The 57,148-nt window shown below is 39.8% G+C and overlaps 4 protein-coding genes and 1 long non-coding RNA gene across 11 annotated transcripts in view; 4 read left to right on the forward strand and 1 right to left on the reverse strand.

Annotated features, from left to right (window-relative positions):
* bcr (BCR activator of RhoGEF and GTPase) overlaps positions 1-10,892 on the forward strand; it is an 84,108-nt gene extending 73,216 nt beyond the window's left edge. The window contains exons 11-23 of the mRNA XM_040157644.1: positions 40-159; positions 560-635; positions 912-1,016; positions 1,476-1,550; positions 1,950-2,047; positions 2,802-2,933; positions 5,664-5,723; positions 6,114-6,223; positions 7,037-7,176; positions 7,973-8,107; positions 8,292-8,397; positions 9,584-9,746; positions 9,883-10,892. Coding sequence (XP_040013578.1) covers positions 40-159; positions 560-635; positions 912-1,016; positions 1,476-1,550; positions 1,950-2,047; positions 2,802-2,933; positions 5,664-5,723; positions 6,114-6,223; positions 7,037-7,176; positions 7,973-8,107; positions 8,292-8,397; positions 9,584-9,746; positions 9,883-9,972 — 1,410 coding nt within the window. The 3' untranslated portion in view covers positions 9,973-10,892. The remainder of the gene's footprint in view (positions 1-39; positions 160-559; positions 636-911; positions 1,017-1,475; positions 1,551-1,949; positions 2,048-2,801; positions 2,934-5,663; positions 5,724-6,113; positions 6,224-7,036; positions 7,177-7,972; positions 8,108-8,291; positions 8,398-9,583; positions 9,747-9,882) is intronic.
* Positions 10,893-16,107: 5,215 nt separating this feature from the next.
* adora2ab (adenosine A2a receptor b) lies at positions 16,108-24,397 on the forward strand. The gene is made up of 5 exons (XM_040156632.1): positions 16,108-16,333; positions 18,924-19,439; positions 19,664-19,795; positions 21,548-21,651; positions 22,125-24,397. Exons 2-5 carry the CDS (start codon positions 19,240-19,242, stop codon positions 23,108-23,110), a joined length of 1,422 nt encoding a protein of 473 aa, XP_040012566.1. The 5' UTR covers positions 16,108-16,333; positions 18,924-19,239; the 3' UTR covers positions 23,111-24,397.
* Positions 24,398-25,015: 618 nt separating this feature from the next.
* snrpd3l (small nuclear ribonucleoprotein D3 polypeptide, like) lies at positions 25,016-28,242 on the forward strand. Its single transcript, XM_040157160.1, has 4 exons — positions 25,016-25,171; positions 25,972-26,110; positions 26,965-27,157; positions 28,017-28,242. Exons 2-4 carry the CDS (start codon positions 25,985-25,987, stop codon positions 28,079-28,081), a joined length of 384 nt encoding a protein of 127 aa, XP_040013094.1. The 5' UTR covers positions 25,016-25,171; positions 25,972-25,984; the 3' UTR covers positions 28,082-28,242.
* A 744-nt stretch (positions 28,243-28,986) lies between these two features.
* Positions 28,987-45,874, forward strand: LOC120806230 (calcium/calmodulin-dependent protein kinase kinase 2). Of its 6 annotated transcripts, none has more exons than XR_005709657.1 (18): positions 28,987-29,261; positions 34,666-34,964; positions 35,475-35,816; positions 37,423-37,470; positions 38,402-38,455; positions 39,401-39,452; positions 39,636-39,769; positions 40,181-40,217; positions 40,404-40,425; positions 40,555-40,643; positions 41,881-42,080; positions 42,374-42,427; positions 42,532-42,605; positions 42,763-42,850; positions 43,311-43,442; positions 43,529-43,624; positions 43,712-43,776; positions 44,337-44,354. XR_005709657.1 is itself a non-coding variant. In XM_040157157.1 (17 exons), exons 2-17 carry the CDS (start codon positions 34,731-34,733, stop codon positions 45,838-45,840), a joined length of 1,737 nt encoding a protein of 578 aa, XP_040013091.1. In that variant the 5' UTR covers positions 28,987-29,261; positions 34,666-34,730; the 3' UTR covers positions 45,841-45,874. The 6 variants fall into 6 exon arrangements, 3 of the variants coding, with proteins under 3 accessions (XP_040013091.1, XP_040013092.1, XP_040013093.1); XR_005709656.1 differs by having other exon boundaries at positions 43,529-43,618; positions 44,337-44,349; XR_005709658.1 differs by lacking the exon at positions 43,712-43,776 and having other exon boundaries at positions 44,337-44,402.
* On the reverse strand, positions 35,491-41,999 carry LOC120806233. Of its 2 annotated transcripts, none has more exons than XR_005709660.1 (6): positions 41,889-41,999; positions 40,531-40,687; positions 40,162-40,241; positions 37,039-37,229; positions 35,734-35,828; positions 35,491-35,588 (listed from the first exon to the last, which is right to left on the reverse strand). It is a non-coding gene; the product is annotated as an uncharacterized LOC120806233 (long non-coding RNA). The 2 variants fall into 2 exon arrangements; XR_005709661.1 differs by having other exon boundaries at positions 40,531-40,621; positions 41,889-41,993.
* Positions 45,875-57,148: the final 11,274 nt, after the last annotated feature.

Consider the following 57,148-nt stretch of genomic DNA (forward strand, 5'->3'; position numbering starts at 1 on the left):
ACACGCACAATCAAACTGTTTTCCCCTCTGTGATTTCAGAGAGCCAACAAGGGTTCAAAAGTCATCGACCGTCTCAGGAAGAAGCTGTCCGAACAGGAGTCTCTTCTCCTGTTGACCTCTCCGAGCATGCCCCTCCGAGTCTACAACAAGAACGGCAAGGTGATGACGCTCTCCATTTTAAACTGCCTCTGTTTCTTCATTCTCTTTTTTCATCATAATTTCTCAGCCCCATTATGCTCCTCTCCCTGCATGCTCCTCTTCTCCATTTTTCATCTGTTTTTCTCATTCCACTGCTTTTTTTTGTCATCCGCCACTTCATTCCCAGCGCAATATCCCCTTGCGGATCTTCCTTAAGATTCATTTTCCTTGATCTGTCTCCTACTCAGACTTTCTTTTGTCAGTATGGAGCTATTGCTTTATGATATCTTACATCTGTTAAAGCTGTCTGAATGAGAATATATGACTGCAGTTTTTAAATGTTGAGTTTGTAAATTTGCACATCCCTCTCCCGAGATTTGGTGATGAAATAACAGCCATTGTTTCTGTGTTTATGTTTCAGAGTTACAGTTTTCTGATTTCGTCTGACTATGAACGTGCAGAGTGGAGGGAGATAATCAAAGAACAGCAGAAGAAATGTAAGTGTCCCAAAAATGCATCCATGTTGAACAATGTACAATTCAAAACAGGATTTTTATTTTTGTTTATTTATTTATTTTTTGTGAGAAAAAAAACAAAACATCTTAGGCATTTGACACATATTTAGCAAAATCTGGATACATTTACATTAGAAACTTCTAACCCAAGAACCTTGTAATGGAGAACAGAGACAACACAGAGAAAACCCACCAAATTTCATGTTCTTTGTGATATACAATGTAATTTGCAGGCTAAATTTATTGTCTTCCCTTAAGGTTTTAAAACATCCTCCCTGACTTCCATGGAGCTGCAGATGTTGACCAACTCCTGTGTCAAACTACAGACTGTCCACCACATTCCACTTAGCATCAATAAAGAAGGTAAGGTACTAAGTTTTGTTTTGAAAGTTTTTTTTTTCACTCAAATGCTGTTTTCCTAAATAAAGTTGTTTAGAACGTTGCTTAAAAAAAGTGTTTAGTGCTTTTAGATGCTGGATTTAGTAGAAACTGAACAGTAACATTATAAGGCTCTATGTATAGAAGTCTGGTTGTGTTTTCATGCTTGCTTGATTTCCTTCATTTTCTGTTGTAAATCATACATCGTCGAGAGAAATTGCCCTGGAAAGAAATGATAATGATAAATCATTGTGGGTAAGATGAGGATGAAAAGTACAAAGAGGTTTAAGCCACATGTTGTATGCTGCACATTGCTGTTTTATCCCTTCCTTCCATGTCTGATTCTGCTCCAAAACAAACAGAGATCTGCATGCTTTTCTAATCCCTCCTAACAGTCTCTTTTTTTTTTTTTTTTTCCCCCCTGCTCGCTGACTGTTTTTCCAGAGGATGAATCCCCCGGTCTCTGCGGATTCCTGAATGTAATCGTCCACTCCGCCTCCGGCCTCAAACAGAGCTTGAGTGAGTCACTCACCTTTAACCTTGATGCACAACTTTTTTTGTGGCCGTGGAGCAGTGGAAAATAATGTTTTATGTTTATGTCAAATTTACTTTCATTTTAGGGTCAACTTTCACATTTCTATTCTTAAATAACTGGCTGGATTTACATTTTTATGTAAATGTATGTCTTTAGCTGCTGGTTTGGTAAATTTACTGGATTGCATACTGAAATTTATGGACATACATGTTTGAAACATCTGGACAAATTGAATGAATTAAGGGCTAATTCCTTATTTGCTGATTTGTTTTCCGGGGATAACATGGAACATTCATCCAGTTCAACTGCTAATGTAAAGCTCTCACAAAGAACACGTCAGTAGCCACACAAATGTGATATATTGTCAATCTCCTCTCTGTCAGATCTCTACTGCACATTGGAGGTGGATTCCTTTGGCTTCTTTTCAAATAAAGCCAAGACGAGAGTGTATCGATACACCACTGAACCCAAATGGAACGAGGTAAGAGAGTGGTTTTAATATAAGCATGCAACTATACATATTCCCATTTGGAATAAAAGGTCCCTGCAGAGTCTGGGTATAGTTTATGCTGCCTGTCGTGTATCTGACATCTGATCCTGTAATCAATTGGCTGTCCATCTCTGAGTAATGAAAAGATGTGTAACAGATCCCACACAGAGCATGTGGAGTCCCTGCAAACACATAGCAAACATATGCAGACCGCGTATGCAGGCAAGCGCACAAACATGTACACATTCATGACACAGCTGGATATGGGAGGTTAGCACTGCAGAGGAAGAGGAGCTTTGAGACACGATCAGTGGATGGGTTCATCGGCAGCACAGTGTTTTTTTTTCCATTGTGACCCAAAGACTCTTTGAGGGTTTTGCTCGGCAAAGTGGAAATAATATCAACTAATGAGGAGCTGCTGGTGATGACTCACATCTGTCCAAATGCTAAGTGAACCAACACAGTGTGGGCCTCAGAACGATGTGCAAACCATATGCAGAGCACTCCCTTACATAATTACAGGCAACGTTGGTCAACTGTGATTTATGGTGAGATGCATGGATCAAAGTATAGGGGTGATACTGATTTTTCTGGAAGCCTAATCTCTGTCATTATCTTTGTCATTCTTGTTGTCATTCCAGTCCCCGTGCTTGTCATTTAATTGCTGAATATTTTTGTACCCCCTTTTTTTTTTGCCGAATAACGTCCTTACAACTGTTTTTTTTTTTTTTTCTCTTCCCCACAGGAGTTTGAGATTGAGCTGGAGGGCTCTCAGACCCTGAGGCTGCTCTGCTACGAGAAGTGTTACAACAAGACCAAGCAGAACAAAGAGGACGGAGAGAGCACAGACCGCATCATGGGGAAAGGACAGATCCTGGTATGACATGATGTCACCCCCCACCGTTTCAGCAGACGCACCATGATTCATTACTGATAGGCAGTTATGTCACCATAAGCATGAAATCCATATTATTGCTCAGTGACTTAGAGTGTACATGATGTAGCAATTGGCTGATTAGATTAATTGCCCTAATATGCACTGGAGGCTGAGGGGTTGGTCAAATGGAGAAAAATGTACATGTCATTGGGTTTAATTTAAATATCAAAAAGTGATTATGTGTCCGTCCCTTTCAGTTAAGATTTACGCACTGAAGCGAAGGAATGTGCAGCAATTTTGATAGATTCACACAAGGCTTTACATTTCCTGCCACTGATCATTTTGCCGCCAGGTTTAGGTGCTCACATCATCCATCACAGTCCAGGGTCTGTAATGGTTGTTGTTATGTTCTGTCCATAAAAATTCTGGTAATACTCTCTGTAAAAAAAAAAAAAAAAAAAAAACATAAACAAACACATACACTGTCCTGAGGAGTCTGGCCATGAGATTGACAGATTGCAGGTTGATAGCAGATTCCGATAGCAGGTGATTTAGGTTGCCAAGATAATGCCAACCTGCAGGATAATGCCAAGTGTCACTCGAGAGAAAGACAAAGATACAGCAGGGAGAGAGAGAAAGATTTAGTGTGAAACACGAGTCTCTGCTTTGATCCTCTGCCACCAAAAACATCCTTCTCTTACTCTTCCGCCCACAACAGGGCAGGTGTGTATCTTTGTGTGTGTGTGCGTGTGTGTGTGTGTGTGTGATTTGGACCCTGATGTAAGTTTGCTTTCGCTTCACACCAACAAAAACACACAACTGGTCCTTTCTTAGTGTCTGAAATACGTGCAGTAGCGTATTTTCTCACAAACAAAAGCAAGAAAAACTGACCGATACAAAAACCCTAGGAAAATGTTTATGACTCCACACTTTTATATGAGATTAAATTAATCGATCATATAGAACAACGGTGTAACGGTATGTCATATACGTATGCACACTACATTCATAACAGCAGTCGTCATTTTGTCCAGTCTGTATCCTACACAGTTTGTTGAAATTGGCGTTGACATCTACAGTAGGACATGTCTCCTCCTTGCTTGTTGTCTGCCACACTGTGAATTACAGTCACATGCTCCACCTAGTGGTGCCTTTGGTAATCCTGTGACATGATCAACTCTTGACAGATGATGTCATTCTAAAGAAGCCACCCAGAGGGCTGAGAAAGTTTCTGCAGAAGCCGCAGTGGCTGATAAATCCCACATTTTACCATGTTGTTTTACTGTTTTACCGCCCCACCACATTGTTAACAGCTCAAACTTATACATCGGTGTATTCTAATGGTTGCTTTGTATGAAATGCTCCCTTCTGTATGTCTAAGAGTGTATGCAAGAATTGAATCTGAAATTATTTTTAACAGAATATTTAATGATTTTTTTTTTTTTTTACATTAGTTCTGACCCTTTGTTTCCTAAATATACAGGCTCCTCTTAAATGCAGGCCTGTCTCCATCTTAATTTGCTGTTTTCTTCTCTCATCTTTTCACACAGTGTTGTAAACTGTCTCCGCTCATAATTTTGGCTTCATTTCAACATTTAATGGGGTTTAGTTTCAAAGATCTGTAATTTATTGGAAAATGAAATGTTAATGTTGCTAAACCTTGGACCACAACAGGCCAGAGCAGATAAAATTGTATTTGTTGGCCAAAAACCTGAGCTTTTAAAACATATTTATCAGGAAGCAAGAGAAGCTCTTTTGCTTTTGCTATTTTTTAGTGGAATGTGATTCTTTGTAGATAAATGGCTCAAAACAAAGAGTGCTCTTAGCGGTGAAAGATTCAGTTATGAGAAACATGATCCAGCTTCGCACGCAACCAGATGGGGCCTAGCTTAGGTAAACATACAACATACAGTATACTGTGTTTGTGTGTGTGTGATTGTTTTGTTATGCGAGATGTGTGTACGTATGTACCCAGCTTTTATTGCCCCAAACGGCATGTCTCTGTAGATTTGAGTTGTTTGTGGGTGTAAAGTTGTCTTTTTAAACAAATTATATTTATTTTTCATGTTTCTAAAAATACAGTAAAAGGGAAGTAACTCGACTGTAAAACTCCCTTTGAAAACATTCCACTTCAATAGAGGGAAAATTTGTCCTTTTGATGCAATTATATTCATATGCACTTCTATGCTAACATAATTGAGCAGTACATAAATAGGGCCACTGTATGTAAAGAGATAACTTCACTGATTCACTTATCAAAGAAAATAAACATTAAAAATTCATGTAGCTGCAGTGGTTGATGAGATAATAGTGAGAATCTCCCTTAATAAAAGATATGAAATTCCCATGATCTGTTTAGATCTGGATCTGTACCAAAATGTAATTACTGTGCCATTGCCTATGGCCTATAACCCTCCCTGTAACCCTCAATTTCAGCTCTTTTATAGCCTGTTAACCAACAAGCAGACAAACAGACAAATAGCTAATAAGACATAACCTTCTTAATGATGATGACCAACACACTCATCCCCCAGCATGATCTAAGGTCATTTGAAATGTCAAAAAGTTTCACTTAAAACAACTTACTAACGATGACCTTAAAGGATCAGCAGCTCTTTGAATGTGACTTTTTCCCAGCATGTGTGCATCATGGTGTGGATGTAATTAAATGTGTTTATAGTTCAAATGAAATAACATATACCGTCCTTTTTTGTGTTGCCTCCGATAAAGCTTGACCCTCAGACTCTCCAAGGCAAGGACTGGCAGAGAACAGTTATTCCCATGAATGGGGTGAGTCCATCACGTTAATTAGACCTTTTCTACTACATTAGTACATTTTCTGTTTTTGTACTGCTTCCCTGTACTTCCTCCCCTCACTGTTCAACAGTTGTCAAATCTGATAGTTATCTGCTGTCTCAAAATACTAATATTAGGCGTCACTGTTTGCTCCAGTACAGCTTTACAGTCTTATTATGGTAGCACATAGCAGTGAGGGATGGTCCAAACTATTTCCAGGATGTGGTTTAGTGGTTGATTTCTCTGTGAAGTCTACACCTGGTTTTAACAAGTGAGGATTTCCTCAAGATCATGGGAAGCTGGAGCAGATGGATTTCAGGCTTGTAGACTGGCTTCTCACTCTGTAAACTTGTTTTAAATGTAAGCCCTTTTTTCCTGTGTCAGATCGAGGTTAAACTCTCCATGAAGTTCACCAGCCGAGAGTTCAGCCTGAAGAGGATGCCCTCGCGGAAGCCTATGGGTGTGTTTGGAGTCAAGATCTCCACGGTGACCAAGTGAGTTGTCATTTAAACACAGCAGATACCTAATTACAGAGTAATTATTTTTCAGGTGGATAAGAGAAAACTTTGGCCTGCTCCTGACGCTAAAGTCAGGGAATCACCAAGGTCAGTAGGATTTGACCAAAGTCATAGTTGTTGAGACATGTCAGTCTGGACCCAAGTATTTAGCCAAGACACAGGCATTGCCATCCCTAGAGTCATGCCGCTAGCGTGGCTAAAAAGCATTTATATTTTACATTATTTACATTATTTAACAAAGCATAACAGACTGCAATATTTTAATTGATTTCCTGCCTTGCAGGCACTCTTTGATTTCCATTTATTTCCTGTGCAATAAAAATCCACTTGCAGAGACTTCACACTTAAATATTCTTTCACTGTGAACACTTTGTTGCTTTAATTTCTTTTCTTAAAGAAGGTAGAAGAAGGAAGCGGAGAGACGGTTGCAGAAGCATGTTGTTGTAGAATTATCTGTGTTTTGCGTGTTTGTGGCCATTGTTATCGCTGATCAGTGACATTAATGAGGATTAAAGATAATAGGCGGGTTAACTAGATTTACCAGCGAAAATCAGTTAGCCTTGTAGACAAAACATTCCAAGAGAAACACAAGCAGCCAGAAGCATTACCAGCCCTTCCAGTAATCAAACCAGTGAAAAAACACAGCTATATCTTGTGCATTTCATCCTTTTTGTCACAATAAACAAAACATGTAGCGCCTCGTCATTTATTTCAGTATTGGTGCTAGTGTTTTAAGTGATATAAAGTGCTTGCTTACTCTTATTAATATTTGTGTTTCTCTCTCTTTAGGCGAGAGCGCTCCAAGGTGCCCTACATTGTCCGGCAGTGCCTAGAGGAGATCGAAAGGAGAGGTATGGAGGAGGTGGGCATCTATCGAGTATCGGGGGTGGCCACTGATATTCAGGCCCTGAAGACTGCCTTTGATACCAGTGAGTACAGCCCTCATCTCTATACAGTGCCTGCTTTGCACAGGTTTTATGTAATAAGGCTTTTAAATCCAAATCTGTTTTGGTATATTTGTTGTGTTGCAACTTGTAAACATGTAAAAGTGTCTGTTAAAATTTAAAGATTTCTGTTAAAATCTCGGTTTGTTCTCCATAGACAGCTCCAATTTTTATTTATCACATTGTACTACACCTTAGGAATATCTTGATAGAAATTGAAAAAAGCTAAGCATTATATTTGATAGACTTGTTTTAAGATCCCCAAGCCTTCAAGGGTGATAGTACTAAGAGATTTTTTAAAAATTGTTTTTGCTTATGTATGTGCAACAAAATGTAATTGTCTCTACAGCCCCTATTGTGGTTATAATACTGTAACTGCCATGCATTTCTAGGGAAGAAAGCTGAGAGGATATATTGACCATCACTGCAAGGAAGTCCTTTTTCTAATCTGTCTATCTCTGTTGATCAGGTGATCATTATCATAGATTTGTGAAGTTTGTCGAGACGAGGCGTTTTCCTCTGGTGTGAAATGATTAACCAGACTTACAGACTAACTCATTTTTGAACCTGCATTTGCATTACGTGTGGGGGTATGTGTTGATGAATGAACGGTATCTTTTGTGTGAGTTGGTGAATTTTACTTCTGATTAGATACTGACAGCTCTGCGGCATGGCGACCGCCTGCTTGTGCCGAGGTGTGTCCCTGCCTTCCCTGTGTCACCTTCCTTTGTTGTTGCACGACCTCCTGCCTTCATGTCGTTGTCGTCTCCTTCTCCTGCAGATAATAAAGACGTGTCAGTGATGATGAGTGAGATGGACGTCAATGCCATCGCTGGGACCTTGAAGCTGTACTTCAGAGAACTGCCAGAACCTCTTTTCACTGATGAGCTCTATCCCAACTTTGCAGGCGGCATCAGTAAGTCAATGGGCTATTGACATAATCTACACATCACACAGCTTATTTTCAGTTAAATAAACAATATAGCAAACTAATTATTAAAGCACTAATTATTAAAGTAGCAGCTGCAAGGGTTGCTCAACAAAAGTCCGTCTTTTACAGGGTATGTAAAAACTCCTTTTTTTTTCTTTCTGTTTTTCAGCCCTGTCTGATAGTGTTGCCAAAGAGAGCTGCATGCTGAATTTATTGCTGTCGCTGCCCGAACCCAACCTGGTCACATTCCTTTTCCTTTTGGATCACCTGAAGAGGTATGAACAACTAAACGCACATGGGCTTGCATAAAATGAAGACATGAATGTGCACACACGTGGACAGAAGAAATAAAACCCCTGTGGACACATGCAGAACAGCATGCCATAAATACACTGGATATGCATTTAATGGCAGTCACACAAAACACGTACGTTAAGATTCCAGAAAGATTTTAATGTCATTGTTGTCTCCCAATTATAAATGTCCTTATAATATTTCAACTTGCAATTTAGTGCACTTTGTCTCAGTATCACTTCAGTTTTCAAAATGGTATACTGTGGTGTGCAGTATTCATGTTGATGCCCCGGTTTACCGATGCTGCTTTTACACAGTTAAAGCAGAAGCAGTCACTATTGTGGGATGTCATTCAACTGCAACAGCAAAATGTCTAATGGTTACCATGGTGACTTTGAATTACAAGAGGCTCAAACATGAGCAGTAACAATGCATGTACCTCTGATTCAAAGCATAACATGAGTATGTGATGGATGGTTCAAGGTTATAGCTTGATTATCAAGAACGTTTCCACTTAAAATATGTATTGGAGCAAGCAGGAGATTGGAAACTGTGAAGTAGGAAACAATTTATGATATTAAATGGTGAAGACTGTCCATCACAATGTCCCAGAGCCCAAATCAGGCCTTCAAATACTTTGTTTTGTCCAACCAACAGTTCAATACAAAAACGGATTCACTTTGCATTTATATAAAGCAAAGAAAAGCAGCAAATCCTCATATTGGAGAAGCTTTAGGTAGCAAATGTTCGGTTAATAGATAACTGAAATGATTAATGAATAAAACTGTTGTTACATTTTCGCAACGTTTCACCGGTAGTAGACACTAGTAAATGCCAGAGGTGGAGCAGTTAATGGTCATTCAGTGAACTTAAGACAGCGAGCGTCGACCGTGCTGTCACCTACATTGTCCCTAAAATGTCAATGTAAAATAAGCCGGGCATGATTTACTTTCAACAGAATGAGACTGAATCCTTCCTAGAGTGGACAACTGTCCTTTCCTATCCCAAGAAGTTTTCTTCTGCAGGAATTAAGACGTTTAGGGTTTCTGATATTCACATACTCGCACACTCAACACACAGATCCTTCAGTGCACATTAACATCCCCTACATGTGGTCTTGTCCTCTACATACATCATTAATGGACTTGGCTGTCTTCCTATCCCCAGGGTGGCAGAGAAAGAAAGTGTCAACAAGATGTCTCTCCACAACCTGGCAACGGTGTTCGGGCCGACTTTGCTGAGGCCTGCCGAGAAGGACAGCAAGATCCCCGCAAACCCCACGCAACCCATCAGCATGGGGGACAGCTGGTCCCTGGAAGTTATGGCACAGGTGATACTCACAGATCCCCCTCTGTCGGTTCCCGCTGGCATTTTATCTTTGAATTTTCGCAAAGCTTTTTCTGCTAATTGCAAACCACATGATGGAAATTTGTCTCCCTCCCTTTTTTTTTTCAATGTCCTTGCAGGTCCAGGTGCTGTTGTATTTCCTCCAGCTGGAGACCATCCCCACTCCGGACAGTAAACGACAGAGCATCCTCTTCTCCACTGAAGTATAGAGCTAACAGGGGCTGTGTCCACCTGACACTTTGACCATAAGGGAGTGAAAACGAGATGGACCTTGGCTCAAAGTGAGCCTATAGTAGTATGTTTTTTGAATTGACTGGCCAGATTACATTGGACTCTTGCAGCTGGGAAGGTTTGTATCTGGCGATGCCTGTCCCGCTTGAACACAAGAGGGCGCCATTGGGCCTCTGAAGCTCGGAGGATGTGAAGGTCGTCTGCATTCATACCGCGCATATTTAGTATGAGCCCTTGTACCTTCAGTGATGTCGTGGGTACATCCGCCATCTACATCTCTCCACCTTGCCCTCTGTTGGTCTTAACATTGAACCTTTACAGATTGTAGACAGTTGTGGTTCATAAGTCAAGATGTTAAAAGAGAATGAAACATGTCTTTCTTGATTCGTGGAATTAGCTTGACAACAAATCAGAATTTCCATGTATCTTTGTGTTTGGGCATTGTTCTCTATCTGTGTTTTTTTTTTGTTTTTTTTTTGGACAATCATCAAGTCAATACTCCTGCAAAATGCTTTTATCCATCTCAAACATTGCTTCATTTCCTTTTGAGGAAAATTCTAATTGTGTCTTACATAATCTCAGTGCATTGTTTCTGAGAAGAGGAGAGGAGACATTTGTGCTGTTTGTTGTGAGTTTTTAGTGAACATCCAGAGCTGCCATGTTACTGGCTTTTTCCCCTTTGTCTTACAAAAGCCGCAGGAAGCAGACACCTATATGTTCAAATGTTTACAACAGAAAAAAAAACCTGGTTGGAGTCAGGGACAAACGCTAAGGCTTGAAGAAGGACTCTAAGGAAAAACGGAACCTGATGATTAGAAATAGACTGCAATCTGACTCCCTGCAGTTTCTCTAACTACAAAAGAAAAATTCCTCTATTTGTGTTCTTTGTGTCTCAAGGTAATCTTCAGCATAAATACCCAGGAAGCAATATATTTTCTAACATAGGATTTGTCTGTGTTCATATCTTTGCTGACAAAATGTCCTTCCTATTGTAACATAGGACAGCTTGCCAAATTAACATGTCGTTTGTTTCTAGGACAAAAGCAAGCAGTTGTATTTACAGATACGGTATGTAAATAATCTTAAAGTTGTATTTTTTTTCCTTTTTGTTTAACAGTATAATCATTGTTGCTATTAATGTAATTTATTTTCAGGCCAGGGGGATAAATTGGTTTGTTTTTTATGTGAACTTTTTGTGTTTGATTAAGAAAGTGGTAGTACTTAGCCTTGACTTCAAGTCTTGCGGTAAATAAGCAGGATTTAGCCTTGATCTTATAGAAACTACTCAGCTGTTCTGTCCAGCCTATCAATTACTAATTTAGATATTATTATGAAGGTAACACACACATTGTAGTTTCATACTGTATGCTGCTGTGGAAAAGGCACAAGCTCTTTAACTGCTGGGTGTTCCTCAGCAGAACGTCTCGCATCCAGAGACCATCGCCTGTCTAGTGTAGACATTATGCAATGTCATAATACAGCACATACACAAACACACACACACATATGGCATTGTCTCGTTTGATCTGTGGCTGCAGAAGTGCACTCATGCAATGTTAGAACTACTGTATTACAATCCAAGTGACCTGAGCACTCAGCATTTATGTCCAATGAAGAGCATATCTGTTGGTTTAATGAAGGAATCTTATTTTTTTTCATCTTCTCCTGATATCTTTTTTTTTTTTTTTTGTATTTCTATCATGCACTCCAGTGTCCTAATAATTCACTGTCCCATTAACTGTTCTCCATCCTGTCAAACCTGAAGGTGTCCCAACTCAATGGCCAAGTTAAGAAAAGCTCTTTAGATATTATGTTGATACTAAAACGACATATTTCTAAATTTAATATCTGTGTCCTTGATTTAACATGCAGGCATGTTTTTTTGTTTGTTTGTTTTTTCTTGATGTTCTTGATGTTGCTGTTCTTTTTACAAACATGTCATCAGCTTATTGGATCTGAAAAGGGGTCAGGGGATATCACCGGAAGAAAGCTGAACAAAAAGGAAATCAAAATTTGATGCTCAAAAGAAATTTATGTTGCCTGAAATCAACTTGGTCTATAGATTTTTGATTAAACACCATTATTGTGTCAGTCCCGTGAACAGTACTGTCGAGACTTTATACTGAAAGTGTTCATGCCTTCAGTCCCAGCACAGTTGTGTGTATTTTTTTACTGCCATTTTCTGCTTCCACTAATTTTGGCGTATGTAGCATGCTCCCACTCTTCCATAATCTACTGTATATTTTAGGATGTGAGACAGAGAATGAATCCACCATTCATTAGCTCTTTCATTCATGCACCACCTTTAGAACAAGTCCCGATTGCCTACACTACTCTACCCTATTGTGCCTCGACACTTTTCCTTTGGTTTAGCGCCTGTGGTACTTTCAAAGTGTCAGTGAAAACGCTGACCCTGGAGACGTCGTTGAGTCTCCTGTTGCCTTTGCTGAGGACAGCCACACACCTTTCATCTCTAGAAGACTAAGACAGGACCTTAAACTTAAGCATGGTCTTAGCTCATATTGTTCACGCCCACCACCTTCATCTGACTGTGATGCTGTAATTCAAACATTTTAGCTCTTAAATTTTTCAGCTCCTTTAATGCCTTTTATTTTTATTTATTTATGCTTTGACCCAGTTTGGTATAAGAAGGTCTGGATCTATTTATTTATGATATAATGTCACTGAATACTAAATTAATGTTAGAAAAATGGTCTTTATATGGGGTACTTTCTTTGGGAAAATGTAAGTCTTATGTTACAGTCCGCTCATCGAACATCCTGTTAAAGTTACAGCTCTTTGTCTCAGAATCACAACCACTGTGCACAACTGCAAACATCGTTTAACCTCCAACTCCTGCATCGTCGGCTCATCTCTGTAGTTATTTGTGTTGTACAACAGACTGGCCACTGTGATTGTTTAGCTATCTGATTTAGATAACTGAATAGCAGGTGCAGGTTCTTGTCAAATTAAAAGGTAGATTCTGTGAGTTTACATAACTCAGACTTCTCCTACCTTTCCATAGAGTTGTACAATATGTATTATACTAGAGAGTACATAATTTGGTTTCCGTTTTATTTATTGTGGCGTCCACTGACGTATGATCGTTAAAAGATTGATCAAGCTGGTACACCTCTAGTCTCTTTGAAAAGCCAAACTGTCAGTATGTGGTAGAGGAGAAAAGAGTCTTATATTATATTACTCTAAAATCTGCATTGTTTTGGTCTGTTGATTGTCAGTGTAACTGCATGTACCCTCCATAATATAGTTCTCTCCATAGCCTCTGCCCCTTTGTTCTGTACATGAAAACGGGAATACGGCACCAAAGGTTTAATTTCCTGTGCAGTGGCCTGAAATTATGGAAAATATTGCTCAATGGGAAAGTTACAAATCTCTAGCATTTATTGTACATGACCCTGCTAATGATCACTACAATTCCATACTATAGGTTATACTATGACCCTCTGCTGCCACTACTCTGACATTAAATGAGGCTACGTCAACCTTTGGGGAACATTTTGTTCTGTTCAACATACTGTACAACATAAAGCTGAGGATGAGACTCGCTGACCAACCTCAAACATTTTCTCTTTTTACCTTCCTCAATTTTTCGACTCTTGTTCCTGTTCAATATTCAGTGTTCTGCTTGTAGAGCTGTAAAAAGGAATACTGTATTCTGAGGGAAAACATGTTTGGAAGGCATTTGCGGCCTATGTTTGTACACAAAAATGTTAAATAAAATCTCCTGTATCTACATCGAATGACACGTTTGATTTTATTTCTTTTTTGTATTTAGAAAGAGAACTACTTAAGCTGCACCAACTGTCATCTGTTTTAGCGGCAATCTGGAAATGGCTCCCAGAGAGAACAAATGGATGGATGATTCATGATAATGGATTTTGAATAAATACGATCAGATTGCCGTGAATCTTCCAAATATTCACAATAAACACATCTGTATCATTCATAAAACAGCGGCGAGCTGTAGCCGAGCAGTGAGAAACAAGAATTCTGTTGAGTTTGAAAGATAATGAACGGTAATAGAATTGACAAATTAAATTGATTGTCTAAATATTGTATATAAACTTGCCAGTAAACTTGTTTGGAAATGTTTCATTTTTATGTTGAACCCTGTGTTCTCTGTTTTGGAAAAACACAAATATTTTATATGACTTCCAAAGATGAGTATCACTTAAAATGTAGCTATATTCTTATCTCACTTATTTTGACTTTAATGAATAATATCCCAAATAGCATACCGTATACTATGCAATACAAGCATTGGATAAAATTGATAACGGGGTTGCCTAATATATGAAGCTGTGATGACTGACGTGATGCAGCCTACTCTTGGCAGACAGGGCATGGTGGGTTGCTGTAGTCCTTATTTTACATCAATTAGGAGTCTCTTCAGTCAGCACCTCAAAAATACGCTGCTTTATACAGAGCTTCTAAGACTTAGTTTTTACCTAAGTCAAAGGTTAGGACCCTACTTAAGACCATTTGAATTTTACACATGTTGGCCCTGGCAAGTTGGTTGACTGACATATCTGTGCGTGTTTCATTGAAACTGGTGATGCACACAACTTAAAACAGATGCTAGTTGAGAGCGTTACAGAGTGGATCGTTTCACTGCATGTTGTAAAATCTCTCAACTGGAGTACAGCAGCAGGGACAAGGAGGAAGACAAAGAACAGTGACCCCTACCGGTTGATCTTAGTCTTTGCAGGGTCAGCTTGTCACTGAACGTTGACCTTGAGAGCCAAACAGTGTTTGAAGCTCGATGTGTCAGGAAGACCTCAGGAAGCTGGATTTGGAAGATGTGGGGGGTGGCGGTGTCCTTCCATACCCTCATTTAGCTGGGGATGTGGTGGAGCTTCTTTTACTTCTTGAGTCAAGATCACCCCTTTTTTTTCCTCAACAAATTCAGACTGTTTCTTGTCAAAACACCAGAGAGGGTGTAGTGCTTTTGATGGATGCTGGAATAGCAACACATCTTCACTTCACAAGAGGCAAGAGCACCGGCAGCAACAGAACATTTAGAAACGCCAGCTGACACCCTGTCTTCCAGACCGAGCCGTATGAGCAGCAGTCTCGTACTGCCATACGACCGCTCTCATCCTGAAGGCCATCTGCTAGGACGGAGAGGCGAGAGTGTGCCGAATGAGCTGCGGTCACACTGGGCAGAAATAGGCAGCCATGTTTGGAGGACAGAAATTTTGAAATCCTCCACCTAACACAAAACCTCCCAAAAAGATGTTCGCTTGTAATTGGACAATCTTCTCAAGAGGCGATGAATCATGGGTCTGACTGATAAACTCATGTTGACATGCACTGACATTCACTCTTGTCACTGTGTAAACCTGCCAGTATTTCCTGAGAAACATGAGTGTTAATAATATTTCCCTTGTCTTGATACTCACTTGTTAGCAATGCGCTGTTCAAAGTATTATAAATGGGTTGAGATCTGAGCCCTGCAATGATCTCAGTGGTTCCAAAGAGGCCTGTGCCACTGGGAATGTTATGTTATCCATTTTCTGAGAGCAAGAGAGAGAGAGAGAGAGAGGGAAAGGGAAAGAAGAAGGAAGTAAAATGCAAAAGATAACAATATATCTGAGATACATGAGAGCTTTATGAGAGATCTATTTCTGTGTTTTCTGCTTTAATAATTCGTTGTTTGTTAGGAGTGGAATCCAAACTAAAAAATCGAATAACAAATAAACATGCAGTGCATGGTACAGATCCGTTGGTGCACAGCATCAACATGCAGCCCATGGTGAGCTCGTGGTGGAGCGTATGCACGTGAACGCACAAGGGATTTTCTTGTGGCTGACTTTTTTTTTTTTTTTTAATGATTTGAAACTCCGAGTATCTGTCTGATTTATTTCATTTTATCTCTTAACTGAATTCCTCTGTATTTAATTCTCCGTTTCTTTCACTTTGTCGCCCCACCCTGTTGTTATCGGTTATTTCCACTCGTCCATACGTCACTGTTTACCAGAAGCCCCCTCTCAATCCACTCTCCCACACACACACACGCGCGCGCGCTCTTAGAGGAGGCGCGTCGGTGCCCGCGCTTTTCCCCGTTGCGTTGTGCTGGTGTGCACCTTGAAACTTCTGAGTGGCGGAGCAGTGTCAGAGGATTCACATCTTTCTCTTTTTGATTCACTTTGTTTCGACATATTTCATAAACGCATGAGCTTGCTGTGTGTGTGTGTGTGTGTGTGTGTGTGTGTGTGTGTTTTTTTAACTTTCCAAAGGGCGCTGCCTGTCAACAGAGTGAACATCATAACGTGCTGATTGGGTGGAAAAACTTCTTATTTTCACCCCAAAAATAAGGTAAGAAAAGAATTGTTGTTTTCTGCTTGTTCCGGCATTTTTTTTTTTTTTAATGTGCTGTTTCACCTCTGGGCCATTTTCTAACATGAGTAGCAACAGTCTAACAGGTGTTTTTCCATAATCTACATGGCCTAACGACTGCGTTTTATAAATTGAACAGAAGCACAGTCAAACTAGATCCGTTATTTGTTATTCTGTGACTATTGCTATCAGTAAGAAAAGTAAGTAATAGAAACAAGCGCACTGTAACTGTAATCATGGTAGTGTGTGAATGTACCTAAATGTGGAAGGCTGATAAATAGAAACAGGCACTCATTGGGATCAGCCTTTTTCCATCATCGGGCATCTTTTACATCAAACACTTAACCTGCCCTGTGGTGATAGCTTGGCTCAGACATTGTTTATGTCTCTGTTGTCCCATCGGTCCTGCTTTCAAGAGTTCAGTCTGTGATGTCAGTACCTCCCGCCTTAGTTATACAGACAGTGCTTTCGCCGATAGTAATAGAACAGCTTTTCTTGTTGTTACACTTTGACTTTGGTGGAGCTGAGCTGGTACATCCATCGACAAGGCAGTGAAAGATTTTTAGATCTCAAGCAGGATGTGGATTTTCTTATCACTTCCTCCAAGGCCCCTCGGCACATCTATCCGATTTCATAATAATGGGGAGAAGTTTTTGCCAAAGCACCCAACTGGAGGAATGTTAAGCGAGAGGAGAGCTTATGTTATAACCTACAGAATTCAGCACTGTGAGTCCAGTTTTTGTTTTTTTGTTTTGAAAGAATTGCTTTCCTTGTAGAGGTTCAAAAACTTTTGCTGCCTGTTGAGGCGTTGAAGAACCTCAAGCTTTCCAAACCTGCTGGATAAACCCGGCGTTTTAAATTCCTTTGGGCTGTGAGAAGGTTCCAGTAGCACAACAATAGAGGGAAAGTAGGACTTTGGTCCTATGTACTGCCAATCAGGATCACTGTGGTAGAGCTACGGGGTCCCATGTACCAAAAATAGGTAGATTTGAACAATGTATGACAACTTTCCTAAATTTGTGTAAGGGAAGAAAATTGCTATTCTTTGAGGTCTCTTTAGAATTTCAACACTGGTAACTGCAGTGTGTCTTCACCGAGTGTCTTTACATTTCCATGTAAGGACACCACAGTGCACTTATGGTCTTTCAACAAGCTTTCTTTCCAATGCAGTACTGGTGGAGACAGTTTATCTGAGCTGAACTGTCACAGTAGGAAACGTGCTACTTAAGTAGGAAATCAAAAGAAATGACCGATTTAAAAATAAATTAATATGGATTTTAGCAGACTAGTTTCCATCCACAGTATTTTCTGGTTTAATATTACGATAACTGAAATTAACTTAATTGAAACTTAATTTGGCTAATATATCATTATCACACCCATAATGCAAAGCCGCTTTCGCTCACGCTTGAACCTTTTTGACATCCACTGGATGTGAGCGCATGGGTGTTCAGAGATAGAGCAGCAGAAAGAAGGTCTGAGCATCTTGGTAGGCTCGTTGGACTTGTGGACCCTGGACAATACATATGAAGACTGAAACCGGTCAATCTGCCTCGTAATTTTGTTTTAAAAATGCGATGCCTCATCATTACAACCTCAATCTATCGTAACATGTCAGAGAAACATTGCACCGAAACCTGGACACTGATGGAAAACTGTGACTGAATGAAGATTGGATTGGGAATTCCTATTCTCTGAGATATGCTGATGTGAGGCACCTAAAATAGGTCAGATGTGCATCAACAATGGAGTTGACCATTACAGCACGTAATTCCTTGTAAAATGGCAACTTATTGTTTTTACCTTACCGTTTGAGCATGCATTATAAAAATGAGATAAACCGTGTTAATGAGTGATCTTTTAACAGTGCCGGTGAGCATCTTTTTGAGTTTTGGGCAGAGCCAGGCTATCCGTTTCCGGCTTCTTTCAGTCTATATGCTAAGCTGCTTTCACAACAACTTTACGTTTTTGATGTAGTTCATAGATAATTTCAGATATTTCTAACTACAGGAGAGAAATCCCGTCATAATGCCCTAAGTAAGATGCAGCATCAACGCTGCCTCTGTTATTATTATCTGGCATGATCTCGCTTTCTCACTCCCTTGATCTGTTATACCCCAGGGAACTGAATAACTTGACCTACATTTCCTTCAAACACTTTCTTTGTGAAGGGTGTATGAGGTTGTACCACAGTTTGATAATATGCCCCAATCTCCTTACAATATTGAGGAATTTAGCAAAATACCCTTGAAAACACACTAGAAAACATTTGAACTAGGGTTCCTGTAATAGTACAAGGGTTTTCAAATTTATTGGTGGCTTATTTTGTGTAATTATCAGTGATTTTGGAGGAAAGCATGTCAGTGGCGGGAATGATTAGTGTGTGGGTTTCGGGAAACTTTTCCTGAAATAAAGGGTGCATTGTTGGACTGTCTGCTTTGGGTCCTGTGTGGAAAATAAACTGTCTTCCAGAGATAGATGGCTTTTCTGGCCTGTGTGTGGTAACCTACAATCTGTTTGTTCAGGCTATACCACTGAGATTGTGTTCTCTCTCCTTCTCTCTCTCCAGACCACTGCTCTCAATTTGGTAGCCGCTGGGCAAAACTCCCAGACGCTTGATATTCTGCTGCCATCTGTGACGAAGTATACCAAGCTGAACGCAGAAGAGACAAAGAGGAAGACTGACAGACTGATAGAGTGTGTGTGACAGTAAAAGGTACGAGTGAGGGAACTTCCTGTCTTGGCTGCCCTCCAGCGACACAATCACTCTTCCCTTAAGTCGTACCATGTGGTTTGGCAAGCAGGTATTTTGTATAAAAACACCTCAATCAGCTGAGTGTTTGGGATGAAAGCACAAAGAAAGCAAAAAAGTGGAAAAAATAACCATGCTGAAGAATGACCAACTGGTCTACATTGGCCTGGAGCTGGTGATTGCCTGCCTGGCTGTGGCTGGGAACATCCTGGTCTGCTGGGCCGTCTGCCTCAACTCCAACCTGCAGAGCATCACCAACTTCTTTGTGGTGTCATTGGCAGTGGCTGATATTGCTGTAGGGGTGCTGGCAATTCCCTTTGCCATCACTATTAGGTATCGTTGTTTTTTCATTTTCACACTCCTTAATTGTCTTTTTTATGGGATTCAAAATAACTGTAATCCTGGACCAAAGCGTAATAAATCGCACTAAAACTCTGGGACTGATTGGGGTAATAATTTAAGAGGTATTGCTTTACTAGATTTGTAATATTTGTATTTTATTTATGTTTATCTTTCTTTTCGTGAACCTATGATGTTTTCTTGCAAAACGACATCAGTACCGGCTTCTGTGCCAACTTCTACGGCTGCCTGTTCATCGCCTGTTTCGTCCTGGTGCTCACCCAGAGCTCCATTTTCAGCCTGCTGGCTATCGCTGTGGACCGCTACATCGCTATCAAGAAACCACTCAGGTGATGGGAAAGAAAAGGTCACATCAAGTGGACAGAAAAGTGAAACAGTCGGAGAGATTTCCACTGTCTCACCTTAATCAAATTCAGATGACTTTTCAGACTGTCCAAAACTCTTTGTGACTTGATGAATGTGCAGCATTTTTCTGAAAATGAAAATGATGTTTTAGTAAAATTTTTTATCTTTTGCTGTTGAAAGTAAACTGTTGCCTTTTGCACAGTATACTTATATATTTAACGAAATGCTCTTTTCATGCATCAGGGATGAGCCATTAAAGGTGAGAGGCGTCCAAAACACATATGCAGTGGTGTAGCAAACGAATTAAAGACGAATTGAAGAGAGATCTTATTTAATTAGGGCTAAACTGGCCGGCTGTGGGAAGACAGAGATATATGTCTCGACAGGCTGCTGAAGGCTTTGATCATTACCATCCATGTAAATCAGCACCCTTCAAAAACTATACCTTTAAAATAGCTCACTCATTTTACAGCTTACAACAGTTCCTTGTTCATTCTTTATGCAACAGGCATTTTGACACACTGTTGACTCATATTGTTTGTGTGTGTAGGCAAACACGCTGCTGTTAAGTCACTGCTGCATTCCTTATTCTTGTCATGAGAGGATATTTCATCTTGTAAGCCACAGCAGGTGACGCATTTGCTTTTAAGCAGTTGCATAACGGCTTCTGCGTCTTTTTGTGTGCTCACAATAGGGCCACATCCCTGGCACCAAAGACCGGAGAGCTAATAATTCGTCTGAATTTTTGGGAGCTTAATATAGCCTACTGGCTACCACCCTGCCCATGAAATATATCAGTCACATGGGATAATGGCTACAAAGCACAGGGACAAATTTTAAGTCAGTCTAGGTGAAGTGATGTTTACAAAGAATACTTAGATATTCATGCTGACTAGGTATTTTTATTCCTCTACTAAAATTTGTACATTCCTTTGCAACTCCTGCAAAGGTAGAGTGGAGTTTCACAGTCTTAAAAAAAATACCTTAAAAATATTTCAAATTTCAAATTTACTTTTATAAGTTGGAGTATTCTTAGGTCCTACTGTCTAGACATTTGTCGTGTTCTTGATAGATCTGAATTACGTATCAGAACCAAGGATATGGTAGATTCTTATGTGTTTTGTATTAGTGGTAACATAAAGGTTTTTTGTTTTTAAGCTAAGAGCATCTTATTGTTCTCTGCAGACACATTTCTGTGGACATAGCTGATGTACATCATACTTGGGTTCAGGTGTATTGAGCCAAAAGCCTCAAAACCCTCTTCTGTGAAACCAAGTCCAAGTCAGACTAGAGTTACAAGCCATTAAAAAAGCCATTAAAACAACAAAATGACATGTTTGAAGATTATTGTTTTGGACCCAAGTGGAAAACAAATTGTTCACAGCTTTGAGTTGAGGAAGTGTGCAATTTAAGAAGGAAATGCCCTTTGAAGCAGATTAATGTTTGCAGTCATGCTAAGAGATACAGCAGGATTTCACACAGTGTCTACTCCTCCACCAGTTAACATGCTTTTTTCAGTAGTGGTGGCACTATCAGGCCTCACTTTGCTCTGTATTTAAAAGCCTTTAATGCAACAATGAAAAAAATCTTAAGTAGGACTACTCAAAACTTTTATTTGGTTTATTAAATGAATAATGCAGTCAAATATTGACTTTGCCTCAGACAGATACTATCAAAATGAGATTAGATATAGCAGCTGGCTCTCGTGTGTTATTGTGTTCTGCTCAACCTTTCAGGTACAGCAGCCTGGTGACAGGGCAGAGGGCAAAGGGCATCATCGCTTTGTGCTGGGTCCTCTCAGTAGGCATTGGCCTGACTCCGATTCTGGGCTGGAACAGAGGTGGGAAATTTATTTTGGCAAATGAATATGTATGCTTTCAATGTCCCCAAAGTCTTCTTACCCTAGGCCTCTGTTACATCGTCCATAGGTTTCCATAGAGTCCATTGGTAGAGGTTTACAAGCTGACGTTTGTGTCATTGTCTAGTTGTTTAAAGCAAGAAAATCTGAATTTTGAAAAATGGGACGAGTAAGCAGCAGCCAAGACATAAAGTATGAAGAAAACAAAATACATGAACACTTAAGAAAAAACTGGAAAATGCATTGGTATTGTAATTCACTTCAATGCTGAAAAGTAGAGGAAATGCATCTGGCATTTTCACGTCGGCTTCAATTCAGCTAAGTGGCTCTTACTGCTGAGATGATTTTTGAGAGGACGACTGAGGCCAGCTGTTAGATTTGAGGTCTGAAACACAAAGCATGCACATTAACTTGCCATGATTATAAAATAAGTCACACCTGCATATGTTGTACAGGTTGGAACACCACGGCTGCCGCCAGGGGCAGCAAAACCTGCCCTGAAGGCATGACCGAGTGCCTGTTTGAAGGAGTGGTTACACTGGACTACATGGTCTATTTCAATTTCTTCGGCTGTGTGCTGGTACCTCTGGTAGTCATGCTGATCATCTATGCCCATATCTTCATGGCCGCACGGCGTCAGCTCCGACTGATGGGGCTCAAAGTTGCACACACACCTGCTCCTGGAGAAATAACCTCATCTTCGAGCTCATCTCGTCCAACTCTGCAGAAGGAAGTGCATGCTGCCAAATCGCTGGCCATCATTGTTGGTTTGTTTGCTTTATGTTGGCTTCCGGTGCATATCATCAACTGTTTCAACCACCTGTGTCAGGGCTGCAACCGCCCACATATCTGGGTGCTGAACATCGCCATCATCCTCTCCCATGCCAACTCTGTTGTGAATCCCTTTATCTATGCCTACCGCATTCGGGAGTTCAGGCACACCTTCCGGAGGATCCTATACCAGCACATCCTAGGACAGAGGGATGTACATGGGTTCGGGATTGGGAGTAGTGATGGCAGAGGTGTTGGGGGCAGCAGCATCATTCGGACCGCTTCCTCTTTCCGTACCAGTAATGAGGATTCATCATGTGGCACAGTGGTAAATAGTTACATCCTGGACGCCACTCCTAACCGAACTCCACCAAAAGCTACTCATGAGGCCTCCTCCCACTGGACCTCAAAGTTAGACTCTGCACCAAGCAGATACACACCCAACAGACACCAAATAAAGGGTAGCACCCTTTCAGCAACACAGCAGCAGCAATGCATCATGGGATTTGCTGTGCCGGATGGAATAGAGTCCGGCACATATTTGGGGGGAACAACAGATATTTTGGAGCTTAAAGAAAGTGGAAGCTGCATTGGTTTTGTGAATGTTCAGGCTGTCTCCCTCAATCAGACTGACTGCGCCTGCTCTACAGAGCTTACAGAGGTCTCATGACAAAGATATTTAGGTATTTAAAATATATTTCTATTACCTTAAAACATATAACGGTCTGCAAATATGAGAACACAAAGAATGATTAAAGAAGCCTCAGCAAATCAACAGCAGCAGGAAATCTGTTTTTCTCTTTCTGGAGTTATGTGAACTGATTGCCAGGCAAGGCAATATTTTGGTCTGCTTTATTACTTTGTTCTCATCAACAATCTCTGAGTTGGATCAGATCTACAACTACACAAACAAATGTGCTGATGCTTAAATTTTTCCAAGAAAAATATCCTTTTTTTTTTTGGTTGCATATCTCTAAAACAATGTGTATCTTATTGTTCAGAAAACAAGACTTTCTCAACTGTACTGCGTTTTTAAGAGACTTTAAACCTTTAACTTCTTGAACTGCAATTACTTGATAATCTTGCATCATGTCCCCTTTTGTAATGCCCACCTGTATTGTTTTTACCCACTGGAGAATTGAATGTGTCTTAAAAATGTAGTGGTTCACTTTTTGTAATCAGCTGAAGTTACTGTCTGCAACAAAACTGAATGACTTTCACCTAATGCTGAGCTGTTAATGAACAGCTCCACCGTGAACCTAGGTATATGTACCACAAAGTCCATACTGCTATAGATGAAGCACATACAGACTGATGTATCTCTTACTAAGAGCTGTAACTAATGGTCTGAGTGACCTATAAAACAGTCCTCTCTGACAACTTGGGGAAAACTATGACACTTGATGGCAAGTATGAGGAATCCACTACCTTTTGTGTGTAGATCTGTTAGAAACTAATTTCTCATACTACTGTCCATTGCTGCTTCAACAACTGTGTGACATATGACTCAAAGGCACTGATGAATACAGGCTGGTTACCAACCAAAACAGAGAGCTTGTTTGAGCTATTCAAATATCTGTCCATCTGTCTGTAATATGGCTACTTTCAGCATCAGACTTGCACACATAGACAGGATGACAACACACACACACACACACACACACACACATAAATAAAGTACATACACAAGACTACAGACAACTCTGCAAGACGTGTTTACAGAGTATCCGGGCTGACGCCAGTCGAGCCTAATGCAATGGAAATCAAATGAAGGTTTATTTGATGATGTCTTTATTATGCCATTATGCTCTCTCTTTTCTCATTAAAAAGTCCTTCCACTGTGGGAAAGACCTTCATTAAGCAACATTTATGTGCCTTACAGCAATGCGTATGTTTCTAGCTCATGTACTGTATATTTATTCACAAACCATACATATCGATTGTTTATTACACTTTGTGGCCATGTACTGGAGTATTTAAACAAATAAGTCATTTCATTTTAATGCTTTGTTTTTGTTTTTTTGGTATTTTGATAAGCAGGATAAGGGTTATTAAAATTATGTGGTTATGGTTATTCACATCTGAGTCATTTCTAGACAATAAATATTAAATAATTAAACAAAGGACTGTTGGAGATGCATTCCATAGCAGCCGCTGAATCTACCACATAGATAACATTGTTTGTCTTGTAATGACAGACAAGGCTCCAGCACTGTCCATGATGGCATTATGTCCTGAGGGAATACAATCCAGTGGGCCTCTTTATAGTATGCCCTTCAGTCATACATTACTTTATGGGAGACATTATATGAGCATGCATTTAGCATATGCTTTCTTTTAGAAAGAGCAACCAAATTAGCAGAGGATCATTGACAAAGTTTTGCATGTTTTGAATAGATATTTATGCACAAGCCTCATAAAACTGCAATTTTGACTTTGCCCCCCTTGTAGTTGGTCTTGTACAGATAACAGAAATCCACAAGGGTCAGATAAACAGAGTTTCATTTTTTTTTTTTAAATAAGAGGAGGAGATGAGACGAGATGAGCTCAAAAATACAAGTCCCGCTATGCACCCGGGGACGCCACAGGAAGCACTTCATTGAACCATTGTGGCATTGTGGGTAGGCGGAAAACGGCTCAAAAAGCGACGCGAAACCGACGATCGCACGTTGCAGAGTCTCCAAAGAATAAAACAACAAAAACAAAAATCCGTTTTGAAGACAGACTCGAGGTAAACTCCTTAACAGGTTTGATTAAACAGCATTGTAGCTTAGTTTACCCAACAATGGTGTTTTATCTTTGTTGTACGTTAGAGCTCATTCATTTACCTAGCCAACATGGCTCCGTCTATTTGCCGAAGTCGAAGATTCTACTTCAAGAAAGAGCCAAATGTTAATGTTAGAATGAGTATTTAAATCATAATAGGGTTTGTTTTTAAGAATTTACCAGTAATTAGATCGAAATCGTGTGTAGAAGTATTTGCTCTCGTTAAGTAACTCTGCAGTATTGTAAATTAGCCTAGCCGGCCAATGTTGCTAATTTTAGCTAGCGGTTAACTTTCTCTGCTTCTGCAATGAAACTGATCAAATGTTATGAAGCTTGAAGTTAAAAATCCTCACACAGCATCCCACCAAAGGATGAATCGGCTCACTCTAATGTGTTATAAAGTAGTCGCTACGTTTCTTTCTGGTTAGGAGACACGGTACCAGAGCTAAGGCAGTACAGAGAAGGCTAATGCAATTAATGGATTCCCGTAGAAAACGAATTCGGACCCAATTCTTGGTTATTCAGCAATTTAAATAAAACAAAATATAAGTAATGTTTCACAATATGACTGAAGTAATCAGAAGGTGTGACAAAAACAAGGGATTATTTTAGCCGAACTACCTAGAAGATCCAATGTTAAAAATAGTTTGAAATAATTGTAGATTAGAGAGAATAGGTTGGTGACGGTTGGCAGCCTCGTGGTACAGGATTTATTTATTATGGGACAGCACATTGTAACATGTCCTGCAATACATGTTGTTTCAGGAAGGGTTGAAAAATGTCCATCGGTGTACCAATCAAGGTTCTGCATGAAGCAGAGGGACACATTGTGACCTGTGAGACCAACACAGGAGAGGTGTACAGGGGCAAGCTGATCGAGGCTGAGGACAACATGAACTGCCAGGTTGGTCTCTAAAAATACAACATGAACCCTCCCTCTCCCCCACACAGTGCTTAAGAGATTGTCAGTGTGCTTGATTTATTTGAACACATTTTATTCAGTGGTGTAACCCCTCAGGTTTTGTAGAAACGAATGTCAATAAATGTGATTAATGTGTGGCAAGACAGAAAGCGTGACATTTAAGGAGAATTGCAGATGTTTTGTCAAGATCTACTTAAAGTGGGCCTCGGATTAAGTAGATTTTCACTTTGGTATTTTACTAAAATGTTTGAAATTTTCATTTATTTACTGCTTTTACATATTACCTCTCTGTGTTCCTCATCTGCTCCTTTCCAAGATTAATCAGTTTGAAGCTAGATTAGAATATGAGGTTTTGAAACCATGATTGACCTATACAAGAAGAAACATTATTCAATGTTTTTTGACTTGCAGTTAATGGAAAGTTTGAGTCTTATTGGACTTTTTACAAACCTGATCTTCAAGTATCATAATCCTGGATCATGACCCTGTCAGCTGATTACAGTACTTGTTTTAGCCTAGAATCAGAGTTGTAAATCAGTCCAGATCAGATGATTAGAAATTAAATCAGCAGAGCTGTGGTATTGAAAGACTAGAATTCTGAACCACTTATTTAACAAACAATTTTTGTTACACTGTGTATACAGGTATGGCTTGAATTGCCATATTTAGCTGTAGTTTAGATTTGTTTAAGTTTAATTTAGCTTTTAGTGTATTGCTGCCCTTTTAGACTGAGAATTTCATGTTAAATTTTCTGTAACACAAAAAAGACAGCCTGACAGCTATGTGGTGTAACCTGTCACATAGCTGAAATTAGACATCATCTTCCATCTCTACAGATGTCAAATATCACAGTGACTTATCGTGATGGCCGGGTGGCACAGTTGGAGCAAGTCTACATCCGTGGCAGCAAGATCCGCTTCCTGATCTTACCGGACATGTTAAAGAATGCCCCTATGTTAAAGAGTATGAAGAACAAGAACCAGGGATCTGGTGCAGGAAGGGGCAAGGCAGCTATTCTCAAAGCACAAGGTGAGTGGGAAGATTTTGGACCAGTATCTCCTAGGACATTTCGAAGCACTCTGGGATTTGTAATCCTCATCAGATTCCTTGGCAGCTATACTTAATTTACACATTTAACATCTCTTATTTTTTGCGGGTGCAGAAGAACTATAACTTAGCAGGAGAGAAATCCAAAAACGTGTATATACTCTCTTCTAAGCGCTTTGATTATGCCTTAGATCTGTTTGTATATTTGGGGAACTTAATCCATTACTTGCGTTTTGACACAATGATGGTGTCACAAACCTGCGGAAGAGGCCGATACAGATATGAACAGGTTTCCACTTAAGAGCCACAACATAGTATTAACTGGTGACAATAAGGACATGTCCTAATTTGAACACACAGTGCAGATACAATATTATTGACACTGGTGTATTGTAATTCAGTGGACTAAAATAACCCTGTATTGAACACTATCCTATCCAGCTTTGGGGCAGTGTCAGAGGCATTGACTCAATTCTGCTGAATTTTCTTAGGCTGCAATTTGTGGTGGTGTATTGAATTCTATTTTAAGATGTACCCAATACTTTGTCCTCTGGGTAACAAGGTTAAAAATCAGACTTGTCTCAACACCTCTCTGAGAAAATCGTTATATTCACAAAGGTAGCATTTGATACCTGGATATTTTACTGCATTGCATTGTATTATAAATGTTTGTATTATTGTATCTTCCACCTCTTGAATATTTTCATTTACTTTGTAGATCACCTATGTGGCAGTCCTATCCCGAGTATCTTAACCCATAGGGGTTTCTGTGATCATTTCCCCTGACCAGACTGATTTTTTTTATAAAATTTGTTGTCTTTTGTTTTGTGTTTGTCTGCAGTGGCAGCAAGAGGCAGAGGCCGTGGTGGAATGGGAAGAGGTAACATCTTCCAGAAGAGGCGATAACTGCTACAGCTGTGTTAAGATTTTTGCATTGTATAGTCTTTGGGTTTTTTTAATTTTGTCTACTTTGGGTTGGGTATCTTAGATATTGTTCGCAATCCTGTGCTTTGCAGTTTATTGCTTTAATTTCGTTTTTGTATGACAATAAACATATTTCAATTTGATGTGTCCTATGCCCTTCTTGACTCAAGTACTGTAGATAATCTTGGGTACCACCTCCAGATTTGCTTTTCAAAGGGCTACTCTTTATTTAATCACCTCAGTTGGCACCCTACCTACCCCAGCTGGATTTTGCATCATAGATGGAGTTTCTTGAATGCATAGACAATAAATTGAGGTTAAGAAATGAAAATGTTAAACTATTTGGCATGATTGGCAAGATGCGAAAATTACACCTTGGTGTCATGAATATTACCTCAGATTTGTCTGAAAATTGCTCAAATAACTTTCGCGCCCCAGTGTTCATTCAGGTTTGCAATAGAGAATGTGAACCAATGCTAATTTGTCAGTCCATCTGACGCTCAATATGAGAGAAATGTTTAGTCACCGTAAACTGAACAAATAAGCTTCAGTGCATCTTGAAAAAATTCACTACTGGAAGTAGTAACTTTATTACTGAATCATCCTTGATAGGATATGTATCTACGTTGGCGTCGAGGATAATATTTTTAAAGTTGGATATTATGCTGTTTAACTTTTTTTTCTCTCAAGAAAATACCAACTAAGCCTTAAAAGAGGTCAAAATAAAATCAAAACTTCCCCCAAGAGTTGCTTTAATCCCAGGGTGCAACTCTCCAATACACCGCATGGGGGAGCTAGCCAGCCACAAAGTGCCTGTAGCAGAAACCCCCATGAAGAACCCTGAGGTTTTATTTTGAGGTCTTGAGTTAAACGAAAGTGAGAAGAAAAGACAGCCCACAGCTCCTCGAGTACATGCCCATATTTTGAAACTATTTCATTACCACCCCGCCCGTTTCGTCAACGCTTCCTCCATGTGAGGCACGGGACCTGTGTGCTCCGCTGGATTGGTCCATCACTACATCGGTTATCAGTCTGTTACAGTCTCTTCGCTCCTTAAGCAGCTAAGCTAGCCGTCGCAGCACAGACGCTGCTCACACCACCGCAGCTGAAAGGGAGAAGGGACCCCATAACTGTGACTCGTAGGCCCAAGAAACACGTTAAGGTATGGTTTTATGTCTTCCGCAGTAAGTGTCGAGGTTTTGTTTGTCTTTTGTGGCTTTGTCGTCGGGCGTACTACGGCCGTTTCTCAGCCTGGCCAGCATCACTGACTCCTGCCCGACAACATCTGTATCTTGACAGATGAGGCAGCTGCTAACGTTAGCTGAGCTTGCTTGGCTTTAGAGCTAAGCTTAGCTTGGTTGGACCTCAGACGACGCTAACAATCGTTTCCCCCCTGTTAATATGTGATACCCGCTGATAACAAGGACGCCTGGTCGCTTTAATGTTGTGAGTGTAAGTTAGCCATTACTGCACTGGCAAAGCTAAACCTTGATATGTCAGTTGCACATAACGGTATAACATGGAGAGTCATTTGTATTTCTGAAATTGCAGAGTTAATGTAAGAAAACGACTTTAATGCTGGGATTGCGTCAAGGTTTAATATCTGTGCTCAAGTAATGCTGCTGTTGCCTGCAGTGGAAACAATTTTATTTCAATTATAACTACCACGAATCGCTTTTTTAAGAGTCGTTAACTTGCCTTAACATGTCCACTACCGGCCCGCAGGCATTCCCGTTGTAATTTGTTTTACGGTAACTGTTTTTCCATCCGTTCCATTTTGAAAATGTATTCAGACCACAGTTCAATTCATTCAAGTGAAGTTATAACAGGAGCTGAAGAACTGACTTGTAAAATTCCTGATCTAAATGTATGCCCACATAAGAGCCCAGTAGTGTGGTTTACTTGATAACAAGCTTGAAATGCACCCACTTCTGTTTTTGCTGGTGATAAAGTGGACTATATATTTTCCCGAATGGTCTCTGTGGACAAATTTGGCTCCATTTCCCTATTCTGTAAACACCTACTTGAAACGAATTGAGATATACCAAGATATACTAAGTGACACAAAAGAAGCGTTAAGGTTTAGAGATTAGAGAAAAAAAATCCTTCAGTTTAGTTTTTGATTTGAGTTGTATTAACTAGAGCTGGAAAAATTAGTTGATTGATTGCTCAACAAAACTAATTTCATAATCGGAAAAATTTTAACATTGTGAAGTGAATATCTTTGAATGCAATTTGAAGAAATGATTTATGGGATATCATGATGGGCATTTTTAAGTATTACTTGATGATTAATCCAGAAAATAATCTTAAAGTGCAGCCCTAGTATCAGTTTTGTTTCTGTGCTTGGTTCATAGTTGATATGAGGTGAACAGCTCCAAAGAGTCTTTCTTGACAACAGAGCCAAACTTGGGTGTATTTTGGGTTTAAATATCATGGCTACTACTCAAATAGTTTAGATTCTCAGTTTTATTCAGCTGTGATGGTGTGACAACACTGCAGTTAAGTTTGTCACAGACGCTCATCCCTCCATTTACAGGAGCTTATCTCTTGCACGGCTCCGCAGATCGCTGACAGGGTTGCCCCGTTGATCTTTTAATGAAGCTGGGGATCCTCCTCTGCTCCAGATGGCCCTGTGTTATACTTGTATGTCTGTAGGGCCGTGTCTGTGTTGTTATTAATGTTTTACATGGCTTGGACCCCCGCAAGCTCTGATAAGTCCTCTCTCCCCCTTCACTCCTGGTCAGATAGTGAAGGTCAGGTCATGTCATTTTTTTTTTTTTTTTATCATAAGAGGCACAGGACGGCATCTGGAGCTAAGCAGCATCTGTTGATGTTTCACGAGGCTCAAATCCAACTGCTTGTTCTTCAGCGAACTGCTGTGTTCACCAGGGATCAGGGAAGTTTGGGGCTTTAGCCAGCTGTTCAGTTATCCATAACATACAGTGTCTTTGTCTAGGAACTTTAGAGACATCGGAAGCTACACTGTTTCAGCGCACCACCGCTGGAAGTTTTTTTTACTCTTTAGCGCTGGTGTGTGGCTAATCCTAGCAAGGATGTCTAACAAGGGGGGATTTGATATTTTGAATGTTTTGCTGAAAGCTTGGGTATTGTATTAGCTTGTGCCCAGCCCCCCCAATCTGGTGTGAGAGGTGGATGACATAACTAACACAGATTTTTAACGAAATGATCTGTGAGTTTCTTGTGTCAAAGTTATATCAAAGTAGCTTTCTTGGCTCCAAGGTTACGGATTCTAATGAGTGCTAGGCTAACAATAGTTTGTAGTGTCGGAAGCTCACTTCCCAAATAGTGGCTCTTGACACTGAATCATCAACAGAAACCAATTCAGCTGGCTCTCAGCTACCTTTGGTTGATTTTTCATGCTGCTGCAAATCCTGCTGGCCACACAAGGATTGCTTACATTACACTGCCAAAGACAAAATGAACCACTGTCTAAACCCTGCTGGGCAGACAATGAGACTTGCAGTGATATAGTGTGCCTTGCCATTAGTAATATAATGTAATGACCTCATACCATCACCAGTGTAGAAGCTGCAAAAGAACCTCCTCATGTAAATGGAAAGAGGGCTTGATGTGTGCCTTACCATTTATCTGAGATCAAAGTAGGTCAAGCATGGTAAGTTGCCTCTCTTCTCTGGATATAAAAAGCCTACCATAGCTGGTGCATTGCGAGTTTCATCCAGGGTCATGTCTGTATGTTTTTTCTGTACTCCACTGAGGCTAAGTCCATTTATCTGGGCACATTGTGTTGCTTTTGTGGCAGTGATACTATGTGTTAAAAGTCAAACTAGGTTTCAAGAGCTTCTCTTTTCAGCTGTATGAAATTAGGATAATTTTACTCAGACATTAAAGACCACAAGGGTGTCTGTTTTGAAGAATATTTAGGGAAACTCAGAGGTCATAAATGTCAGATCTGTTAAATAGATCTTGAGGAGGAGAGTATTTAGTCTCTGCTAGTGATAAGCAACACTCTTAATGCGCAGCATTTGCAATGAATACTGCGTATTGTAGGAAAAGTTGAAAGAACAGATGGCAAATGTTGTTTTATTCAAGATTGACTTAACATGATAATGATGAAGGAATACTTTTTGTAATGGCGTAATGGTATTTTTACAGTATGTGTGAAAGGGACTAAAGAGACCAGTCGGTCAAGAAGACGAGGAAATGGGTTTGTTCCCATAAGACAGTTATGCTCAATATGAGTCTCACTGTAATTGTATTGTGATTTTTTTTTTTTTTTTTTTGTAAGCTTACATCACTATATATAGGCTAACGATGGAGGTAGAGAGACCACCTGGAGTTGGTGTCTCTTCCCACACACAGTCCTCATTCTGAACTTGGCTAAAGCTCCCCTTTGTTTTCCTGCATCTGTGAAATTTACTCAGGTCCCACACACTAACACTGCCACAGTCCTTACAAAATCATGACGAAAATCAAGGAAATGTCTCTGTCTCTTTGTTTCTCTCTCTTCCTCCCTTCTTTTCTCCTCTCTCCATTCCTCTCACAGATAATGAGCAGATAATAAGCTGAGTGGACTGTTGAAATTAAGCGAAACAGGTTTTGGTTAGATGCTGTACAGACACCAATTAACCATGTGGTACAAGTGACGTCAAAAGCAGACTGAACCGCTGCTTTTATAGACGCATCAGATCTGTTCATTTAGAGCTGAACTTTGTGATACTAGATGTGTTTGCACGCATTAATTAGCACTCAACAGAATGTGTGGAGAAGTCCAGACTCCACAGATGCTTCATATGGAAAAAGCTGTATCGACTTATGTTTCAGTGCTAGTGAACAGCATAGCTGATTGTTTTTCCCACACCCGCTCATTACACCCACAATTTGGTTCAAGCGGGCTAGTCAAACACTGTGCTCCAGCTGTGTGCAAAGGTAATTAAATGTTAGATGTACATATAAATTTTGTTATACTTTGTCAAAGGATTTATGCCAACCCCTAAATTATTCCTGGGTAAAAAGATACTGTTACCCGCTGTTTACTCCCACTTCACAGTTCCTTTAAGTGAGTTCCTGGCCACAGTTCTAAAACAGAGAAAAAAAATCACTGGGCATTGGAATTGTAGAGAGCGTATACTTGAATGGAGCAAGTTGTTGTTTATCAATATTTGCTCTTCATTATATATTATATTATGTTTCTTAATGCCTCCCTCAGTAAAGTCCAGTTTTGGTTGCGAAGTTGTTGTTTTATGTGTCGAACTAAAGTATTAATACTAAAGCAGGATGTTGGTATTGATTAAATATGACCTGGGGGCCTAGCAAACTATGGCAAAAAACAAAAGCTAATACTCTGTAGGTAACCTCCTGGTTATTGTGCACTATGCAACAGTAATTAGGATGAACATGCCACAGAAGAATCTTATGCTGTGTCAGTAGAGCAGGTGTGAAAAAGAAAACTGCAGCTCTTTTAAAACACAGTGTTGAAGCTATTGGTAGATTGTAGGTCAATAACTGATATTAGTTGATGTTAATGAACACTATAGTCAGCATGTTTAGATTTGTTACCTTGCAACTCTGTCCAGATAATCAACATAATTGTGTGCTATGTGTTAGTATTTTCTACAGTATGCATTTACCATTACATTTATTCATTTGGCAGAATCTTTTGTCCAAAGCAATGTACAAATGAGTAAATCAAGAAGCCTTTGAGAATAAGTGCCACAATGCTGAGATCCAAATTACACATGGCACACTTTGACACAACATTGCACGCGCAAGAAATAAAAAATGAGTGCAGAGCAAATACTATAGTTTTTTGAGAGGGAGAGACAGACAGGGAGGGAGGGAGGGAGGGAGAAAGAGAAAGAGCATGTTATTTGAACACTTGGCAGAAGAATTGTGAGTTGGTACTCTTGGAAGAGGTAGGTCTTCAAGAGATATTCGAAGACAGAAACAGAGTCTGCTGCACAAATTGAGTTCGGTATGTTGTTCCCCCACCAAGAGACCACACAGGACAGGAGTTGGGATAGAGATTTCCTGCCTTGCAGTGATAGTACAACAAGTCGCCTTTCATAGGCTGGTTTCAGGTGCAGCGAAATGAGAACTGGTGACTGGGCGTCAGCTCTCGCCTCCATCAGGGTTTCTATCACTGACATCAATGATTCTTGTAACCATTCCCGAATAGGGTCCAGAATATAATTGTTGGGAGAGCTCTGAAGAGGAAGTTTGGAGAGATCTACCTCAGCTGGAGACTAAAATGTAGTAAGTGAAGTGCCTTTAACTGGAGGAGATACACTGCAGTTGGATGGTTCTGTGCATTTGCTATTGAAGGCCACCGCTTGTCAGCGATGAAGGTTACCATCGTAGAGAGAAGTGGCTGGTGTATGAGGCAGTCGGCTGTAATATTACTGTTAATAGGAAGTGCAGTAATCAGGAAGTACTTTTTCTGTCCGTTGTTCGAATCGCCCTGTCCCAGTACTTTGTACTCCTTAAGTGCTTCACCTGTTAATAGAGCAGTAGATGTCTGAAATGCCAGCAGTTGTTCCCTACATGTGTTTTGTTATTCTGCAATTTTTACTCTTGTGTCTTAGGAACCATTCTCCCTGCGGTTCCCATCTGATGGAGCGGTGGTCGTCAGTCTTTGCGAAAAGGCACCATGTTTCCTTGTCACGTCACCCCCTGGCCCTCTGCTGAGTCAGCGGCCTCCTGCAGCAGTCATGCACCCCCAGCGCAGTCCTCGCAACCCCTTCCTGACCTGCTGTGCAGCTGTCCTGCTCCACCTTTGAATACCCACTCTGAGACACCCTCCCCGGACCCCATGGAGTCCGTCATTGTGGTCACAGAGTACGAACCCAGCAGACCACCTGGAGAGGCTGGGGAGGAGGAGGAGGTAAGATGAAACCCACCCAGGTAACACTATAATCGCCCAGAGATGTAACCTAGTTCAACACTCAAACAGACAGTAAGTTTTCTCACTTCAACATGATATCAAAAGCATGAATGGAATCAACATTTGACACAGTCTCAAAAGACTTTAAATTTATACGTTTCACAAAGGCATTTTACAGCCTGTCTTTTATAATGAATTGTATTATTGTGGTGTTGTAAAGGTGTTGCTATTATGTTGTCTATTTTGTAAATATAGAAAAAGGAGGGAGGTAAAACATTTAATTATTAAATTTTAATTTTTAAATATTAGCATTAAACAATACTATTGCCTTGAATTGGAATGTAAAATGTCAACAAGAAAATAAGCACAAACTGCTTTGTCGCATATAAAGTTGATACAAACAGACAAGTATAACTTATTGATGATCATATAATACTATTACATGGAAGGCATGACATACATGAACGTGCAACAAGGGTAATAAAAATATTTTAATGTTTCACATCTCAGGTGGAAGAAATGGACAGTTCTGAGACACCTGAACCAGCTTCCTCTGTGGCGGCACCTTTCCCCACTCCATCCTGCGACCTGCTGTCCCATACAGTTTGCCGCTCAGAGGCTCTGCTACCCGAAAGCCAAGAGCATAGGGGAAGATTAAACCTGTCAGACAGGAAACTATCTCTGCAGGAGCGTTCGCATAGTGCAGCATCGCCCTGCAGCTCTCCGGGACTCAACGGGCGCTATATTTACCCATCATTACCCTACTCACCCATCACATCACCTCACTCCTCTCCACGCTTGCCCCGTCGACCCACTGTGGAGTCCCACAGTGTTTCCATCACAGACCTCCAGGTATGGTCAGGCCTTGAGGGTTACATCATTCCAGTTTTAGGGATTTGAAATTTTTTAAAGCCTTCTTTTAGGTTCATTTTACTGTTTGCAATGTGTCGTAGCTTGTCTGGAACAAAATCAGTACTGCTAACACGAAATAATACTGTAACTGCTGTTTGCTATATTGCTATCAGTACTTTACTTTAATATTTACCCTTTTTAGAATCAAGTCAGTTTTGTCTGTCTATGATCAAGAAATTCGCAAAAATGAGCTAATGTGTGGTTACATCCAGTGTAAGAATATGTGTGATTATATAATTTATGGCATCTGCACCATCTGACCTGTGTATTCCTTTAAGGACTGTGCATTGCATAAAGCATTGCACATGAATGAACAAACTAGTTAATGTTCACAAAGAGCCACGCTGTTGCAGAGGTGCTCCTCCTTAACATCTGTTAGTTTATCAAAATATCGTTATCACACTTCTCTGAAAGTAAGCAGAACTGCATGTGCATTTGTCTTAAAAGCAGCAGCACAGTGGTAAAGACTGAACTTTGTGGATGGGAAGGTAAGGTTTTACAGTCTCACTCGATGTAGGTAATATTGTAGCTGTGATCCCTGTTATACACAAATGTGGAAACCTGTAGATATCATGTACTGCAGGTAGAATTCTGATAGACATTTTTGCTGTCACAGAAACACATATTGTAGGTCTGAAAAAATGCAGATGAAATATATTCAAAAATCCTCTTATGGTGGAGACTTTCTTGCACCGACATTACTGTATGTGTCACGTAATGCTGTTGGTCAATGAATTCTATATTCACATAGTCTTAACCACCTTTCTTGGCTCTTAAGTCTTTTGATCATCCAGCCTAGAGACCAACAATCAAATAAACCACATTTAGAAATGTACTTTAAATGAGGAGCTGGTTTAGTCACTGCATCCCTAGTTTGTATGAATCATTCTCTGTAGGCTATGTTTGTTCGCAGTAGTGTGGTCAGATCACTTAGTGTTTTAAATCAACCCTGCTCTTCACTTGAGGGTAGAATGCCTTTAAATGAGGGTAGAATAAACCTGTACTACACTGCCTAGTTCCCTGTAATCACTACAAAATTTACTACAAAACCATTGTAGACATGCAACACATCCTACCTCTAGAATCTCAGGCACACTGCAAGATTAGCACATAGGATCAGAGGTAAAGTGCCAGTCTTTATTTTGGATTTACCCATATTTACCTTTGATGAGTTGCTTCCTGATTAACTGAAAATCTGGATTTGTCAAGGTAGAGATTCTACTTCAAATGGATCTTAGAAAATGACAAATTGAACTGCAATAGTGATTCCAGAGTCAAATGAAATTTGTCTCGAGCTGGAAGACATCGGGCACCCTGGGGAAGGCTGATGTGCAGAAGACTGCGAGTTAGGAGCTGAAAATGGGGAAAAAGAAAAAATGAAATGAATGGAAATTTAATGAACCAGATTTCATATAGTATTCTTAGGAAAAGTGGAAGACTCATGATATACATGTATCTAGCGTATCTACCTACTAAAATATAATGTGATTTCATTTGAAAAGAAACTGTTTTCTCCTCTATTTTGTCTTTCTTCTCTCTCTTCAAGGACTGTGTTCAACTCAACCAGTATAAGCTGAAAGACGAGATTGGAAAGGTACCATCAGAGACAACTCACTGATTGCTCCCTTTCACTGACTCTTCCATTTTCCTCTCCCTTCCGCTTACTGCATGTCTGTCATCATCAAGGACATACAGTAACAGTCTCTGATATCCTCTCTCCTGGCTGTCCTCATTTCCCAAACTCTGTGTAAACCATCAGGCCATGGGAGAGTTGGAAGATGGATGAGAGGCTGGTATAAATAGGGCTCTCTAAGGGTTGTGCAGGGTTTAGTGGATACAAGCGTGTGTGTGTGTGTCTGTGTGAGTGAGTGAGTGAGTGAGTGACTGGGAGTATGTAGTTGTAGGCATGTTTTAGATTGTGGGTCTAATAAGAGAGGATGTGGATGTCTGTGTGTTTCTGCATGTAGGTAGGCATGTCAATGTGTGTGGTTTTGCGTTCAGCGGAGACAGCTAGAGCCTTTCGGGATTGTTGGAGAGGGTCCCGTTATCAGATCATCTCTGGGACTGTAGGATCAGCTCTATGCTGCTTCTCCAATCTGCTCCCCCAGCAGGAAATGATCCTGCCCCTCCCCCATTGTTTTTGTGCATGAATTTCTTTACACAGGCTATTAATTGGGCCTAGTTTTTATCCTGAATTTCCTGTGTGTGGGCAGGGGAGCTTGATATCATAAATCAGATCTAGTTTCCTTAATTAGCCTGAAATCAAAAATGAGAGAGACAGGGAGAGATGATCTGAATTTCTCTGTTCTCACTTTGAAGCAGCTGGCATTCTTTCAGTGTACACTGTCAGCCCACTCCCTTCCCTCATGTGTATGTCTTTGTGTATTTGTTCCTGTGTGTATCTGTATGTATTTAGAACACATTGATTTGCACATATTGTTTTTATTTTTTTTCACATCAAGAATTGACAGCTGCTCAATCTCAATTTACTGGCTCCCATTCTCTTTTACTTACTCCCGGGCCAGGGATCCTATGGTGTTGTCAAGCTGGCTTACAATGAGGATGACAACACATACTATGTGAGTCCCTCACTTCTCTCACTTCTCTCACATTACTCATCATCTTTAAAACATACACAACCACACACACACACACACAACGTCATTATAATCAAATCCCCTTGTCTAATTTATGTGTGTAATTTTATGTGAAAATGTCTCCAGTTAATTCTGCCTGGCTGTGCCGTACTGTAATAACAAATCAGCTCAAGCTTTTTCTGATTGCTGTTCGTGATTGTTGCTGCAGTTTTCACTGAACTGCATGATATTGACAGACAATGACATGGGGATTATTTTAATAGTGACATGACAAAGCTCGCGTGTCGCTTTCAGTGATTGTGTCATTGCCATAATAACTAAGGGCATTGACTCAATTAACAAACCTTCTATTTGCCACAAACAAGGAAAATATCCTCAGAAGAATCTAGCTGTGTCAGTGTTCAGGGCGATCTCTGACTCGTTACTCGTTACCCACTAGACATTACTACCCATAGCTGTAAATCACTAAATTTTCTTGAAGTACATATACTCTCAAGATATTTTATTGCTAAACATTACAACTAGTGGGTAATGTTGACATTTCCTTTAGCAGTTGGTTAACGGTACGGAATGTTGAGTCAGTATACATTACTTCCATACTTGTATTTCTATCCTTTCACACAAGAAGTCTAGCTTTTATAAGCTTTTGTCCAGATGATGCAGGTCAGCAGTAGTCACAGATACACAAAGTATTTTCAAGGTGAAGGGTGAAATTTATAGGCCCTGGGATATTCATCTGTAGGTTTGTGAGTGGGTGGACTCTTAGATATGCATCACCTCATTCCGCTGTATCTTACTCTTCTTTTTTGTCGACCGTTCTGCTCATCTTTTCTATGGATCTCTTGTCCACTGGGCTCTCCCACCCCCTCTCCCCCTTTCACTTATCCTCGCCCCCTATCCAAACACATTTCCCTTTCTCTCCTGTAGGCGATGAAGGTGTTGTCCAAGAAGAGGCTGATGAGGCAGGCAGGTTTCCCACGTAAGTCTGGAGCCAGGGGCAGATGGTTAACACAGCAGAGAGCATAGTCTCTTATAATGCTACACTGGTACATGAACACTGCATACAAGTACCTAAACCCAGCTTGTCTTTGGTCCTATTATTGCCTTTCTAAATTCCCTCACCTTTCACCTATGCTCACCCGCACTGTCTCTCTTTCGTAAGGGAGACCTCCACCTCGTGGAGCCAAAGCAGCCCCTGAGGGTCCCCCTCATCCTAAAGGACCCCTGGAGCGGGTCTATCAAGAGATTGCCATCCTAAAAAAGCTGGACCATCCCAATGTAGTAAAACTAGTAGAAGTGAGTGCTGTTAAAATGTACATTTTGGCTATTTTCATTTAGTTTTGGCCAAGTTTTCCTCTTCATAGTGGATTTTATTTCAGGGAGAGCAAGTGCGGATATTATAGTCGATTAAGATTTTAAAAAAAATTTTAAAAAATCAGGATACGACAGTTGAGTGGAAAAAACAATTAAGCCTGCTCAAGCTAAGGCAAATTATACAATAAAGCTTCTGATTGCATCTCTTCTCTCCAAAGAGCAACAAAGATGTGCTCCCAATTCGCTAATGGAACAGTTTGGAAAGAAACCTCAGTAGAATGTCAAGGAGGGAAGGAAAGAAGATGTGTGTGCGTGTGTGTGTGTGTGTGTGTGTGTGTGTGTGCGCGCGTGTGTGTTTACACTCATTTTCATACCTCTGTGATTTGGTGCCAGGTTTTGGATGACCCCAGCGAAGACCATCTGTACATGGGTACGTCTTGGCTAGTCGGCCAGCCTTCAGAACCACACATGCACACACACAAAGTCTTACAGTCATGCATAAAGCAATCATAAAAGAAGGTCATTTGAAACTCATATTAAAACTTGTTTTTAGTTTGTTTGTGTCTTGGTAACTAAAAAGCTTTCATCACTAACGTCAAGTGTATTTCTGTCACAGTATTTGAGCTCGTCAAGCAGGGGTAAGCTAAGCCTCTCTTATAGTAATGATTGTGACTGGAATGATCTCAATGTCATTAGTTATAATAGCTAATTGTACGTGTGTATTAATGTGTTTGTGTTTGTACCTGTTAATGTATTCATGTATTCAGGGCTGTGATGGAGGTGCCGACAGATAAACCTTTGAGTGAGGACCAGGCACGCTTTTACTTCCAGGATCTGCTCAGGGGAATCGAGTATTGTGAGTCTTCCAAACCTCCTGTTATTCTTCCCCTCAGCCTGTGACTGCATGTATAATGTACAGTATAATGTATTAGCTAAGAATGGGGGGACTACGGTTGTGTATCTATCTCTCTTAGATGATTTGTTAGCTATCTAGAGAATGTGTCAATGATCAGATGATAGATCACAAGAACAGTACCATTGTTGAAATACAAAACACTATGATTCAAAGCTGATTCAGTATTGATTCAGCTGCAACTTAATAACAGATTCTGCTCAGATTCAGATTTGTTTGGACTTGCACCTTAAAATGAATTCAGGTTTCCCTGGAACTTTTCAATTAAACCTTTAGGGTCTTGGAAAAGAAATACAAGACAGACACTTAGTTTTTTTTTTTTTAAGCAGTACAGATAATTACCTCTTCAAAATTAAACATTCTTGTTGCAAAACCCCAATACACTTAATACACAATAATCTCCCATAATCATCTGTACTTTCATGTCTATAATAATTTTCTAAACCCATCTGTATCCCCTATACAGCAAAGACAAGTTTGTTATATACAGAGTTTTAAATATCTAAATTAAAATTATATAATTGTGGTCAAGATTAAGCTCTTACTGTGTGAATCAAGATCTGCCCTCCTCCTACGATTCTTCCCTGCCATATACACAAGTCCTTCCTCTGTGCTGTCACATCATCTCTGTGGCTCTTAATGCATTTCAGCACAGGAGAATAGGCTTTGCACGAAATGTCGTCTAGGAGACTAGTACTGAGGGAAGGAGAGGGAGGGCTCTGCACCAGGGACAGTCAGTGAAAAAGCCAGAACCAAGCAAGAAAGGCTTGCTTGTCAAAATCGCAGTGCAAGTAGTTTGGTTAAAAACATTTCAAACAGATAAGTGTGACACAGTTAGTTTTTTGGTTTTCCACATCTTAAGCAGAAGCTTTGGATGTGATCCTTTCTGTTTATGTCTGTAATTGCTGAAATATTTATCCAACTTCCTGCTGAAGCGCATTGCCAGAGATTTCTCCACATGGGTCCAAGCCATTTTTATTTTATTCCCTCAAGGCAAAAACAAGCAAACCAGTTCACAATTAAAAATTCAAACACTCAGAGGGCGAAAAAGTTATTTTAAGGTCCCCCTCACAACCCAGGCTCGGTACTTTAAGAGAATATTCATCATCTTTTGCCATAAGCATATTTTTTACATATGGGAGCTTGTTGCTGTAATAATGAATATTTTCGGTTTCATCAGTACATTACCAGAGGATCATCCACAGAGACATCAAGCCCTCTAACCTCTTGGTGGGAGAAGATGGACACATCAAGATAGCAGACTTTGGAGTCAGTAACCAGTTTGAGGGAGCTGATGCCCTCCTGACAAGCACTGTGGGAACACCTGCTTTCCTTGCCCCTGAAGCGCTCTCCGAGACCAGGAAGAACTTCTCTGGAAAGGTACTTAGCTTACTTGTGCCCTCTGGGGATGGCTTTCGGAAATGCAGGGACTTTTGCTTGTTGGTTTTAAAAATAATTTTCTTAGTGTTCATATATGATTTACTGTGCTAGTTTTTGTATTTTTCGCGGTATCAAATAAATTTTAATTAATAAATAAATTAATAAATTGTGTATACGCCAAATAAATTTTGGCGTATACACAAACTATACACCGACAGAACTATTTCACAAAATAACATTCTATCACGTGTTTTTTCTTAGTTTTTTCTTTTTGTTTTTTTTTTTTCATGAAGGCTTTGGATGTTTGGGCCATGGGAGTGACGCTTTATTGCTTCGTCTTTGGAGTGGTGAGTCTGTGCTCTTGCAAAAAACTGCTTGCTCTTTTAGAGTTTCTCCTCAACGACAGTCTACCGATCTTCCATTAAAAGCAACACTTTTCTTTCATTCACAGTGTCCATTTATGGATGAGCGCATCCTCAGTCTTCATCAGAAAATCAAGACACAACCTGTGGTGTTACCTGAACAGTCAGTTCTGGTCCTCCTGTAATTCTGTGCCAAAAGTACAACACTGCCCAGTGGCTGTTGTTTATTTAATGAAATGGTTCTCGTTGTTAAAATTATACATTAAATAATTAAGTAATAAATAATTATTTTCCAGCCATGATTCTTCCTGTTTCAACAGTGCTGACATATCAGATGATCTCAAAGATTTGTTGCTGAAAATGTTGGACAAGAATCCAGAGACCAGGATATCAATTGCACAGATTAAGGTAAACACTCTCTTTCAGTTGATATCCATACAGCGAATGCAGGAAGCCTGATACTAAACTTCAAAAACACATGCACAAGAGATAGCATGTTCTGATAGTGATACCTAAATCACGTGTGCTGTGGTGGCTTATAAACATTTTTTGGAGGAAAAAATGTGTCCTAATGTTGAAATGCTGCTGTTTGTCAACTTCAGAGCCTCACAGACCTATGGTGATTTGTTTTGCACAGTTTTTATTCTGTTAATTTTATTGTTAATACAACATTTTGAAAGTTAATCAAAAACATTGTAACCTATATCCTGCATAGCTTAACTTGATCTACCTTAAAAAGTCTTTGCACTTGCATCAGTTCTATAAAATTTGTCTCGGTGCGCCTCCAAAGACACCACGGCTTTTTGTGCGAAGGAATCAGAATGGCATACATAAAGGACTCCTTTGTTCTTCTCATGCATGTGTCCAGCTGCACCCATGGGTGACAAGGCACGGTGCCGAGCCCCTCCCGCCAGAGGATGACAACTGTTGTATGCTAATTGAGGTGACCGAGGAGGAGGTGGAGAATTCAGTTAAACACATCCCCAGCCTGGCTACAGTGGTGAGTTTATGAACTTGTTTTTGTCTCACATATGAACATCCCAGTCCCACCCTAGCCTAATTTGTTTTGGCTTCTGGTGTCATTAGGTGAAATATCACTGATGAGGAGAGGCTTGAAAACTGCCACATGTCAAATGTAAACTATTGAGACATAACTGAGAATGAATCCTCTGTCAGGTGAAGGTGAATTACTACTCTTTGTACATTTGCATCAGTACATAAAGGATATTTTTGAAGTTGTGATCCTTAATCTTGTTTTCTATATTTCAGTCACATCGCACCACCCTACAACATAGTCACTACACCACTACCACCAGCACTTTGTGCTAGAGCAGGTGTTTGATTCTTTTCGTCTTTTCAATTTGTTTTCATAAGTTACATTAATTAATGCCAAATGTTGCGAGAGATATGCAAGTTTGGGATGAATCTGAAGTTCTTCAGTGCTTTGTTTCTTAAGCGCTTTAACTAGTGCCCACTGTCTGAACAAAGTTACACCTAGAAATGTACTATCCGTTGTCATGTTGCCTTTTGTTGTCACAGTGCAATGATCTGTGCTGTGAATGTACATTATAGACAAATAATGTGCTGTAATTTCTTGATTGTTTAAGCTGCGTCATTGTGGTTTTGAAGGATGATAGACACCTGTTAAAAAAAAAATATATATATATATATAGAGGCGATGCGTTGGTTAGGTGCTGTTTGCTTGCAACATAATAGAAAACCTATTAATGTATTCAAGCCACAAAATAAAAGTTAACATATATATATTACCACAACCCCACCATTGTTTTACAACAAAACATAATTTAGAATGAAAGTGAAGCTTTTCTTCTTTACATGTCTCAGCATGATGTTGTGATTTGTGTTTTACTGTTCACTACTCTTTTTTTTTTAGATCCTGGTGAGAACCATGCTGAGGAAACGTTCCTTTGGGAACCCCTTTGATTGGGGCCGTAAAGAGGACCGCAGCAGTTTGTGTGCTCCAGGGCAAACGCTCACGTAAGGACTGTTAACAGAAACACAACAGGCTTTAAACTCTGTCTCTAGCAACGCTTTTGCAGTTCTATTAGAAGACAAAGTACTAGTAGCAGTGTGCTGTCACACCATATTCTCACGTAGAGCTATAGCCAGCTAATGTTTATCAAGTAGTTTGTCAAGTAGGCTGTTGTTATTTCTCTCCTCCCTGTCCTGCCCTGCAGGAAAGGCAGAGCAGGCAATGTGAGATACTGCTACATACATTGTAATCGAAGAAGGTAAATAACTTAAGGACAAATTTTGCCTGCTGTAGTACTGTCTAAGTGGTAGCGAGTGTGCTTAAACAGCCCTGGCATGATGGAGGGAGCTGTATTTCCCAATATGGCTTTAGTGGTCAAACACTCTACTGCACTGATCTTGTAAAGAATCTATAGTATCTGCAAGAAGATTTACTGTTTATTTCTGTATTTTTTATTTCTTCTGTCTGAGGGTGCTTTTGGTGAAGCATGTGCTGTATAGTGCAGCATATCCCATTTCATCATATAACAAAATTATAGCAATCAAAGTTATTCAGATAGGCAAAGCTAAATTTGACTCACATAAGCTACTTTGTATGAACAAGGTCTAACAAGTAAACAGAGCTGTGGTTAAATAATTATAGAATTATATTCTGAGCACCTGATCTGTGGAATAATGTACTGTAGTATATTACAGGCGGTGGACAAAATACCATTAGCACCTGCACAATCTATGCAATCCAGTGTTTGCTGTTAAGAGAGGTGTTAATAACCACTTTGCAGTAATATGCCTCAGGCTTCAGTTTGTAGTGTTTTGTTGATTGGCATTATATTATAAAGTGTTATTGTGTCATGCAGCCAAACAAAACACCACCACTCTTATAAAAGTTTAACCTTAAAAAATATTAATGAATCAATTCTTCTCTGACAAAGTCAAAACAAAAGTAGCATTTCTGTCCACACTCAGTTCATCATGAGCCCAGAGCATCCCTTCATCCTAATATGTTGTTACTCATTCCTTGCATGAAGCTTCCACACTTATCCAAAGAATATGCCTGACAAAAATGATTAATTTCTTTAATATACCCCCCCCCCACACACACACACACACACACACAAATTTTGTTGAGTTTCCGCTTGTGTATGGTAGATGCTTGCCAACAGCTTGCCAGGTTTCCTCAATGCCTGCTGCCTTGAATTACGTAACAGTTAAATGGTTCGTTGCAGTTCCTAAACTGAGCTTAACAGTATTTATTTCTACTCAGTGGTTTAGGATTGACAGCAGGCCCCTGTTATTGCTATAACTAATGTTCTGTCTCTGGTGTGTTACTCAGGAAACAGGAGAGTGGTGATGGCATGAGGAGTATGGACCTGCCCTACGTGGGAGAAGATGAGGCTCTTTCCTGATGCTGAGGGTTCATTATGCACTGCCTGCAACCACACAGCATGACACCCCTTTACTCACAGTTCTATACTGGCAGCCTACACCTACGTACGTTTCCCCGGGAGGTGGACAAGTGTGGCAGATGCAGAAAAAAGGGAGAAATTAAAGGATCTAAGGCACTCTGACAACCACTCGCCAAGCTTTTATTCCAGTTTCTCCTCTTATGAGGCTTAGCATGGGACTCCTGACAGTCACGTGGGAAACTTCCAAAAGAGGATCCTCCTGAACCTTGAACTTGTCTGCAGCTCTTATCACCTAACCCAGTCTCCTCTTCTTATCCTGCATGCATTTATAGTCCTAGCATGCTTTGTCTCAGGCTTCAACTGTAAAGTTTTGTGTTCTATTGTAGTTTAGCCACTTGTGTTTCTCCCTGTCTTTACTTGATGATACTTTCAGGTGCACAGGGCATAGGCAGAGGAGACGATGATTTATGGGGAGGGATGGTGTTCTTCACCATCACCTCGACTTTCTCTTCAGTACAGCAGGTTTCTTGTTGATGTGAGTCCGGCTCACTCTGCTTCAGAGTAGCAGTGCCCAGTTTTGTAATATATTTTAGAGTGAATAATCTGTACAGTTTTCCTGAAATGAGAAAGGGGAGTGATAAAATGTTTACTTCATTGATTGCATGTGTTTACTTTCCCAATGCAACACTGTATAATCTATTTATAAACACTGGCACGCTCATAGACACTCATTTGATGCAATTTTTATCACTGACTGAGTCTCCCATTTACTACAATCAGTAGGAAGCTTTAAGAACAGTTGATATAGTGGTTTGTTAAAAAATAAAATTCATCATTACTGCATGAAAGATAGCATAGGAAAAAAAATTGTGATTTTCATGTTTTGAAAAGCTTTTGCTTCTATTGAATCTTTTTTTTTTAAGTGAGCAATCATGATTTTTAGATGTGTGCTATATATTTTTCAATTCATAGAATTGCCACAAATTGAGTTATGAAGGTACTGATCTACCAAATGCATTTGAGAAAAACCGAATGTGTTGGTGCAAAATTACTCTGTGGGTTAAAGTAGTTTTTCTTAAGCTCTCGGTTCTCTCCAATTGTTTGGACAAATACTGTTGTGTGTTGTGATACAGAGGAATAGCAAAGTTACACCTTTCAAATGTTTCATGCATTTGTTTCACTTCTCTAAGTGTATGTTTGAGTCTAGACTGAAAACAGAAAATTAGGACTATTGAACCTCAAGTTAAAATTGTGAATGCTCTTACTTGTTTTGTTTAGTTTTCTAAGAATTAAATATGTTATTTTAAACGTGCACATTTTCAGGACGCCAAAAACTTAAATTATGTATAATTTTTTAAAGTTTAGTCACTTAAACAAACAAACCTTTAAACTATTTGTTCTTAGTGAACAACTAGAGCTGGCTACCGCAGCAAGTGTTGAGACGGAAGCATAGTGCAGCTGCAGACTTTTTGTACAAATCTATGCATATCTGTAGAGGTGTTGAACTATTGTAAAAACTGTTGTCATCTTTGGTTGGAGGAGTATGCCACTCTGCAAATATTTCTAATTAATTATAAAGTACTTTGTATTTATACATGTGTTTCATTTTAGATGATCCCAAAGCAGTAAATTAGCATTTTTCCACTTTTGTTCCTTTTGTTCACTCTTCATTTTATTCATTTTCTCAAAGACATTAGTGTTAGTATAGATAAAGTCACTTGATGTGTGTCTAGTTAACAAAGAATATTGACACGACATTGATTATAACATTTGATGCTTCCACACACTAATAACTTCAGCACCTAAGTGTTGAATGTATGAGAAAGGGACTTTGGATTTTTCTTTTTGTTTGTTTGTTTTTTTTACCTCACTTGCATGTCACTCTGAACTGTACATACTGTATGTGTGTTTTTTAAGACTCGTACTATGCATATGATGTGTCTTTCTCTGTATGGTGCAATGGTGTTCTCTGTCAGACTGTCGCATACAGTGTGCAAACTCACTGGCTGTATGAGGGTGACCGATTCTTTTTAGTTTGGCTTTGGCTGATGTTTAAGTCTAATTACGTTGGGCTCTCCACTGTGGAGTGATGCAAATAGAGACAAGCAATCCGGGTTTAGATTTCCATAAAATCGAGGATAGCCAACAATAGTTTATCAATATTTTAAGGTCTTCATTTAGTCCGAAAATTAAATGCAGAAATGCCTCCATTTGTTTTATACTGTGAAATGTTACCTCATTTAAGCATGCTTTCCACACATTTATGAAAAATTATACATTCTGATATACTGTAAGTTGCTATAGATGAATGTTATCTAAAGATATGTTTTTACCTTGAGTAAAATAAGAGTATAATCATATTTTGCCCTCCATGACCAACAGGAATGACCTGAAGGACATTTTGAGTCTAAAGGCAAGCCACAAAAAAGCTGTATGATAATTATTTTATACATTCTATATTTCAACTTGTAGTTTGTTTCAATACAGTCTTTGCCCATTCTTGTCAGGATGCCCAGGGCATAGTAAGTGATTCACCTTTATTGTTCACATGATTTTGAATTCTATAGTGTAATTCATTTTATTAGGAGCTTTGGGGGCTCTTTTTCCCTAAATGCATGCCAACATACTGAACACATACCACTGTATTGTCATAGCATGTGAGGTCCTTGACAACAAAATTGGACCTTTAAATTAATGAATCTATTCATACTGTATCTTGTTCATCATTTGAATAAACTATTATTGCCTTTCTGTAATGTTTCAGTCTGAATGTTATTAAGCTTTGTGTTTACAGTTCCAGAAACAGACCACTGGTGTGTGCTGTGTACCATTACATTTCTGACGCTGTAGGAAGCTCTTGAAAGTCTGAATATCACATGTTGTTCCTTTCATATATAACACATTTTCAACACCTGCCATATTCTTCCAGCCTCTTTGAATGTAATGCATCTAAACATCTTCTACAATCCAACAGTTCAGTTTAATTGGAGCATTTTTATGAGTTTTCATAGTTGGTTTTTAACAGCTATGTTTATAACTCATTATTGTATTTTATGTGCTGAGAACATTTTTTTAGGTTGCTTGTTTTTTCAATTTGTGTTTCCTCATGAGGTAACCTCTGCATTTGAAAGCAAATGATAATCAATAGTGACTTGAGCTGAATTACTCTAATGGCCGCTAGATATGGACGTCCTCAGAAATGCTGAGGGAGTAATAGTAATAATGCAATAAATTTACATTACATCTCAGTGTTGCCAGTGTCCATTTATAAAAATAATCAGTATGAAAGGGGGTCAAAGTAAATCATTTTGCACCATTAAAAGACCCCCAGTTGCCCCGCTAATTGGTAAAAAAAATAGTTGATAAATCCACATTCATATACAAATAATAAAAAGATCTGGTTTAAAAACTTCTATCAAATACACAATGACTAAATCTCCTGTAGAATAGTTTTCCATGATCCTTTTGAATACTCAGTGATGATATTTGCATTAAAGTTCATAAACATGTTGACTTTATTTATCCTTCATGGCCTCTGCTGCCTGATTTTCACACTGCAAATGTCAGTTTTGTGGGTATAAAATATGTCAACATGCAAGAATTTAACCTTCAGTCTCAGAGGCGATTTCCCACAGCTTGGGAAATACAACGTCACACTGACCTCTTGTGCTAATTCTATAGCATTGCAGTTCATATGTCCACGGGTTCCTTGGAATGACAGACAGGAATGACTTAACTTTCAGGTTCTCTATAATGTTGAAAGATTAAATGTTCCTGCACGAGTCCAGAAATGTCTAATTTAGCTTTTGGCTTTAGTGTAGGAGCTTTTACGTTAAATATTAATCCCTGGTGCTTTACAGGTTTATTCTCATATTACATCAATATCAGCTTGATATTAGGTAAATTAAACACGCAACAAAGGGAAAAAATTATATATGTCCATGGCATCATTTGGAAAACATTTCAATGCTGATACTAAAATCTAAATCCAAATGAAATACAACCGCGAAACAAACTGCTGTTTGGTCCAGTAAATACAGTCGGTCAGTGAGACAGAAATCTCATTGTAAGTGTGAAGAACTATACACCACGGATTGAGCTTTTAAAAATGCATCAGCTGTTTCAGATACAGCATGATCATCAAAATATCAGCGTAAAAAAACCAAAAGGGCAGGTTTGAAACTGGTCAGGTCTCTAGGGCTGAAACCTATCTTAAATCAAGGTCACTGCAAAACAATGCAATGTTCGCTGTATAAGATACAGTGTAAATGCCTTTCAGAGGCTGTTTCAGGTCTTGAAATGGGTGTGCTTTGCCTCCTGCAGCGGTACACAAGGGAGCCCAAAACTCCACATCAGCAACTGAGAAGTGCTGATTATGACAGAATCCGGACCTTCAGTCATCTTGCTCGGTTAATTGTTTACCTGCTGGAGGCTGCCAGAGGTGGGAAAAGATGCACGTAAACAATACAACAAAGGGCTAGCTCAGCGTTGTGTAACACTGCATGCTGAGATCTACGAACTGCAGGTGCGGTGTTTTAGTTCAGCGGTACCCCTGTCTTCCATTAACCCACGTTTCCCTTGTTAAGCACACTCTATCTAAAGCTGGCTGCAATCTCTGGCTTCCAAAGAAAGTTCGAAAGTTTAAGGAGTCAAAAAAATAAAATAAAATAAGTAAAGATTAAAAGAACATTTGAATTATTAGCAGAACAAAACTAAATAACTTGCTTAAAAGCTGCACTTGGGAAGATTAAAGGGCTATGTGGATTATGCTGCAAAAATGTCTTTAAAGAGAGGCAGAACACAATTGAGGAACTTGACATCAGTACTGAACATTAAAGACATAAAAATCTCCGTCTGGAAGTTGCTACTGAAGAGAAATGATCAAAGTGAAGCACCATTTCTTTGTCAAACCTTGTTCACCTCACATTTGAATAATGAAGTATTTCTTAATGTTGTGCTCCTATGAGAAGGCAAGATTTGGAGATCAACACATGCAACGTTTTTCAAGTATAAAGTCATCTCACAAAATAACTATTAAGTTAAAAATTAAAAATCTAAACTGTAAATCAATTTGTAGGGGAATGTCAAAGGTTTGGAGGATAGTTAATCACTTTCAGACGGTTGTTTAAGTAAAGATGACAGGGCTGGCATACAATATGTTTTGGTTTGTGTGCCAGAAAAATAATGTGCTTGATTTAGATGCATGTCCAATGTCACTTTACTGACAGTGTTAAACATTGTAATATGGATACTGGACAAAAATTATTACTCTCTTCCAAAAAGTGAAAACAGTAGTGGAGGAATTATTTACACAAAGCGCAGTCACAAAATTGCGTACAGTAGAAATAAACCCAATCTCAATATCCATACTGAACATTTTGTTATCAGATGGAAGATTCTTCAGCCAGTTTTGCCTAAATCTGAGCCCAAATTTGAAATACTAATCCAAATCTAATCCCCTGGAATATGAGGATGTGATGCGGTACGTAATCGTGATTATCATGAACCGCACAAATGAAAAAAGACCCAATGCTTAATTTGTGTACAGGGCATTTTCTGCCCACATGGCACACAGTCCATGTTCGGATTCGGACCGTGTGGAGTTCTCTACATGGAAAACAAGACTGTTGCCTTTAGTCTTCTGCACGGGTTAATGACATATTTAGAGGATATTAATGTCATAAGTTGAATGAAGCCTGTGGACAGTTTCAAGCAGGCCACTTCAATGGCAGTCAGTGGTTGAAATAAGTAAACAGTACATATAAATTATTCTGAAATGGGCTGTTCTATATATAATAAATACCTTTACTTATGGTACATTATGTATATTTTGCTACTAATTTTGTACGTTAAAGTAAAATTTTGAGGGCAGGACTTTATCCTGTAACATAATGATATTATTATTTATTTATTTATTTTTTAACTAAAAGATCTCTATACATCTTTCACCAGAGGTTTTTGAAGCATTGATATGAATTAGCAACAGTATGAAGCACTTACTTACAACTGGCTGCACCGACCATCTGCATACATGTTAATGCATCATAAATAATGATCCTGCTGTATAATATAATGATATAATACTAAGGGCCGTCTAAATGTGTGGCCTTACTTTTGATACTTTTGCACTACTTGAGTAAAAATTGGAATATAGGACTTTAACTAACTTTATGATCTGCATACTTACTGCACCACTCACTCAGAGTGATTCGCTCACACGCTCAGACCGGTATCAAGAACACGACCAGTGAGACTTCAGCGGCCTCCCCCGGTCCCCGGACCTGAATCCGGCGGAGCACCTTTGGGATGCGGTAGGGCCGGAGAGGGAAGGTTTCCAACATCTTGTGGCACCCGTGACACGAAGCACGGAGGCTGTTTTGAGACCACGGGGAGGCCCTGCCCGGTATCAAGCATGGTGTTCCTAATAAAGTGCTCGCCCAGTGTTCATCAGATGCGCCCTTCGCAATTAAACTGCCACTTCCGCCTCTCCACTGTCCCTGTACTGTGCCGGAGTATTCCCTGCTGCTGCTGCTGCTGCTGCTGCTGCTGCGGCCTCACCCTCGGGTCGACTGTCGGCCTGGAAGGCCACGTCAAGCCTCCAGTGGGTTTGCCAGTCCTGCTGTGGACAGCTGGAGACCAGGACAACACCTGCCAGGGGGCCAACTCTGCTGAGGTGCCTCCGCCGGGCTAAGTACCTGCCGATTTTTGCCGACATCTGAGACAATGTCCCGGCTGTGTTCAGGTCGTTGCTGTTCGTGTGCTCGGTAGATCAGCGCTGGCTGGTCAATTTCAGCCTTCATGCTGTGAACATTTAGCCAGATTTGAGCCTGTCCTGGAGTGGCTGAGCCCTTTTTGTCATGGTGGTTGCTTGGCATTCATATGCATGCATTCATGTGTCAGATCTCATCTGTGAAGATACTATATGAATATTTGTGTTTGAGTTTCATTATTATGAGTGAAGTGGATTCATCGCATGTTTCCCCCTTGGTTGTTGCCTGGATTCTGAGGATGTACATCTTTCCATTTACATAATTGTTTGGTCAACTTCAAACTTTCTCAGCTCGCTTTACAGATTTTTACACCATAATATCTAAACTGTCAGTCTCCTGTTTTGTGGTTTTTGCTGCCACTACACTGAGGTTCACCTATTGTGAACCTTAAGCTTATTTCCATTTACTGATGGTACGTATATGCTGCTGCTGATCCCACTACATAGCATTTCCTGTCTCCCCGAAGCCATGATTTTTTTTGTGTGATTTTAATATGTTTAAACTATCTGCTTCATAAGCAATGTGTCTTCGCCTGCTATTGCCGCTGCATGTCCAGTAACCTGCTCTGTGTAGATGTGTGCTTTTTTTTGCTGAAAAGCCACACATGGGCTGGAGATGCCAGCCCGCATATAGTGGAGTCTACATAATAGCTGGGGTCAGACTCCATAGCTTGTGGTTTTGGGGAGGAATCTTAATATGCTCACTCTCCAGTGTCCTCTGTGCTGAGCCTGGTGTATGTTTGCTGCAGTGATTAGGTCGGAGCGTGGATCCAAATATCACGTGTACCATGTGAAAGCTCAGTTCCGTGAAATTTCCTTTCAAAATTGTCAACTTTGTCAAATGCTGCACTGCAAGATAATTATGGAGCCCCAGATTGTTGAATGTCAAACACGTCAAAACATTATGAAATAAATAATAAAATGAATAAATAACACATTGCAAATCTAAAATATAAAATGAACAAATACATTTTGAAATAATTAAGGAAATGATTTAAAAGCTGCCTCATTATACCGAAATATTATGTTATTTTTATTTTCATGTTCATATGAAAATAAGAATGATAAATGATAAGGAATGCAATCTACAGAAATCTACGGATTAATGTAGATTGTGCTAAATGGATTGCAGTTGAATATTAACAAACTGTGTGAGATGTATGCAAACTCTGTTTTGCATCTCAAACTTGATGTTAATTCCCCATTCTAATTCAAATGGAGGAAACAAAAAAAGAAATGGAGATGGAAAAGCAGTGCAAAGGATGCAGAGCGCGTGAAAGGCAAAGTGCATGGACTTTAGGGATCGGGGCATTTCTGGGACAGGGAGATAAGGCACCTTAAAACTACTCTCTGGGGGTCAGTACTGCCTTATCAGCATTTTTGCATCCCAAGTTTCACCTAGGACAAAAAAGAAATTCAAAACGTGTTGCTTTTGTCTCTCTTTCTGTCTCGTTGTGCTTCCAATTTATTTCTGGCGCTGTAGCTGAACTGAGTGTTTTATTCCGAACAGAAAGTAAACTGTGTGTTGAACCACCTTTTTGATACAAGTTAAGACTGTTTCTTTTCTGTTTATTTCAAACTAGCCTCTCCTGTCCACCTTTCTCTGTTCTGCTTGGGCGCTTTGCGTGATCAGTCAACAACACAGAAAGCCACTTGGCAGAGCTAGGGCCGAGTGTGCTGTGTAGCACACCAGCTAGTCAGGCTTTTCATTTGACACGTATTGAGTTCAGTTTAAATAGAATTCTTATCACACAAATACTTCCAGTCAGATTTCCTTGTATAGCCCTGCAGTGGCAATGGCACCTTCTCAGAAGTTAACGTGAAATGAACTGTATTCCTGCTATTTTAAATTGGACTGGAGCAGCTGGAGAAATTTGGAGCAGTTTGCATTACGGTGTTAAGAAGTTCTTTAAAACTTAAAGCGTGGATTGGAACGCAGAACCTTGTGCATGAGACTTCTTCAGTGGAAATATATCTGTATGTGGGCAGTTGTCTTTTGTTTTTTTTTTCCTCCAGAGTCCGTCTCCATGGCTTTAAGCTTAAATCTGTTTTACACACATTTTCAACAAACAAAAGCTCAGATTTCAGAAATCTTGCTGCTCATAGTTACTCCGCTCTCTTTTGCTTCTCTTTTGTTTTGATTTCCCCAATATGTCAGATGAACTGAAAAGTCAAATAAAGCAGAGAGACTGAGACAGACAATAGGGCATGTTTGCATCTTTAATTAGATTTCCGGTGAAGAGGAAAACAGGAAAGCTCTGTCAGACTCCTGAGTCAGAGTGCCCTTCAGATCATGGTAATTTCAGCCCAATAAATTCAAACAAAAGACTAATTACTACTAATTTCTGTATATACTGCATATGAGATTTTATTCTATGTTTTCTATGGCACAAGATATACGGTTTCCCTTCCAAAGAAGAACTTCCTGAATTGACAGAATCCACCCCAATGCTGCTTTGCTTTAAACTGACCAGTGTCCATTTCTCTGATTTGAAAATTAGGCCAGAAAAAATATTCAATTCAACCCTGCAGCTCTTCAGGGCTTCATCTTTGAGAATTTGGCAGGTTAATGCTTCTGCTGGAATTAAAGTGGCTCAGTGATATGATGGGTTGTGTAACCGTTGAACTTTAAATCTGTAGTAAAAACACGAAATGCGTGACTCAGGCTGGGAGAGCAGTTGTCTGTGCCACACAAACTGTGGGCCAGCACTGCAGTGTCAGAGAGAGAGAGAGAGCAAAAGTAAATGAAAACCAGAGATCTGCTTGTAGACAGATGGAGAACAGTCCAGTGAGATTGGTTGACTTTAACACAAAAAACATTCTGCACTTGCTGCTCCGAATATTAACAAATACCCAAAAGTAACGACAAATGGAAAAGTATTTACTATGCACAGGTAGGGAATACCCTTGACTGTGTGTGTTTGAGTGTGTTTGTCGTGTTAGGGCTGGGACCACTCGACCAGAGCAAAATCTGTTACATTACTAAAATCAGTTTCTCTGTAAAACTAAACTTTTTCCTGCGCCGACCACTTACGCAAACGCCAATTGAATAGTAATAACAGTGATTCCGTATGACATTCAGGAGTTGTTGTCATTTCGGGATGCACAGTTCCAGTTGATGTACACTGCTGCGATTGAATGAGCATCGAGCTGTGGTATGACTGAGTGAGGTCTTCTTAAATTGCTGGAATGGGGCAGCGTTTCGGGAAGAAGAGGCAGGACAGCAAATACGATGTTTGCGACCTGCACAAATGGAAAATGCTGTTATCAGGTACCACCAGCAATTTCTAAGATTATTTGAAAAGGTGGTGCCATTTTTAGTCCTCTCACCAAGTAAATGCCTTTACATTAGTTGCTCCTTCTTGCACAAACAAAAACTACAGACGCATAAAAAATGGAATGTTGGCACTCTAAAGAAAAAGAAAAATCTCAATACTCCGGCCTCAGTTTAACATTTTCTTTCTTAGGCTGAGACAAACAAGCATTCATGAGGTGCTTTATTGAAAACTTACCTCACACTGTATCAGTGTTGGAATGAGGGGGACTGCATTCAGAAATGTGTGTAACTTTTTGAAAGCGACAGTCTGACAAGCACGCTACTTTACACAGTGATTAGTGCATAAAGAGTCTAGGATTTGAATTGAATTGAATTCAGTTACTTTTTATGTGTACAACGACGTGCAACACCATGAATGCCTGCGAGGAGAGGTTGTCCGTAAGTGTGTGCAGTTTAACCAATACATACAATTCATCACGTCCTGCCCCTCTTCATAAGGCAGCCTTTTCACTCCACCTTCGACAGTGGCCATTTGGACCAAGTTTAAACAGTTGTGCCCTTTAGGTGTGGTCGAATGAAATGTTATACAATTTGGTTTGTGTTAAGCTTACTGGATCCTTTCAAAATAAAATGGTAAAATGAGGGCAGATTTTCTGTGCTTTGAGTGCCTCTATCCTATTTTATATGTTACTGTGACTTTAGGAGAGCACACACTTCACTCAGACATGAAAGCATTTTACAACTCATTTGCAGTTTTTAAAATAATAAAATTGTTGTTTAATGGTAATTTTGTCATGATTTGATTGATTAAAATTTATTATTTTCCCAGCCCTAATGTTTTGTGTGTGTGTGTGTGTGTGTGTGTGTGTGTGTGTGTGTGTGTGTGTGTGTGTGTGTGTGTGTGTGAGCACTTCCAATTTGTTTCAGATTGCTGTCCAGCTCAGCTGCTGCTCTCCACATTTGACAATTCTTAATCTGTTTGAGGAAGCTCAGCGGCTAGTGCGACACTCTCAGACACAGACACACACAAGTATTTCTGGCCTTTTAACTAGCTGACACTGGGCAGGGGCACCAGATGGCCGTTAACAGCTTAAACTTCTGGTAAATCTGTTTAATTGGGACAGCTCTGGTCCTCTGACTGGATCGCAGCCCAGTGAAGTGAGAGGTGGCAGAAGCTCGTTTGGCTGCCATTACGAGAAGCCGAGAGTGTTTGGCAGAAGAGAGAACCGCGGGCACTGATGACAAGGGGCCGGCTAAGTGGC

The sequence above is a fragment of the Xiphias gladius genome, chromosome 20 (assembly GCF_016859285.1).
Source record: "Xiphias gladius isolate SHS-SW01 ecotype Sanya breed wild chromosome 20, ASM1685928v1, whole genome shotgun sequence".
NCBI lineage: Eukaryota > Metazoa > Chordata > Actinopteri > Istiophoriformes > Xiphiidae > Xiphias > Xiphias gladius.

Coding starts and splice junctions, on each gene's coding strand:
- snrpd3l (XM_040157160.1), top strand. CDS start 25,985: ATGTCCATCGGTGTACCAATCAAGGTTCTGCATGAAGCAGAGGGACAC. Junction 26,111..26,964: donor AGGACAACATGAACTGCCAG/GTTGGTCTCTAA, acceptor CCATCTCTACAG/ATGTCAAATATCACAGTGAC. Junction 27,158..28,016: donor AGCTATTCTCAAAGCACAAG/GTGAGTGGGAAG, acceptor GTTTGTCTGCAG/TGGCAGCAAGAGGCAGAGGC.
- adora2ab (XM_040156632.1), top strand. CDS start 19,240: ATGCTGAAGAATGACCAACTGGTCTACATTGGCCTGGAGCTGGTGATT. Junction 19,796..21,547: donor GCTATCAAGAAACCACTCAG/GTGATGGGAAAG, acceptor TCAACCTTTCAG/GTACAGCAGCCTGGTGACAG. Junction 21,652..22,124: donor GATTCTGGGCTGGAACAGAG/GTGGGAAATTTA, acceptor TATGTTGTACAG/GTTGGAACACCACGGCTGCC.
- LOC120806230 (XM_040157157.1), top strand. CDS start 34,731: ATGTTTCCTTGTCACGTCACCCCCTGGCCCTCTGCTGAGTCAGCGGCC. Junction 37,471..38,401: donor TGAAAGACGAGATTGGAAAG/GTACCATCAGAG, acceptor CTCCCGGGCCAG/GGATCCTATGGTGTTGTCAA. Junction 44,441..45,767: donor GCTCCAGGGCAAACGCTCAC/GTAAGGACTGTT, acceptor TGTGTTACTCAG/GAAACAGGAGAGTGGTGATG.